We start from the raw sequence: 72,089 nt of genomic DNA on the forward strand, positions 1-72,089 counted from the left end.
AACATACATCAGGCTTGCCCCGACATCGGACCGAAGCCCGGAACACATAACACATAACATGCAAGAATCACAAAAACATCAAGCATACATAAACATTCCTCGGGACCGCCCCGACATTGGATTGTAATCCGGAAAGCATATAACCTACATCGGGCCATGCCCGACTTCGGACCGTAATCCGGAACTACTAACAACTAAACGGTCCGACATTGTGGTCGTAGACCCGTTCCTATAGGAGAAAACTCACCTCGTAAGGCTGACTGCTGAAACTCGAGTGAAGAATCTCTGAATACTGCTCCGGCGACTCCCCGACTATCAACTATATAATACACTTAGTCAGAAATCTGATAATCCTTCTCAGGGTAAAATGACCATTTTACCCTTGGTCAAAGTCAACATCCAGGTCAAAGTCAAAGTCAAGGTCAACTCCCAGTCAACCCCAACTCGTCGAGTTATCTCCCAACTCGGCGAGTTCATGTACTACTCAGACTCGTAGTCAACCGAGTCAACTCGGCGAGTCCTTCAACAAACTCATCGAGTTCTGTCTGCCATAAAATCGGGACAACCCGACTCAACTCGTCGAGTCCCTCCTCGGACTCTTCGAGTTCTTCAGCTTCCAAGTCCTAATCTTGTCCAACTCACTAAGTCATCTCCTAGACTCAATGGTTTCACTCAAAACCAGAAAAGGGGTTTGAGGTTCGCGACCCGACTCGTCGAGTCACAAGAACAACTCGCCGAGTCCCTCATGTGTCAATTCCATACAGTCGATTCTAATCAATTCCAATGCTTCCAACTCATAGATCTGGACTCCTTAGACTAGAATTACATGTAAAGTTGCTAACTTTACGTGTATGCATGGTGATATGAAGCTAGAACACCCAATACAAGCTAAAATGGAGGTCTAAGTCATGGAATAGGTCTATGGTTGAATAAAGGTGGCAACTTTGAGCTCCTAAAGCTCAAGAGTGCCCAGATCTGAAGTCCTTACATCCCCAAGAGTTCAAATCTCGGAATGACCTTGGAGATGGCCTAAAAATGACAACATACAAGCTCAAATGAAGATCTAAGTGAATAAAAGCCAAGGTATAAGCTTTATACCACTATCAAGTCAGAAATGAGTCCTTATCTCTGGATCTTCAACCTTCCTTCTGCAACTCCAAGCCTTTGCTTCCTTCTTCTAGCTTTAAATCACAAAAATGGAAAAGAAATAGCTCAAGATCACTCAAGGTTGATTAGGGTTTCGAGATTAGGGTTTGGAGGTGATGGACGCTGGGGTGGAGGCCAGATATGATGCTTAAATAGGGTGCAAGCCCTAAAGATTAGGGTTTCATCCAGACTATCCTACTCGTCGAGTAGCTCGCTAAAAACCCACGCATATTCTGCCTTCTACTCGACGAGTTAGGGCCACCAACTCGTCGAGTAGCCCTTCCAAAATGAATAAATAAAGATGTTTAAATGCATACCAGGAACCAGGCGTTATAATTCTCCCTCACTTGTCTTAGACTTCGTCCTCGAAGTCTGCTGCATCTGAAAACAACTCTGGGTTGTGCTCCTTCATCTCCTCCTCGGGCTCCCAAGTCCACCCCGAACACTTGCGGTGCTGCCATTGCACCTTTACCAACTCCACTCTCTTGTTCCTCAAATCCTTCGAATTCCTGTCAAGGATAGCTACAGGTCGCTCAATGTAGTTCAGGTTGTCATCAACCTGAATATCCTCAAAGGGTACTACTGTTGAATCATCCACTAAGCACTTCCGCAACTGAGAAACGTGGAAGGTGCTGTGGATCTGGCTGAACTCTGCTGGAAGGTCTAACCGGTAAGCAACCCGCCCCACCCGGGCCAAAACCCTAAACGGACCGATAAATCTGGGGCCCAACTTGCCTCGCTTCCGGAACCGAATGACACCCTTCCAGGGTGACACCTTCAGGAGGACCATGTCGCCTACCTGAAACTCTAAATCTGAACGCCTCTTGTCGGCGTAGCTCTTCTGCCGACTCTAAGTAGTCTGGAGCCTGCTCCGGAACTGCTGGATCCTCTCAGTAGTCTTGAGTACTACTTCAGTACTCCCATAACTCTCTGACCGAACTCACCCCAACAAATTGGGGTCCTACACTTCCTCCCATAAAGAATCTCGAAGGGAGGTCGGTCTATGCTGGCGTGGTAACTGTTGTTATACGAAAATTCCGCTAATGGAAGATACGTATCCCAACTGCCACCGAAATCTAAAACACATGCGCCTAGCATGTCGTCGAGAGTCTGTATCGTCCTCTCGCTCTGTCCGTCTGTCTGAGGGTGGAAAGCGGTGCTGAAGTGGAGACGAGTACCCATCTCCTCGTGGAACCGCTTCGAGCATCTGGAAGTGAAACAAACATCTCGGTCTGATACCACCGAGACAGGCACCCCATGCCGTGCCACTATCTCACGCACATAAATCTCGACCAACTTCTCGGCCGATATGCTCTTCTGGATCGGGATAAAATGAGCGCTCTTGGTCAGCCGATCCACGATGACCCATATCGAATCTACTCCACGTGTAGTCCTGGGAAGCTTCGTAATGAAATCCATGGTGATATCCTCCCATTTCCACGTGAGAATGTCTAGCGGCTGCATCTTTCCGTGTGGTCTCTGGTGCTCAGCCTTGACCTTCCGGCAGGTCAAGCACATTTCCACATACCATGCTACGTCCCGCTTCATGCAGGGCCATCAGTAATCAGGGCGAAGATCCCGATACATTTTCGTCGCCCCAGAATGGATGGAGAACCTCGGCTTATGGGCCTCATCCATCAGAACATGTCGTACTTCACCCCAGTACGGAACCCAGACCCTCCAATGCGGGGTCAACAACCCTCGACTATCATAATCAAACGAGGCCACCCGACCTACAATCCTCTCGCACTTCTGGCGCTCTTCCTTCAAGCCCTCAACCTGTGTCTCTCTAATCTGCTCCAACAGTGGAGTGATCACTATCATCCTCAAACATATATCCCTAATCGGAGCCGTTACCGCCTTGCGGCTCAGGGCGTCGGCCACCACATTGGCTTTGCCCGGGTGGTAAAGGATCTCACAGTCATAATCATTTATCATATCTAACCACCGACGCTGCCTCATGTTCAGATTCAACTGATCCATGAGGTACCTCAAACTCTTGTGGTCCATATAAATGGTACAACGGACCCCGTAGAGGTAATGCCGCCAAATCTTGAGGGCGAACACCACAGCCCCCAGCTCTAAATCATGCGTCGGATAGTTAGCCTCGTGAGGCTTCAGCTGCCTCGACACATAGGCTAACACATGACCCCTCTGCATTAGAACTGCACCCATGCCTGTAATCGACGTGTCGCAATACACTACGAAGTCATCTACTCCTTCGGGAAGAGTCAAAATTGGTGCCTCGCATAACCGCTGTCTAAGAGTCTGGAAGGCTGCCTGCTGCTCAGGCCCCCAGCGGAATGTCACCGACTTCTTGGTCAGTTGGGTCAAAGGAACAACAATCTTGGAGAAATCCTGGATGAATCTCCTGTAATAACCCGCTAGACCAAGAAAACTCCGAATCTCAGTTGGAGACCTCGGAACCTCCCACTGCATCACGACCTCTATCTTGGCCGGATCGACCAGAATACCCTTCTGGTTGACGAGATGCCCTAGAAAATGCACCTCGCGCAACCAGAACTCACACTTGGAGAACTTTGTAAAAAGTATCTCCCTCCTCAGTGTCTCCAGCACCTCCCTCAGGTGCTCCTCATTCTACTCCTGGGTCTTGGAATAGACCAAGATATCATCGATGAAAACTATCACAGACCGATCCAACATCGGTCTGCACACTTGGTTCATGAGATCCATGAACGCGACTGGAGCATTGGTGAGCCCGAACGGCATCACCACAAACTCATAATGACCATAGCGAGTCCTAAAAGCCGTCTTCTGGACATCCTCGTCCCGGACTCGCATCTGGTGATAACCTGACCGTAGGTCAATCTTGGAGAACCAAGATGCTCCCTGAAGCTGGTCAAACAAATCATCTATCCTTGGGAGTGGGTAACGGTTCTTCACCGTCACCTTGTTCAGCTCCCGGTAGTCTATACACATACAATGTGACCCGTCCTTCTTCTTCACAAACAGGATCGGGGCTCCCCATGGAAAACTGCTCGGTATGATGAATCCCTTGTCTAGTAGCTCCTACAACTGCGTAGACAACTCCTGCATCTCGGGAGGAGCCAACCGATACGGTGCCTTGGCTATCAGAGCCACACCAGAGACCAGGTCAATCCTAAACTCAACCTGCCTCTCCGGAGGTATCCCAGGCAAATCCTCCTGAAATACTGTTGGATTAGTGTCTAAGTCCATAACTATAATTGGTATGTACTTGACCCGAGAGTAGTATGGTCCATTTGGGTTGCATGGCACCGGAACAATCTGAAGGATGGATAATTGAGAAGAGGTTATTTATGGTTTATTAATATATTATAAGTTCTAATATATTAATATGAAATCATACTATTTAATTAGTATTGATCAAGAATTAATTTGGAATTAATTTTGTGATCAAAAGAGACTAATTAAATATATGGGGATTGATTATGTAAATCATTCATTCTTAGAATGTGGGCTTATGATCCATAGTTCATCATGTTGGGCTAAACCCATGTGGTGACCCATGGATACTCCATGGAGGTTTTAACCCATGGAGCATGAGGGATATGGAAAGTCATTAGGGTTTACATGGTGTAACCCTAGTTTACCACACTATATACGAACCCCTCTAGCTCATGAAATTGGCACTAGTGGTTACCTAGACCTAAGAGAGTGGAAACACAAGAGGACAAGCCGATGTTATGAGTGCAAGTGACATCTTCTCAAGTTCCTCCATTTCTTGGTGGTGTTGTGTGATTCCATTTGAGGTGCAACACTTGGGGCACTAAGTTCTTAGAGGTCCAAGGTTTCAACTACACTAAAAGGTATGTCATCTAACTTGTATTTCATGTTGTTTATACTCCATTGTATGCTAGTTAGGATGATGCTTTGGAATATTGAATGTATGCATGTATAATAGATAAAACATAGATCCAAAGCATCTAGGGTTGCATGTACACCATAGGAGTGTTAGAATGCTCAAAACCCAACAGTGGTATCAGAGCCTAGTGTTGTTTTCAATTATACTTGATGCTACTTGCTTGAAAATGCTTTAAAAATCGATTTTCTGCTATTCTGGACAGTGGATTCGCCGAGTCCCTGCACAAATCTGACCAACTCGCCGATTTTGTTCATACACTCGACGAGTCGGAGCCCCTGAGTGCAGATTTTTGAGTTCTAAAGCTGGAATTGGACTAGGATCATTACCCTAAACTATTTTTGAACTTATAAACCTATTTTTGATGTGGTAATGATCATGCTTATCCAATTTAATAGATAATTGTCAAAGTTTCATGTTTTGTATTAGTTTATATGGTTAGGCTATTTACATGAAATTTGTTTGATGTGAATTGTCTAGTTCTTATGAGTTTAATTTAGACCATAGACAAACCTTTTGATTTTCTTGTTAGAATTAGTTGATCTAAATGTGTTTTGATGAATTCCATAACTTTTCCTCAAGTTATGGAAAATGAAAAGTTTTTCTTTTAAAGAGATCATTAAACTTATAGGTTATGAACTTGAAGAGTCTTTTTCTCATAAATGGTTTTATGAACTCCATAACTTGTCCTCAAGTTATGGAATGTCAAAAGTCTTTTCATTAAACCCATATTAAACTCATATGTTATGTATTCCAAAAGTTTTTGAAAAGTTCAAAACTTGCCCTCAAGTTTTGGAATTTGTAAATGTAAAACTCTAACTTTTGAAACATTTAATTCCAAACCCTAGAATTTTAAAGTTTAAAATTCAACCCTTATACTATTATAATATTATAGGTTTAATATATATATATATATATATATATATATATATATATATATATATATATATATATATATATATATATATATATATATATATAAGAACAAAGTCAGTCTTACCGTTAGTAAGCCTCATTCACGAAGCCGGTCTAAAAGGGGGGTATAAGGTTACTACCTATAGAACGACAGTTTAATGGGTGTCCACTCTCACCCACCGCTTCCTTGACTGGTGGAGGGTCGTTAGCCGAACGGGTAGGATAAGACTCTAATTCTCCCTTCATTAAAAGTATAATGATAAATATAAATTAACTAAACACTTATAAATTCCCAAATCTTAGTTACTTAGGAAAATGTGAATATGGTGCTAACCCTTGAAATTGCACTTTGCACCTTGTTAAGTCGTTAGTGGAGCGTGTGTGGTTAACCGGCACACTAATCTGGGACTGACAGTGCGTGGCAAAGGGTAGCTTGATGTTAATCATAGATCAATGGAGCGTGTGTGTGACATCCCCCAATTTCACGGCCAGAAAAGACCGATTTCGTTTATGCTTTTTAAAATAAAATCAGAGAAATCTTTTTAAAAGATGTTGCGGAATTGGTCCCAAAAAAACATGATAAAAATGTTATTAAATCATTTCCGAAGAAATGTATTTTATTCACTAAAACCATTGAGATGTCATTTTCAATACAAAAAATAAGCATAAACAAAACTTACATTTCATTTACACTAGTGATCTACTTCTCTTTTAATCTCTCAGTGTAAAGCAACTTCGTATCGATACCTGTGATACAATTAAACTGAGTGGGTCAGGCTTGGGAGCCTGGTGAGCATATACGGTTTTCAACCCACAATAAATAATAAACTTATTAAGTTCTCAATCAACAATAAATTTATTAATTTCATCAACCAAAATAACCCTAATTACCCATTCCAATTATCCTCACTTTACGTCCCTAAATCAACAATCACAAGGGACCTAGCCTAAGGATTTTCACTAGGGATGACAGCATTGCTTTCCTCAGCAATTTATGTCAAACAAGACATCCTAACATAAAACAACCAACAAGGTGACAACATTGCTTTCCTCAGCAATTTATGTCAAATAAGACAACCAATAGGGTGACAACATTGCTTTCCTCAGCAATTTATGTCTAACAAGACAACCTAACATAAAACAACCAATAAGGTGACAACATTGCTTTCCTCAGCAATTTATGTCAAATAAGACAACCAATAGGGTGACAACATTGCTTTCTTCATCAATTTATGTCTAACAAAACAACCTAACATAAAACAACCAGTAAGGTGACAACATTGCTTTCCTCATCAATTTATGTCAAATAAGACAACCACTAGGGTGACAACATTGCTTTCCTCTGCAATTTATGTCAAATAAAACGATCACCGGGGTGACAACATTGCTTTCCTTCAGCAATTTATGTCAAATAGGCACGAAGTCACATCGTCGCCAAGGTTTATACAATAGGCACTACGTCACATAGTCGCCAGGGTTTATACAATAGACACTACGTCTCATAGTCGCCAAGGTTTATCTAATAGGCACGAAGTCACATCGTCGCCAAGGTTTACACAACAGGAACTACGTCACATAGTCGCCAGGGTTTATACAATAGGCACTACGTCTCATAGTCGTCAGGGTTTATCTAATAGGCACGAAGTCACATCGTCGCCATGGTTTATACAATAGGCACTAAGTCCATAGCTGCCAACGTACTAAATACATAGCTACCAATGTACATCTATACTGTACTAAATTCATAGCTACCAACGTACATCTATACTGTACTTTTATCCCTCATTCTTTATCTACCCATGTTTTACCCAACATATTTGAAGATAAAATATTTATACATTTTAAATCCTTTTAAACATGTATAAAACATTCATTCAACATCTATCTCAAATAAACAAACAACATATACACACATAGCACGTATTTTATATAAAATACTTCATATCTATGTGTAAGATGAAAGTGACTACACACTCACCTGATTTAATGAAAATCGGGCAGCAATTCGTTTGCTAAAACGATCGTTTCTAATAAAACCGAGAGTTTTATTGAGAAAGGGGCTCTGCGAGGGGTCGGGCTTCGAAACCGAAAAGATAAATTTTCTGGGTCTTCGGGCACTTCGGGGCGTGTTCCGGGTGTTGGAAATGATCTCGGAGCTTCGGGGGAGGTCGAAATAGTGAAAATATGAGTTTAGGGGTGAAAAATGCCAAGTTTCTAATTCTAGCCGGGAGATCTCGCAACCCCTCCTTTTGTAGGGTGCGAGACCGAAGATCAATGGCTCAAGAAGCTCCACGCGGCAATAGATGCGAGGGCCAGGTGGAGGGTGTGAGGTTCGGACACCGATGCAACACGCGTCGGCTTCGGACTGGTCCAGCACCTCGGATGCGAGGAGTCATCGGACGCGTCATCGACTTCGGCCACCTGTGCGACACGCGTTGCTTCTCGGACGTGCCACACAGCTGCTTCGGATACGTGGCGGACACGGGGCGAGATCCGGACGAGGGTGACGTGGCCGAAGTTGGGCCATGCGAAATTCCTCGGATTTTGTGCTTTTTCTCGGTTTTTGTGCAAAAACTTCTAAAATCCATAACTTTCGCATACGAGCTCCGTTTTTGACGTTGTTTATATGCACGCGTAGGTAAAATTACGCTCTACAACTTTCGTTTAGACTTTGTCGGCTAATTTTGACTTTAATTTTTATATTATTATTTTTAACAGACCGGGATAGGAAATCCGTTAAAAATTCATAACTTCTTCATCCGACGTCCGTTTTCGTCAGACTTTTTACCGTTGTGATACTATTGACGAGACCTTCGATTCTCGTTTAGGTCGTGTCGACTAAAAATCACTTGATCTAAAATTCGAGTTTTTAGCTGTCTACTGCTAAGCTGAAATTTCGAAAAATCATAACTTCCTCATACGAAGTCAGATTTTGACGTTCTTTTTATCGAACTTCTCGGTTTAACAAGTACTACGACTTTCGTTTAGATCACCAAGGCTAAAAAGTAGTTTATCAAAAACTCACTTTTAGGACATTCGGCACCGTGCCGGTTTTGTCGCGAAACTTCGACATGTCATAACTTCTTCGTTATAACTCGGATTTCGGCATTTTTTATATATCCGGAAACCTTGAGACATATAATACAACTTGGTTAAGATTAATCCTTCTAAATAATCTTCCATCAAAAAGTCATTTTTGATGCTTATCGTCTCTAAATTGACTAGCATGGATCTACGGGCGTTACAGTGTGTGGTTAACCTGCACATTGATTAGGTGGTTGTAACATTGGGTGTACCAAACTAATTTGCATGGTTATTCACACCGTGTTTGTGATCCTTGGCATCCCAGTCACAAAATTGAAGGGCACAATCAAGATTTAAACATGCCATTGAATTATTCAATGAATCACAAAGGATCTAGGAATTTCAGTTCACTTAAAACCTAAAGTTCCTTTTCGTTTTTCGTGGTGGAAATTGGTAAATCGTCATTTACCTTCCTTCAAATATTTTGTGATTTGGATTACGGCATCCCTCTTCCAGATTGTAAAATATTGTGTTGGGTCTTAGCCTTAATATTTCATTTGGGTGTTATATTAAGGACTTAAATCAACTAACTTGAATTTCTCCCATTTAGATGTCTAGTTCAGACAACTATGGTCTCCCCAAATCTTTTGGAACAAGCTTTCCTCATGAAGATGATGTCCCGCGGTTGGATCGTGGAAGTCATACTTCACTTCCTCCACCTCCTCCAATAATTCTCCCTAACCCACAAGTTCAAAGACTTGAAAAATTCAAGGTCACTCAAGCGTTACTTGCAATGAAACATAAAGATGGAAGGCATGTGTGTACTCACGTCTTGGAGATGAAGTCACATATTGACAGGCTGAGAGTATTGGGTGTCGTTGTCTCGAGGAAGTTGGCGGTTGACTTGGTTCTTCAATCACTTCCCAAGTCATATAGTGAGTTCATTAAGGACTACTATGTGACAGACCACGACATGAACCTTATTGATCTTAACTATTTGCTTGTTGCTGCTGAATCAGCAATGATTTGGCGCACTGGAAAAGCAAATTTGATTGGAAGATTTACTCCCCAAACTTCCATGGACATTGACAATGGAAACATTGGAAGTCCAGAAAATATTTCTCTTTCCAAGGGAAAGAGAAAGTCTAAGTCTGAGATTGTCCCGTGTACCATTCCCAAAGAGTCTATATGTTTTTATTGCTAAGAGAAGGGGGATTGGTTGCGAAGCTGCCCTGACTACCTGAAAGATCTGAGAAAAGGTAGAGTCGAAAAATTTGACTCTGCTTAAGGTAAGTCTACTGTCTAACTCTATTAAATTCCTAATTGTTGATTCTTAATACATGATGTGACAAGGTTGCATTTTGATGTTTTGTAGGATCATGAAAAGGGAAGGAAGCTTAAAGGAAGAGTATGCTGAATCTGATCGCGAAGATGGATTTCAATCGCATGGTTCGAAGATCGGATTTTTGAGCTGCTGCTTAGGAGTTATGATAGATTGCTAGGAAATATGTAATAACATAGTTTTCATTTGTAATTGCATTGTAAGGAAAAGTTTTTTTTCCGCATTTTATAAATAAATAAAATTTTGTTTTTATTTTATTATATCTCCTTGCAATGGAATTTGTGAAAAATTGATGTTTGTATGTTTCTATGTTAGCAATGTGAATTTGATTCTTTCGTTTGTGGTAGTGCGAGTATTTGCCAAATAAGGAAAGATTCTCATTACCCAAGTTTCAATTGGACAGAAACTTGGAATCATGCAAGTTGTATTGTATGATGAATGAGAATTTTCATCTTTGGTAAATTAAGACTAATTCCTTGTTCACATGTATATGTGAGTCAAGTGAAGGACTAGGGGATCGGGTACACTGGGTGTGCGCTGGTCAAGATCCACTACAAAGATCAATAAGACTATTCGTCATGATTTTCTAAAGTTTAGTAAACATGGTTATGCTTACAAGTTTAAGTATAATTATGAAACATTGGAAAAGGTTCAGTGTATGGCAGAAAGAATGAGAAGAATCAAATTAGGCAGAAAGATAAAAGGTTCTCCAATCTGAAAAGATAGAAGAGTACTTTAGTATCATGTTTTATGATCATCTTAATGTTTATGGAAAAAACCATATCACAATTGATCCTATAAAGACATCTTAGTGCATTTATATGGCTAAGAAGAGGAATCGTGAATTGTTGAAATGGATCAAGAAGATGAGTCATACGTCGTTCCAAAACAAGTCTTAGAGTCACACTCCAAGATTGTAACCTTGAGTGACATAATCTTAAGAAAGGTTTATAACACTTATCAAATGTAGAGTAAAATGTTTTCTACTCTTGTACATTTGAAATTGGTAAGCTGTGATGTTTTGGATAAAACAAAGACCAACTAAGGCCAATTGTGTGAAGTGTTTGTCTTGATAAGAATCCACACTAACTATTGAATATTTGTTTTGTCAAGAAATGATTCATGACAAGAGAATCTTATATGTCAAGAGGGCTCGTACGAATCGCTTGCTGAGAGCGAGCGACACAAAAGATCGGGTAGCCACTGAATCAAACAGTACCAACATAGATATAACGTTCACTAGGAACGATCCTATAATAAAACACATAAACATGAGCGACAATCAATATAAATAAAGAGAAAAGGAGAGAATACATTCCAGTCACAACAATATGATCCGTACGTGCCTCCTCATGCGTAAGTTGAAAAGCCCTGCTCCTCGTTGTGGGCGCCTCCGCCCAGCCCTGCCGGCTATCTGTAATCTTCAATGTGGAAGGAGCGGGTGCCGCCACCTGTCCTGCTGCTGCCAGACTCGGACACTGGGCCTTCTTGTGGCCCCTCTTATTGCACTGGAAGCAAATCAGATCTGAAACTGCTGTGGTGGTGATATTCCAGCGTCTTGCAGCTGGAACGGCTCACAAACTGTCGTATGTCGCTCCTCAACATCTCGTGATATCGGGCCTTTTTCATCCCCTCGTCCGCCACGTACTGTGGAACAAGAAGGGCCCTCTCCCTAAACTTGGAGGTGATCTCCGCCACAGTCTCTGTCGTCTGCTCAAGATCTTGGAGCTCCCTTGCTAGCTGTTGCACCTCAATCACAGGTGCAAACTCGGCCCTGAACCTGGCCGAGAAATCACTCTAGGTCATAGCATCTAAAACTGAATCATCCCCAATGGCTCTCCCAACCTCCTCCCACCAGTCGTGTGCCCTGTCCTTCAGAAGACAGGACGCAAGTCTAACCTTGTCCCCCTCGGGACATCTGCTGGTGCGGAATGCATTGGCAACGTCCGCCAACCATATGGTGCTAGCAATGGGATCCCGTGCCCCATGGTAGTCGGGAGCTCCACACGCCCTAAACTCCCGAAAAGTCAGTGTGTGCGACCCCATCATGGCCGCCACCTCAGTACAGAACGCGCTCATCTTCTCATCCAGAAGCTCCAAAATACCCTCCTTGACCGATACAAAGATCACAGGAGTCTGATCTAGAATTCTACGTGTGATCTCAGACGAAATAAACTCCCTCGTCTGCTCATCCATCTGCCCCGGCTCCAGGGCCCGAGCCTGATCCCTCACCAGTGCCTGAAGTGCCAACCGACCTAGTGCGTAGCGTCACCATACTGAAAATACACCATAACAAACATCAGTATACTCATCATATCTCGAGGGATCTAACATACTACAAGTTTCCTGGATTCATCTCAGCCTTCCTTGATTCAAGTATGGATCCTCTGCTTTCAGTAGTACGGGCCCATATTACTTTCCACATCTATCCGTACTTTCGTCAAGAACTGCCTTGACTCCACCAAGTCCCTTCTACTACTACTTCTGATCTCATGCTAACTTCATCCTAGGCTTGCCCTAGGGTAATCACCAACCCACTCTCCGCTATCAGCTGCAGAAGAAGTCCCTTCTACCTCCCCCTAACTAGCTCGTGAATACTATTACATATCACTAAGACTAGATAATTCTTCGAATGAGAGATCCTACCCTACAAAAGTTGGACTCAAACAAGAGCTGCGCAATAGAGCTAGACCTAACCTTCTAAAATTATTTAATACTCGCAATATGTAACTTAACATATTCATTTACTAGTTAGTAAGAGATAACTAGAACTCCTAAAAGCACAAAGCAAGCAAAATTCGAGCATTGAGTACACATAATCAATCATATCACATTCAGGCCATCACTGACTAATCTGTACTAGCATGCAGTTCATAAAGCTGAGATACATATAACAGGCACATAAGGCATCCTTCCTAGATCCTTAGTCCTAAACTAGCATGCAACTCTCATAAAGCTGATACACATATAATAGGCACATAAGGCATCCTTCCTAGATCCTTAGTCCTAATCTAGCATGGAGTTTTCATAAACATATCATAACATAACTTATATGGGTAATTTGGGAGTACTTACTTGAGCTCGGCTGATTGCATGCACCATACCTTTTTTCTCTTTTCAAAGTCCTTTTCTCCTTTAAAAATTCTTTTAGTAAAAATGGTTTTCTTTTGAAAATTTTCATACCATGTCCTTAGTTTGAGTTCATACACACCCGAGAGTGTGCCCGAATCCCTCAAACCAAGTATCTGATACCAACTTGAAACATCCCCAAAATACAGACCGAAAATTTCTTTTTAAAATCATTAATAAAACCATAATTCAACCATCATAATATAGAAAAACCATAAATCGTGTATCTCAAAAACATCATATCGAATACTGTATCAAGATCATGTAAAAATATAAGAGTCTGAACATCCCAGGCTAAGAACTGTGGTGTGTGCCATGCGATCATCCCGAGCCCTTCCCCTTGCTAGTGGAAGTACCTGAAACCAAAATTGAAAACTGTAAGCACGAAGCTTAGTGAGTCTCCACAAACTACCACATACCATCACATAACATATATCATAACCTTGGGACACTGCCTAGCTACATCGGGACGAATCCCGACATCGGCTTACCCGACATCGGCTTACCCGACATCATCAGACCGCATCGGGCATCGGGCATCGGACCCCGTCCGACATCGGGCTTGCCCCGGCATACATACAACATAGCATAACAATAACATGAGCATATAAACATTCATTGGGCTTTCCCTGACATCAGACCGGAGAACGGAAAACATAACACATAACATATAGGCTAATATACATCAGGCTTGCCCCCGACATCGGACCGAAGCCCGAAACACATAACACATAACATGCAAGAATCACAAAGACATCAAGCATACATAAACATTCCTCGGGACCGCCACGACATCGGATCGTAACCCGGAAAGCATATAACCTACATCGGGCCATGCCCGACATCGGACCGTAATCCGGAACTACTAACAACTAAACGGGCCGACATTGTGGCCGTAGACCCGCTCCTATAGGAGAAAACTCACCTCCTAAGGATGACTGTTGAAACATGAGTGAAGAATCTCTGACTACTGCTCCGGCGACTCCCTGACTATCAACTACATAATACACTTAGTCAGAAATCTGATAATCCTTCTCAGGGTAAAATGACCATTTTACCCTTGGTCAAAGTCAATATCCAGGTCAAAGTCAAAGTCAAGGTCAACTCCCAGTCAACCCCAACTCGTCGAGTTATCTCCCAACTCGGCGAGTTCATGTACTACTCAGACTCGTGGTCAACCGAGTCAACTCGGCGAGTCCTTCAACAAACTCATCGAGTTCTGTCTGCCATAAAATCGGGACAACCCGACTCAACTCGTCGAGTCCTTCCTCGGAATCTTCGATTTCTTCAGCTTCCAAGTCCTAATCTTGTCCAACTCACTAAGTCATCTCCTAGACTCAATGGTTTCACTCAAAACCAGAAAAGGGGTTTGAGGTTCGCGACCCGACTCATCGAGTCACAATAACAACTTGCCGAGTCCCTCATGTGTCAATTCCATACAGTCGATTCTAATCAATTCCAATGCTTCCAACTCATAGATCTGGACTCCTTAGACTAGAATTACATGTAAAGTTGCTAACTTTACGTGTATGCATGGTGATATGAAGCTAGAACACCCAATACAAGCTAAAATGGAGGTCTAAGTCATGGAATAGGTCTATGGTTGAATAAAGGTGGCAACTTTGAGCTCCTAAAGCTCAAGAGTGCCCAGATCTGAAGTCCTTACATCCCCAAGAGTTCAAATCTCGGAATGACCTTGGAGATGGCCCAAAAATGACAACATACAAGCTCAAATGAAGATCTAAGTGAATAAAAGCCAAGGTATAAGCTTTATACCTCTATCAAGTCAGAAATGAGTCCTTAGCTCTGGATCTTCAACCTTCCTTCTGCAACTCCAAGCCTTTGCTTCCTTCTTCTAGCTTTAAATCACAAAAATGGCAAAGAAATAGCTCAAGATCACTCAAGGTTGATTAGGGTTTCGAGATTAGGGTCTGGAGGTGATGGAGGCTGGGGTGGAGGCCAGATATGATGCTTAAATAGGGTGCAAGCCCTAAAGATTAGGGTTTCATCCAGACTGTCCTACTCGTCGAGTCAGGACTTCGACTCGTCGAGTAGCTCGCTAAAAACCCGCGCATATTCTGCCTTCTACTCGACGAGTTAGGTCCACCAACTCGTCGAGTAGCCCTTCCAAAATGAATAAATAAATAAGTTTAAATGCATACCAGGAACCAGGCGTTACACACTTTTTTATTCCTAGTTCCAACTTGATTTTTCCTCAAAAATTACGTCTCGTGATACTATAATTTTTTAATTCTCCGGATCATAGAGTCAATAAGATTTGGTTCCTGGTTCCGTCCCAAAGTGCATTGTTTGAGTAGGTTACATAACCAAAAACTCGAAGATGTCCTATGTTTTGTTTTCGATTGTAGTATGACTCATATGGAGTCGTATGTTTTATTTCCCTTGTCGTAATTCGGTTTATTATGTGTGTTGTGTGATGCACGGCTTCACTTTAAAAATAATTAGGAACTTGCTTTGTGTTTAACATGCTTTGTATTTAACATTATTCAAGTCATTTCGAGAAGCGTGCGGTTTCGTCTTTCTACAACATCATTTTGTTGTGGCGTGTGTGGTGCCATAAGGTGTCTCATCATTCCATGATATTAAAAAATATTACGAAATTCATGAGAAATAAATTCATCGCCTCTATCCGTTCAGAGTACTCGCATAGTATTTTCAATTTCGTTATCTACCTTTATCTTGAATTTCTTGAAGTAGTTTATTGTGTTTCTCTTTTCCTTCACTTAATATCATCACATAACACATGAGTAGTCATCAATTAGCACAAAAACATACATATTCCCGACGATTGTGGATATCGAAATCGGTCCACTAGATCTTCATGGAGGAGTTCTAATGTCTTGTTTTCACAATATTTAGAACTTTTGGGGAAAGGTTTTCGGGTTTGCTTTCCAACTAAGCATGACTCGCATAGTTGATTGCAACCTGTGATATGTGGAAAACCAGTGACTAACTCATTTTTTTCCCATCGTAGTGATTGTGTCGAAGTTGGTGTGACCTAATCTAACATGCTATAACCTGAAACATCCCAAAAATACGATCTAAAAATTTCGTTTTAATTTATAAATAAAACCATAGTAATCCAAATCATCTCATAAAAACATAGTTGATAATATCTCAAAGTATCATATCAAAACACTGTATCAAAATCACATGTCCAAATATCAGAGTAAATCATCCCAGGCTAAACGTTGTGGTGTGTGCAATGCAGTCATCCCGAGCTCTTCCCGTTACTAGCGGAAGTACCTGAAACCAAAACTGAAAACTATAAGCACGAAGCTTAGTGAGTCCCCCCAAACTACCATACACCATACACATAATCACATAATAACATACATTGGGCCTTGCCCGCTACATCGGGCCCCGCCCGGAATCGGACCGAAGTCCGGTATACATATAACATATCAACAAGCATATAACATAAACACATAACATAAACATATAACATTCCTCGGGCTTGACCCGATATCGGACCGAAATCCGGTAACATATAACATAACATATAAGCTAAACATTCCTCGGGCTTTCCCCGACATCCGACTGAAGCCCAGAACATATAAGCTAAACATTCCTCGGGCTTCCCCCGGCATCGGACCGAATCCCGGAACATACAAACATACACATGCGAGAATCACGAAGACATCAAGCATACAAACATTCCTCGGGCTTTCCCCGGCATCGGACCGAAGTCCGGAAACATATAACCTACATTGGGCTAACCCCGACATCGGGCCTAAGTCTGACATATGCTAACATACATAAACGGGCCGTCATTGGTGCCTTCGACCCGTTCCTACTGGAGGAAAACTCACCTCAAATGTCGAGTGAAGTAGCTGAACGTCTCTGCTCCTGCAACCGGCTCTACTCACGCCCTATAAAAAACAACCCCTTAGATACCATTCCTTACATCAAGACCCCTTCACGGGTCAACCTTGGTCAAAGTCAAGGTCCAATCCAAAGTCAACGCTCAGTCAATAGTCAAAGTCAACACTTCGAGTTGACTCAACTTGTCGAGTCACCCCCTGACTCGTCGAGTTCCCTTGCTACTCATATTCATGATAGAACGAGTCAACTCGTCGAGTCCCTCCTCAGACTCTTCAAGTTCTACCCTATTCAGAATCGTGACAAATCGACTCAACTCGTCGAGTTCCTCTATGGAATCGACGAGTTCCTCAGTCTGTTTGGGCCATCTTAATGGATTAAGCCCCTACTCTTCAGATCTAAGCTTCATGCTTCTCATATACACTAAAAATGTCCTTTTAAGGGTAAATTTTCCAACTTTACCCGTTAATACCTTTGCTTAATGGGTTTAGCTCAAAACCTAACTCTTTAGGACCTAGATCTTGGTCCACAAGCCGTCTATACTCCAAACTAAAGCACACAAACAGAGATCTAGACCCAAATCACTACATGAACACGTAAAGCTTCCACCTTTCACTCTATGCATGGCCTTTTGGAGCTTAAAAGGCCAAAATGACATCATATGGCTTGCATGGGGCTTCAATGGCCATAAAGTTTGCACCTTTATGCCATGAAATCCCTCCATGATTTCAGATCCGAAGGTTCACTCACTTGGGACGTCCATATCCCAAAGATCAAGCTTCTTGGACCAAAAACCAATAAAATGATAACAAGGAGATCTAAGAAGCTACTAAGGAAGTTTGAGACTTGATTACCAGAAAAATGATGAGGATGAAATGGAGTCTCTGGATCTACTAACTTCTTCTTGAATCCCCAAGCTTCTACTTCCTTCACAAGCTTCTAAACACACCAAGTTTCACTCAAAAATGGCTCACAAGCTCACAAATGCACTACGGTTTCTAAATCTAGGGTTTGGGACTTGGAGGTTGGAAATGAGGCCTGCAAGTGGTGATTAGGATGCTTAAATAGGGTGCAAAACTTCGAAATTAGGGTTTCATCCTGGCAGCCCTACTCGTCGAGTTGAGGCTCTCAACTCGTCGAGTAGGTGACTTCAAATCCCGCGTTAATTCTGGTTTCTACTCGACGAGTTTGGGGCTCCCAACTCGTCGAGTTTCTCTACAAAAGTGAATAAATTATAATTAAATGCGTACCAGGAACCAAGCGTTACATAACCACCCTTCGTTGTTAAGTCGACTAAGTAGACATACCGATTTCCAAATTGCAATTTTGGTCTTGTAGAGCCTATTCATTGATATCTTCACTTTGAATAAATATGAGTTTTTACTATCAAGTAAGAACAAATAATCACTTTTCATGGAGACTTCACACCCACTTTTTGTTGCATAGCTCGAACTTATTATATTGCAGGCATTAAGACTTAGGATATAGTAGACATCGATTCCAAGTTTTTGCTTACCATTTTCTCCTTCAAAAAATATAGAACCTTTTCCTCGAATCTCGACAAACGAATTATCACCAAACTTTACTCTCCATCCTATTCATTTGTTGATTTCAGTAAAAAACAAAAGGTTGCCTATCATATGGTTACTAGCTCAATTATCTAGGTGCCATATATATATCGACTCGGTATCACACCATATTGATTCAAGAGTACTGTTTCATAAAGAGTTTTAAGCATAAATAATTTTGGGTTTTGGTCCTCCACTTCGGCTATATGAGCCTCAGTTTGTTTAGCTTTTCGTTCTGGAAAATGTTAGGCAAAGTAACCAAATTTATCACACCTATAACATTGTATTTTGGATCGGTCTTTAGTCGTACCTTTTGATTTTTCGGAGTCTCCATTACCCTGTGTTGTGGATTATTTTTGTTGTTGAAGCAAATTATTATGGTGACCTCCACCTCCATGACCTCGTCCAGCTCCTCGGCCTCCCCTACCACCTCGACTTGAGTCCGAGCCTTGATTTGAGGTTTCATCTTTGTGAAACATCAACTTGCCTTGATCACTTGTTGGTTCAATTTCACAAATGCGTTCCTCATACATATATATATATATATATATATATATATATATATATATTGTTATGATATATCGGAGATGGCGGGGTTGAGATTGTTGGTGAGTTTCGTGCAGGTTCCTTCTTCTGATATCACAATGCAAAAAGAGAAAGAGGATCGTTAGTCGACGTCCGAGAGGAATTCCTGGGACGAAGCTCCGACGATCAAGTTAGAATGAGTTCTGAGAGAAATAAGAGTAAATCAGAAGAAAAAGAGTTTCGTCCCCTTCTTCGTGTGGAAGAAGAATCCTTTTTATACATGTTGGAGATGCGTGTGCCCCTCAACTGATTCTGTTGAGCATTCCCTCGTGAGGTGCGACGTGACGGAGCCATATTGGAGGATCCTCCGTCACGTCTTTTTGCCTCGTCCCCTCATTGGTCAGTGGGGAATCTTTGATATTATGATGACTGTGGCTATCGTCAGATAGGCAAGTGGGACTCTCTGATTGGTCCCTCGTTTGATGGGGTGTTATTCCTAGGAGAAGAGGTTAAGGCGCAGTTCTGCACCTTAACCGCCATACCAGCGATTCCGCGTTGGCGAAGGCCCGACCTTGGCCTCGGGTTGGGTTTAACCTGGCACTGTCCTGGCCAAGCTTGGCGTTAGTTTGACTTCTCCTTTTTGACATTCTCTTTGAGAGATACGTTAACATATATATATATATATATATATATATATATATATATATATATATATATATATGTCATACCCCCAAACCGGAACGGCGGAAACGTTCGGGGGCGGAGGACGTCATGTATAGCATCACAACCAATGTATAATAGCAATCATAGCAACACAACCATTACAGTGAATACTTAAGTAAAAATGTTTACATCAATTTGGAATTGGTCTGAAACTTGTTTGAATTACATCAAATAGTTTGTATGAATATAAGCATAAAACTCTTATTGCTCCAACTCCTCAAAAATCCAGCAGGTACCTGTCTACTGATTTCCTGAGAATACAAGCAGTTTGAAAAATATCAGCATAAAGCTGGTGAGTTCATAAGCGGTAGTTTGTAATGAAAACTTGTTGATGAGCTTGTAAAAATGTTTGTAGTTTCAAGAAAATCCGATATTTTCTTTAATGAGAATGTAGTGTTTTCAATTCTGTATAAAACCATGAATGTTTGTTACTGAAAACTGTAGTGATGTGCAAAAATAATACTTCATGTGACTAGCTAATGCTAATCATGATGTATAAGTATTTCGTACGTGAAACCATTATATGTCCAGTTCTGTCTAAAAACCCTGAAAGTTCTCCAGTTGTAGTGTGTATTAGTTCTATTTAGTATAAATAAAATTGTTGAAGAGTGCCAGGTTGTAAACTAAAGGTGATTTATACATATTGTGAGTCGTATAACCATACTTGATATGAATAGAGACCTTTCCAACGTTCTTCAGGCGTCGAGTTAAATGACATTTATACACCCTAGGCGTGCCCGCCTAACTGTAGCTAGCAGTTCAGGTGTGGGATTGTCAGTCCCGAATAGATCTATTCACAAATCTCACGCTCTCCCTCCAGGAGACTCTGGTTATACTATGATAGGATTTATCCATGTACACCTAAGGGTACAGTATTAAAGTAGCGCCTCACAGTATCGTACAATCTAGTTTACATGTAGTGTTGTAGCGTGCTACCATAGTGAAAATCCGTATGTATACCGTATGTAGTGATAATTACAGTTATGAATACCATGATAAAGTAGTGATGTAAACCGTAAACTATTTCTGTCTTAGTGCATGTGTTTAGTAGTGAAAGTTTATGTACTTGTTATGTTTAGAAAATCCCAAACTATACCGATTATAGTTTGCATGTATAACGTAGTGAATAGCGTGTCCGGAAAACTATGCAATTTTAGTGAAAACGTCCCTTATGCTCAACACAGTACAAAAGGGTTAAAGTATGAGAATTGCATGAGTTTTATATTATTAAAAGCATTTATGTTTAGCTTGTATTCCCCCCCCCCTGAAAACATTAAAAACATGGAAAATGTAGGGGTATGAACTCACCTGTAATGAGTGGTTCTGACGTGTGGTTGGAAGAGGAGTGTAGAGTGTCAGGTGTAACCTTGAGCACACAATGATCCTAATAGACACATATAGACATGTATATGTATGAATTTAGTGTATATGCGACTAAATAAGAAGGGTAACACCCTTATTGTCCAGGAAACTCTAAGATTTATGGGTTACAATCACATATGATTTCATAACTAGGGTATATGGCCACCCTATAGAGTTTACGGTCAAAGAGGTATGACCATTGGAGTTCACGGTCCAAGTGTTTACGGTTTTAGTGTTTACGGTCCAATGACCTTACGGTCATGGAGTTCACGGTCATAAGGTTTACGGTTCCATGGGTTCACGGTCCATGGGTTTACGGTCATTGAAGGGTGTACGGTCTAAGGAGATACACTAGACCGTAAACTCATCAATCTTGCACAAATGATAGTTTTCAAGGGCTTCATTCAAGGGCATCGGATTCTAGGGACCATGCTTAGCCTTACGAAGGGTAAAGGCTATAAGAACACTCTTTATAAGGGTTTACGGTCTATGAAGATTCATAGGACCGTAAACTCTTTTGTTCAAGCAATAGAGGGATGATATTAAGTCCAAAATGAAGGATTTAACTCGATTCATGAAGGAGAAGAGGAAACTTACGGTTTTTGAAGGCCAAGAAGGTGTTTTCGGCCCAAACACAACCGTGTTCTTGAGGATCCCTTGAGCAAAACTCGAAAATTGTAGAGAGAGAGAGAGAGAGAGAAAGAAAGAGAGAGTCTTTGGAGTGTTTAAAATGTGAATTGAAGGCCAAATACTCTATATATAGGGTAGAGTTTTCGGTCAATGGGGGGTCCACCTGACCGTAAACAAGTTCACGGTCTACACGAGTTTACGGTTACCTGACCGTAAACTCAAGGTCTCGACCGTAAACTCCTTTTTGAGGAGGTTTACGGTTGCTAGGTAGTTTAGAACTTAGACTGGCACTTCCAAATGCTAATTCCTTGGATTCACTAGAGTTAGAATACTCAAAACAGGTTCCAAACAATGATGACTGGAAGCAAAATGAGTCTAACACCGATAAATTTGAATGTTTACACAAGTTAGAAATTTCGGGTTGTCACAATATATATATAAATGACCAACTACGTCTTCGAATCCAATTGTTTTGAGATCAAGATCTTGTTCTATTGAAGTAACGATGTGTATGAACATTCCTGGTAAACTAGTAAGGAATTTATTGACGAGTTTTCTTTTGCTTAGGGTTTCATCAAGGGACATGGATTTTGATGAGATGCCTAATACATGGCTTGCAAACACATCAATGGTGTTTGTTTCCTTCATCTTCAAGTTGTCAAACTCGGTAATAAGAGTTTGTAGACGTGCTTCTCTTACTCTATCTGTGCCAAGGTGACGAGTTTTTATAGCATCCCAGATTTCTTATGCCATATCATTGCTCCAACTTGCAAAATAAGGTCTTCGGGAATCGCTTGGAAGAGAACTGCTATAGCGATGTTATTCTTCTTTAGCTCATTCTCTCCTGGGTCGGCGACATCCCAAACTTGATGTACGTTTAAGATCACTTTCATGCGAATTTCCCATACAATGTAATTTGTTGCAGACAACGTCAGAACATTGAACGAGAATGACGAGCCTTTCTTCATACCCGGAGGTCCCAGATTGTTGTCTCCCGTGCCTATCATGATCGGCGAACACTCCCTTTTACGTTAGTTGCTTTGATACCAATTGTTGAAAGTAATTGGTAAAACACGAAAGTACGAACACGAAAAATACGGGAATAAATCTTATTATAACAAAGAAAATAGCTCAAAACTTCTTTACAATCAAACCCTTTGTATCTTTTTGTCCGATGTCATATATATATATATATATATATATATATATATATATATATATATATATATATATATATAAAAGCTATCTAATTAGAATCCTACTTTGATCTCTAATTTCCATATATAAAACCTTATTGTCAGGGTCGTTTCAAAGGGTGGGGCAACATGGGCGATGACCCACGGCTTCCAAATTTTCAGGACTCATTCTACGTATCTACTTATATTATTTTGGAAAAAATAAAAGTTTTTGGTATTAAGTCATAGCAACTAGTAAAAGGGGCTTATTTTTTTTATTTTGTCCGGGGCCTCAAATCGGCTTGAAGCGGCCATGCTTATTGTTTGATGCTAATCAACCTCTATTTTTGCTTGAATCCTTGGCAACTTTTTAGACTTCTTTTCTTGCAAAATTTAGTGTTTAACGTTAATGTTTTTAAAATTAGTGCTTGATTTTTTCAGAAAAATACAACAAAACATGCCAAAATTTATCATTTTTATACAGTTAAAAAATGGTATTCATATCAATATGAAAAAAAATTTGAGTTGTTTTCATGTTCTCACGCAAAGTAGCATTCTCAATTTAAACCATTCTCTATCATCCTAAACCGTTCTGATGCAAATTAGCATTCTCATTTAAATCATTAGTTGTGAGACCTTTATATTAAATGATTTAATTAAAAAAATAAATAAATATAAAGATCTAAATATTTGAGAACTTTGAATTTATAAGATAATAAGAAAAATATAAAATTATTAAAATTAAAATGTATTTTTTATCTTTTAAATTTAAACAAATAATTTAAATAAATAAACAAAAGAAACTAATGAACTTTAATTTGAGAATTTTGAAATTAAAATGTAAGTCCATTAGTGAAATTGATATCCATTTATTTCTATATTTATTGTAATTATTATATTAAAATATTATGTGGAATTTAATAAAATAGAAAAACCATAAAATGACACGTAGATAAAAATTAATTCAAAATAATCATAAAATAATACTGTAGTATTTGGTAAATTGAATGAAAATATAATATGTAACAAAAAAAAAATATATCATTTATTAGGGTTCTCTACCATCCTAACCTAAGCTGTAAACTTAATGATTCATGGTTTTGCAGCTGTGAACATTAATAAAAGGAACATGCGTAAAAAAGAGAGAGAGACAAAAATATATATGCAAAATTTGTACATTTTAATGGGCCAAGTCCATAGAAAAACTTAAGCGCCAAGGCTCCCTAACGTTGGCTGGTATAGGCCTATAGGGGAGTTCGAATTTATGTTATCATATTTGATTATTTATTTATTGTGATTCTAAGTTTAAAAATTGGGTTTTAATATTAAAATAATCAATTTCATACCCATTATTATTTAAATAAAAACTAAAATGACTTATTCTTCTTCATTTTAACTTATTTTAAAGAATATTCATGCACATTAATTTGCTATTATTTATGTTTTTATTAAAATAATATAACTATTAATTAAAGTTATAGATGATATATAGTCTTTCAAATCACAGGAAACTTTTCTACATACATAATAAAAGATTTTTTATGTATCAGATTTTTTTTGCTTTATATCTTGGTTGTTATCTCTTTTATATTATGTTTCCTTATTGTTTTCTTGGAGATTATTATGTTGAGATAATTCAAGACTTGTTATTTTTGCATGTTTTAGTCCAAGAATAAATCAAAGGCACAAGAATAAATCAAAGGCACGTGGAAAGTTGTTTCTCCTGGTCTTTGGCATTTAGTTAGCTTATTTCCGATTTTCATGCATTTCTTAGTGTTTAAATTGTAAGGCAGCCGTATCCCTCTAGTTTTTCCACTTTTATGAATGAAACAGTGCAGTTTTCTGCCCCTGCCCCTGTGTACTTTTGTCTCATTCTGTTTTTAGCTTTCTCTACTTTGAGCTTCTATCCCCTGTTTGCTTTATTTTCTTGAAAAGAAGTTGTTAGCATTTCTGGAAAAAGCCAACATATTATATATAGTCCTTCATTCAATCGCACCCATGCACGTAGACTCTCTCTCGGAAGCACAGAACCATGGTGATCAACAGAAGGCAATGGTGGTGGCAGCACACTACCCACATAAAGAACGTCTCCTTCTACGAACACAACATCTTCACCGCCGTAACCAAAGACCCTGACTATGTCTCTGCATGGATCTCTGAAATCACCGAGAATATCAACGACCACCGTCTAATAATCGGTTTAGACACAGAGTGGCGCGCTTCCTTCCGGCGAGGAGAAACCGCGTCGCCATCTTACAGTTATGCGTAGGCCATCGCTGTCTCATCTTTCAAATCATCCACGCACCATACATCCCTCAGTCGCTTATCGATTTCCTGAACAACCCTAGTTACACCTTCACTGGTGTCGGCATCCATACAGATGCCGAGATGCTGGTGCGGAATTATGGTCTGGGACGTATGATGGGACGAGATTGGCAGCGAATGTGAGGGACGTGGGTGTGGCTGGCGGCGCCGATGAATGGTAACACCATTAATGGATTAGGGTTGAAGTCGTTGGCGAAGATGTTGCTGAGTATGGAACCTGAGAAGCCGAAGCGTGTGACGTTGAGTAAGTGGGGCAACCAATGGCTGTTGCCGGAACAGATTGATTATGCATGTATTGATGCTTTCTTGTCCTTGGAGATTGGTAGGGTTTTGATTACATGATTATGGTATATTGATCATATCGAGTTATTGAATGGTTTTTAATTCTCCCTTTTTATATGTCTATATTTTCTATTTTTAATTTTTAATTTTTAATTTGTATGATTAGCTTGGGTAATGCATTATTAAAATTCATATTATAAGCAAGTGTAAACCATAAAGTCACTGTAAACTGTAAAGTAGAAAAAATCATCTGTGTGTTTTCGTATTGTCCTTTCAATTTGAGTCATTCCTTGAAAGTCTAATTTGTTGCCTTTTTTGTTCTTCCTATAGTCCCGAGCCCCCATGCTTTGAATAAGCTGTTGTTTGTTTTTTGAAGCAAAAATTTATAAAGTCTGCGGACCACCTCTGCAGCCCTCTGCAGTAAAAGAGGTGGACCAAACGGCTGCAGACTGTAATAAGAAGCGTGTTTGTTTTTTTAACATCTGCATACTACTGCAGATACTAAAAAATTAAAATAAACTGATTTTATAATCCGAATATAGTTTTTTAATACCGAAAATTTAATAATGTATGACATTTCGGCAATAATTTATGATATTTCAGCAAAAATTAATGATATTTTAACAAAAAATAAAGATATTTTAGCATAAAATAATGATATTTCATCAACAAATTATTATTATTCAATATAAAAAAAAAGAAAAAAAATTTCAACAAGAATAAACAAAAAAAAATGTGAAATAAGATTTCAATAATATATAATCAATATTTTATCAAGAAAAAAAAAAGAAGAAGAGGTTGGAAGAGGTAGGAAGAGGCAAAACAAGTGTTGCGCCAAGAAGAGCACGCACAGAGGTTTTTTAATCCGAAGACTTCTGAAAAATAAACAGCTGCGAGATTAAAAGTGTTGCGCGTGTGCTGCGCCGTGCAGCAATAAAAGGTCTGAAGAGGTTTTTTACAAAAAACAAACAGCACCTAAGGCTTGGTATAAACCGATTTGAGACCCAAGGCAAAAGACCTTCAAAATATCAAAAGTTATAATCAGATAACTAAAATTTGTGTATAATAGTAACTTTTAATAATTATATTAGAATAATATACATGCACAATTAAAATGGAACCTATAGAATCTCATTCTAATATTCCAAACACCCCTTCAATGATTCTACTTAGGGATGTCAAAAACCCCAACGAGACCCCGTTCCCGTGGGACACCGATACCGTACGGGACTAATTTTTAAAAAAATTCGGGAGCGGGAGCGGGGGCGGGGGCGATATTAACTCCTGTTTATTTTCGGGACCGGGGGCGGGAGTGAGTATTTCCGTCCCGTACTACCGCGGGGGCCCCATTATATATATATATATATATATATATATATATATATATATATATATATATATATATATATATATAAAATTTAAAATACAAATGGGAAATTAGGGCTTTAGCTTTCCGTGCTCCGTCGATTGACTCATTCTCATTCTCGGTCAGCCTTCACAATACGATTATACGAATGACGACTAGGTTCCGACTTCAGCTTCCTCCTTCCTTCCCGTAGGAACTGTAGTGTACTCCGACTGCGACTTCTCATCGTCTCCAACTCCCACCGACGACCAGCGACAGGCGAGTAAGCGACCAGCGAGGCAGCGACCTGCATTTGCGTTTCCCGTCACCGCCGCCGACCCCTTCTGCATTCCACGGTAATGTATTCAGAACAGAACTCCGACTACGACTTCTCCAAGTCTTAATTTCTGTCTTTCCTTCTCCATTTGTGTTTCTGTCTTTCCTTCTCCGATTCAATTGACAGTCGATTCTACCACTTGACTGATTTCGATTTCTCAAACATTAGTGTGGATTAAGGTTTATTCAGTGTTGTTGATTTCGATTTCTCAAACATTAGTGTGGATTAAGGTTTATTTCAGTGAACAGATTTCACAGTCTTAATTTGTTGCTTGCTGCTATCAATTTCACAGTCTTTATTTCAGTTAATAGACTTCGGTCTTGACAGTTCACACTTCACAGTCTTAATTTGCTGCTTGTTGCTATCAATTTCACAAACTAGAAGTCTAGAAGTGTAATAGAAGTCTAGAACTATAATAGAATCTAGAAGTCAATTGTGTTTATCAATGGCTTACATGTTTGTTTATATACATGTATTTTCATCACTTTTTGGAACTGTAATAGAAGTTTTGGATCAATTCATGATTTTTAATTTTATAATTTTCATCACTTCAATCATACATGTATTTTTTAGCTAGATAAGTCATATACACGATTTCTCACCGATTGTGTTTGATTGCAAAAGACATATTAGCCATTCCTATCTCCACTGTTGCTTTAGAGTCTTCTTTTTCTACAAGTGGTAGAATCGTTGGTCCACATAGGAAGACTTCTACCGTCAACAATTGAAGCTATCATATGCACTCAAAATTGGCTATGGGCGGGTAAAAAAGGTATGTATGAATTTGCTTGAACCATTGTTTTTTAATTCATTTTAATATATTATGCTTATTACCTTTATTTATTTTTTCTTTGTTAGGTTGTGTTATTGATGGTGATGATGTACATTCAGATGAAGACGACGAGGGACTTGAGGTAAGATTGTTCAATTTGTCGTTTTGTATTGAATAAACTAATATAATAATTTATTTTATTATTATTTTTGTTATTTATTTAGGGAGGATATTCGAATGTCAGTGAATGAAGAGTTGAAGGAAATTAATGGATAATGAAGATGTAGTGAATTGGTGTTTTATATTTGTAATTTTGGATTTGTCGTATTTTGCATTTGTAATGTTGGATTTGTCCTCGTAAGATTGTTGGATTTGTCTTTGTAAGATTGTAAGATTGTTGGAATTGTTGGATTTTTAATTTTTTAGTTTCTAAAAGATTAGGTTTTAAGCTTTTAAATTTATTAAAAATAGTATTTTTGCCGAAAACAAAGCAATTTTTTAGCAAAAAAAAAATCCAATTTTAAGCCGGGGAATCGGGGGAATGGGGGCGGGACCGGGGGTGATGGAGGTAACCGGGGGAGGGACCGGGGGCTGTGTAAACGGGGGAACCGGGGGCGGGGGCAACAACTGATTTCGGGGGCGAGGGCGGGGGCACCTATTTCCGCTCCCGTTGACATCCCTAATTCTACCCACACTTTTACAAGAATATGTCTCACCATTTTAGATTAGATTTTAGGATATTGATACTACAAACTTACTAGCTTTTTACCCATGTAGTTAAGGCCAAACAAGGCTTCCGAACAACTTAAGCAACCTAATCATAAACACTATTTCACTTTTCTTTAATAGTAAAACAAAAACAAAATGATGCAACCAATTTTGGATATCTCGATTGAACTGTAAGTCTGTAACTTATTGTCCATAAAATGGAATAAAGAACAACCCATCAAACAAAATCTTGAAATCATACCAAATTCAAAAAACCCTAACTGATTCATCTCTTAATGCTCTTCAAACTAATAAAAATTCAGCCATTATAACAAGTGACCGGTTGATAATGCAACATAAAAATTAACAAAACTACAAAACTAAAATGAAACTATAAATAATTATATACCCATGAAATAAAAGTTTGAAATTAAACCAACCTTCAAAAAGAATCTTGATGCTCAGTGTCACTACAAGAAAAATGACTTACAGTCACACCAAAAAAGTGTGACCATATGCGTATAGTGACATTTTATTTTTTCACTGAAAGTGTGACGGAAGGTGATGTCATCGTATGGGTCTTATGGTCACTTTAAAATGTAATGTCCGTATGATATGAAAACATGTGGTCGTATTATAAAAGTGTGGCAAATGTGTACATAATTTTGTTCCTTAAATATCCAATATTGTAGCGTTAAACCGTCAGTAGACACATCTATTTAGTAACTGTGGTGACTGTATATCACCAACTTGCGACATTCATGATGTTTTAGTGTAGTTGTTTTGTTTTATATTGTCACACACTTTAAGTTTTATTAACACTATTGTGTATCTTCTGTAAACAAGTAATTACGGTGAGCACAACCATATTTGCTAAATGGCCACATTTAATTAATTTCATAAGTGGCGAATTGCTAATAATTAGTCACAAAAAACAACCAATTTTTGTGACTATAGCATATCGTATAGAAACACACAATTAAGTGAAATACAATCATAAGTATTATAAAGACACACATTTTGTTAAAATTAAGGACTATTCGGTATCGTATTAACACTATTGGATATATTTTAGACACAAATAATTACGGTGAATATGTCCATGTTCGATAAATGGACACATATAATTAATGAGGTAAGTGACGATTTGGTAGTATTTAGTCACAACAACAATCAATTATGATATTTATTTGCCACATAAATTGTTTTTCATATTGTTACTGTTTAACTTAGTCACAAAAACTTTAGAATAAACATCATTTTATAACAACTTTAGACTCATAATTTTTGTATATTACAGCTATTCTTAACCATTTAGCCGCACTTTAAAAAATGATGTAAAGTAACCATTATATAAGTTTAGAGACATTAAAAACCTATAAAACATGGCTAAATTTATATTAAAGCCATTTTAATTTAATATTTATTGTTACTTTTTCTACATTATAGACACATCAAAATAATTTAAATTAAAATAACCAAACCCAACAATATGAAACAAAATTAAAATTCATAATTTAATATTAATAATAATTGAAATCAAAATCCATACATGAATCAATGATTAAAAAAAAACCTTGTACTAATAACAAGTCTAAAAATATGGTATAAAGAGAAATAAAACATCATAAACCAAAAACTAGATATAACTACACTATCATCTAGTTGGTATTGCTACTTGTCTTCTTGAGAAAGCTGTCGCTTGATATAAAAGTTGCTTTGCACTTGTTTAAGTTTTGGAGTTCATTGACTTGAGGTGATTTCATATTTGGTACCTATACCAACAACATTGAAACAAAACTAACTAGATAAAAAACTCAGTAGAGTAGTTTATGAAGAAAAAAAAGTATAATGCACAAACAAGTTAACAAAATAAAGAAACCTTTAAGGACTAGAAATGAATCCAACAGACAAATGGCTACAAGAACGTACATCAGATAAGATTGTGATATCTTCTCCTTTCTGAAATCCGTCGATTGACTTTTACAGTTACTGAAAATCCATGAAGTTTCACATGCTTGTAACGAAGATTCTCTTCAAATAAAATAACGTTTACAATATAGATAGATAAGAACACTAACATTTCATTGGACTGGTGCCATGCTATAAACATGAAAGAAGATGTATTTAAGGATCATTGAGCATATAGTTACAAACATTAAAAGAAAAAGATTAGATAAACTTGAGACCCACAAAACATTAACTAACCAACAACAACAAAAATCAGAAAGTCAAAAAAACAGTTGTACATGAATAAGATATAACCCACAATATACATTTATAAAGTTTGTCCACTATTTTAATCACAGTAGACACCTAAACCATGCTTCTTTTGTTGCCGACATCATTGTCTTATTCCCTTCCACCAAAAAGTATTTATAAATGAATATGAACCAAACATTAGCCCAGGAAGATATTTCCTACACTAGCTTTTATCTGTCACATTTTCTACATCCAGGATTTGATTCCGATAAATTTCAAATTCGAGAAAGAACTTATTCTTAGATGCATTTTGTATTGAACATTCAATAGATGTTTAGAATTACCCAATGAACTCTATCTTTTAAATAAGGTTCTTCCATAGCCACATTTACTAGAAACATGTCCACTGATATTGACTCAATGTAAGTATGGCTCAAAGTAAAATATGAGCAAAGGCCAAAATTTTGAAAATACAAAAACTAATATAGGCTTACTACACTTTTAACTGTTGCAAGTAATTGGCATTCATCTCCAATGAGAATAAGAAGCGCCATTCCGGGAATTTGAAGGGGAATGATGGCCTCAGACTCTTTCATTTGAGTAGCTTCATCTATAACCAACTTCAAAGACTCCATTTTTTGAATTTTGGTAACTGATAGGAAGTAAAAATTGTGCAGAACATAAGAGATGAAAATTTTGTGTTGGAAACGTGAGAAAAGGGGGGAAATCTTACCCGGTCGAAGAGATGGTGAGCAGAAGGCTCACTGTATGATTCCAACGATGGGTCATATATGGTCCTAGGAATCGTACCATATTGTTTCTATAAAGTCATGGCATCCTTGTTAATCGTGGTTGTTGAATTGGGCTACTGCCAACTAAATCATCATCGTCATCTTCATCTGTTTTGATTGAAAGCCTACCAGGAGGGTCGCCAGAAACCATATTGGGGTGTGACGTCCTTCGCTGATCTGCTAGAATCGATTCCAGTTTCTTGATTTATGAAGGACGAAGGAAATGAGGGAATGAGATAATGATTGAAGGTGCGCTTAGTCAAAATAAAAATGTTACCGATTAAGGCTTGAGAAAAAAGGTAAACACACGAGGAGCTACTGTGGATCCTAAGATCGTAAACCGTGGAACCGTACACCGTCAGGGATGGGATTACCGGTTAACAGAGGTGTCGCAATCGGATTTTGGGGGTATCGGAGGACTTGAAACTTGAAAGATTCGTAGCATTGAGAGGGAATCAGGGAATGAAGGAGAGGGGTAGTACATGAATGTCTATGTCGGTGCCTCTTTAACCAATAAAATTAAAACCCTAGTTTGAAAGCACCGAAGAAAAAGTGTAGAAGGGCAAATTTTAAGTCATCTGAAATTTTGAGGTGTGAGAAATTTAAAAAAATCAATTTTGAGGTGCGGGAAGTTTAAAATTTTTGGATATCTATGGGTGGGAAGAATTGAAATTAATAAAAAATTAAATTAATATTTTTTTTAACTGTGTTATTTTATTTTATAATATTTGTTATTATTATTATCTTCTCTTGTAATTAATATTTCTTTTTATATTTTTAAATATTTTAAAATTTGATTAATGATGGTAAACTAGGAATAACTCTAAAGCAAATACTTAAGTGGGTGATACAGGGGTGAGGTGGTGTGGGGGTATCTGTGCTGACGTAAAGCAGGTGGGTAGGGTCGGATATGGGTATGGGTATGGGAAGGTAGAGGTTGGTGGATGAGTATATACATGTGAGTTTCATGGTATGGGTCGGATGTGTGTAAAGTAGGTGTATGTGTGGGTGGGCGGTGTAGGTTATATAAGGTGAGGGTGGGGTGTGGGTGTGAATATAGGGAGAGGTGGGTAGTATTGGTGTAGGTGGGGGTAGAGTTAGGTGAATTGGTGGGTGTGTGTAAGGTGGGGATGTAGGAATGTGCCGTAAGCCTAAACCTATAAGACATGAGACCTAATCCATAATCCATAAGCCCTAAGTCATAAGTTATAAGCCATAATGCCATAAGCCAAACATCATACACCACAAGCTATAAGTTATAAGTCTTAAGCCTTAAGTCATAAGTCTCGAAACATAAACCATTATAATCCATAAGCCATAAACATTAAGTTATAAGTCATATATAAGCCACAATCCTTAATCTATAAGACACAAGCCATAGACCATACACGATAACCCTTAAGAGACAAGAGTGAAACTTAATTTATACACCCTAATCCATCAGGATTATTGTTTATGGCTTATTGTTTATAGTTTAAATATTAAGACTAAGGTTTAGTGCTTAATGTTATAGCTTATGTCTCATCAACCTTAAGCCATAAGCCAAAATCCATAAGTTATAATCCTTAAGCCCTAAAACATAAGTTGTACGCCTTAATCCTACAATCTCTAACACCCACCCAACCCACCATAAGACATAGGGCTTAGTGCTTGGTACATGCTTATGGCTTATGGCTAACGACTTATAGCTTAAGGATTATGACTTACAGATTAGGGCTTATGGAGTGGAGCTTATGGTTTAGAGATAACAAATTAGAGATTAGGGCTTAATACTTATTGCTTATGGTCTGTGGCTTATTGTTTATGGCTTATGGCTTAGGGCTTAAGGCTTATGGAATGGGGCTTAGGTTTTAGTGCTTAAGGTTTATGTCTTAGGTCTTAAGACTTAAGGCTTAGGACATACATACACATACATGGCTTATGGCGTAGGGTTTAGGGCTTAGGCCTTACAATTGAAGGCTTAAGATTTGTGGTTTAAGCCTTGAGTTATATGCCATAAGTTATACGTCATAATCCTTAATCCATAAGCCATGAGTCATAAGCCACAAGTCATAACCCATAATCCATAAGCAACAAGCCCATAGCAATAAACTCGAAGCTCTAAGCAATAAGCAATTAGCCATGAGCCTAATTTGTAAGCCTTAATTCTTAGGCCATAAACATAAGTCATAACCCCTAAGCCTTAATCCTTATTTACTAAGCCATTACCTATAACCATAACCACAAGCCACAAGCCCTAAGGTATAAGTTATAAAACATAAGCCTTAAACCTTGACATCTATTCATTAAACCATAAACCCTAAACATACAACCTCAATCCATAAGCCCTAATCCATAAGCCATAAGGCACAAGCCCAAAGTCATACATTGTGCACCCTAAGCCCTAAGCCATAAGTCATAAGTCATAAGCCAAATCCATAAGCCACAAGCCGTTAACCATAATTTATAAGCCATAAGTCATAATTCCTAAGTGCTAACCCTTAAGCCCTAAGTAATATACCCTAAGCCATAAGCCTTAGGCCTTAAGTCATAATCCCTAAGCCCTAAGTCACGAGTCATAAGTCATAATTCATAAACCATAAGTCGTAAACCTTAATTCCCAATCATAAGCCTTATTCCCTAAGCCATACATCATAAGTCATAAGCCCTAAGCATAAGCAATAAGCATGAGATGTAAACATATACATGATTAATTATACAAGTTACATTAACTTTGAGCATGAAATTTTAAAAACACCATTATTTATCTTCTTCTAACATTTTTTGCTACTACTTTTTGTTAAAACAACATTATAAGTGGTCCCTACTCCTCACTTGACCTACCAAAACTCAACCGATCCTCACCCCTAACACACTCCAACCATGAGATTCCTTTTATGATTACCTTTTCTTGTCATCTTCTGTGGTCACATAGAACAATCCCACAAATCATACACTTGTATGATCATATAAAACAAATCCCTTTTTTGACATGATATTAAAACGATAATAGCATGAAACGTCGTGTCAGCGTCGTGTTCGTGTTTATAAGTCGTGTATATTTAGTACCATTATATATTGTTTTATGTTTTTGTTTGTCGTGTTTAAAAGTAGTGATATCATGTTATTCATGTTTGTTGTGATCTTATTGAGTCGTGCTCATGTTAATGAAATAACATGCTATCTTGTCGTGTTGTGTCTTGGTTGAATACAAATAGTGTGTTCGATGTCGTGTAAAAAACACAAACAATCATCCGACTTGCCATCCCTACTGAAACCACATGATGGTCATCACACTATACCTCCTAATTTGATAAATCAAAATTTAAAAATAAAATGTATATTTATCGTGAATGAAATTTTCGTTTCCCCCTAAAATATTTTCTTAATTAATCTTAGTTTCCCGCTAAATTTAATTAATTTTTATTTAAATTTCCGTCCGAAAAACTAAAAATTTGATTCCCCTCTACTCAAACTACATATTTTCCAATGTCAAAAGCGGTCAACGAAAATTCAAAAAAAATAGGGGCAAAAATGTCAAATTGAAAACTTTTCTAGGGTTGGTTCCAAATTTTCTCATTCAAACGTATTGGGAAAAAATATTCTCTCTCGTCTCAACTCTCAACCATGAACGGACTGAGAAATGAACTGTCGACATCCTCTTCTTTTGATCACACCTTTTGCTCCGGTACGAACCTGCTCAACTTAGAACTTCGCCATCACAATCTCGAGTTAGAGAAGCCCGAGCTCAGAAGAACTTCTCCTTCGCATTCTCAACTTCGAAGCTCGCGTCAGGCACCATTGATTGAATCAGATGGAGGGGTCTGCGAAGGGAAAGGTAGCGAGGGGAGAAAGCAAGGGTTGTTAATTTGCTTTCCAAAATCGTTTGTTCTTTCTTCATCTTTTTCTAATTTGAGGTTTTGGATTTATGTCTCGGTTGTAACAGGTAGGGCATAAGTGGTGGTGATGTTGGTTGGAATGAAAACGAAGAAGAAGCGACTTCGACATCTGCAACATCAGGTAAGCAATTGTTTTTTTGTAATTTATTTTTCTGAAATCAGTTGGAGCTGATGTATGAAATCAGCTGACAAACAAATTGTGTATGAAATCAGTTGAGAAATGAATTGTGTATGAAATCAGATTGTATCTAGATGAAATCTTTAATTATTTTGTGTATGAAACCATCTGCCCACCAAGTGTTCGATCAATTGACAATACAGAAGTTATTTGAAGGACACAATATGAATTACATCGAATGCATCAATGTGGACTTCAGATCGACAAGAAAATAATCATACTATGGTATTAATTGTGCATGAAAAATTGCAACTCATAACAGTTTGAAGCATTATTAAACGACCCTGCTTATTGTTCTGATTCATTGTGTAGATAAATGGAAAATATCTATCTCCTGATGCTTATAAGTGTGTCCGGAATCCTTATAACCTGCATAGGTATCAAATATGGCTGTCAAATATTAGGTATTTGCAAAATCAGGACTTACCTTTTCACCATGTATCATGGCAGTGTATTGGTTCATAATGGTGGTGTGCATGGTGGACACTACTATGCATTTATCAGCCCAACTCTTTCAGATAAATGGTGAGTTCTAATATGTTTAATCATTTCCTACATGTATTTTCAAGTTTGATGATGAAAGAGTATTCACTTGAGTTTGTGTGTTTCCAAGCACAAATTTATCATCTCCTTTCATGCCTTGCAACAGCTACCCTGGTTTCAATAATGCTCCATTTAAATTTACAAAATACTCGAACGCATACATGCGTGAAAGCGACAAAGAGAAGATAATTTGTGATGTAGATGAGTTTGTGATGTATTAAGGATCAAAGGGTTTTTTTTGTAATCGTAGCTTGATGTTATAATTTTATATTTATTAGTTTTTTAAATTGATATAATGTTATATTTATTAATGTTATATTATTAGGATTAATATTATGTTTATTAATTTTTTTAATAATTTTTTTAATAATTAATGGTCCCCGATTAATCCCCGCCTAGCCGATTAATCCCTAGACCCCGATCCAACGTCTAGCGTTTTTTACAACCTTGCTTTTTACTCTACAAAATTTCATTTGATCTCTTTCAACTTCTCAGTAATTTCAAATCAACATTAAGTGTTCCTATCCCTACACAACGCACCATTCATCTCCTTCCCAAAGTCGATAATCATCTCCATACAAGGTAGTCCACTACAAGGCATCATTCATCGAACAAGGCATTGTTCATCTCCTTCCAAAATACAAGTATGCTATAAAATGTAAAACACGGGAGCCTTCTTTTTTCATTTCCTTTCATAAAACACCCCCTTCTTCTCTATCCTACCCATTTCTCCTCCATTTGTAATATCCCGTTTGCTCAAAGACATGGGAGAAAAGAAGGCATTTAAGTTTGGTTTAGATTGTGTTTAATTTTGATTTATGTTCAATTTGGATTTTAATTGTTGTTTATATTTTTTTTATAATTATTTAAGAAATTGATTGTGTTATTTTATAAACAGACACTTGAATTCACTAAAAAATAAAACAGAAGGGTAAGTGTGTGTGCTTGTCATAATGCTTGAAAAAATACATATGCGTATGGTCCATGATAGATACTTTTATACTTGTGTCCTAGGCTCTACAAGAGGACCACATATGCATTCAAGGGCATTACGTTCCAATAAATGTTTTGGCTTTCAATCCTAATAGGAAAATGTACATTCTTTTTTGTTTAAGAGAATTAAAAAATTGAAATGATGTCAATGAGACAAAGGTTGTAGTTTTGTTTTTTTCATTAATGTATTTTAACTTGTAAACACTTGTGATTATTAATAGGAAAAGTAACGAGCTTATCATTTGTAGTTGTATTCTTTTTTATTATTAAACAATGACCATAAATATAGTAACATATTCAATAAACGACCCATAATTATACCGATAAGACATTATTGTTCTTTTATAACTATATTTACATATAGACACATATAATAACTGTAATCATAACTAAATGCTACCTACACTCACAATATTTGTTTCTTCTCAAAGTCAATTCATCATATTTTGACACACCTAATAAAAGGTACATGACCATAAACAACCAGTACTAACTTGTTTTCTTGCGTTTACTAAGTAAAACTAGTACAGAACCGCCCTATGGACACAAATATTTAGTGTGACCATATGTATCACCTTTTAGCTACTTTGTCTGTTATGTGTCTAAAAAGTCACCAGGTTATAAACACACATACAATTGCCTCATGTCACAATACGTTTATCTATTGTCTCTTATAAAAAAAGGTATGGCAATGATAATCGATACATGTGGCTGATTGTGACCTATGACCTCAGTGTTCGAGTGTGACTAATATTTGTCACATTTGGTATAATTAAGTGTGGTTAAAGTTTTGATTATCTATATAATTGTCACACAAACTAATTTAAATGTATCCAAAAACAGTCTCTAAATTTTTTTAGTGACCTTTGGCCACACTCTTAATAAAAAGTGTCATAGGCCGTTTTTCGGAAAGTGTGACCGTAGGTCATTTTTGTACTAGTGTGTCTCTCCCATATTGCATCTGCCTTTTCGACATCTTCATTATTTCTCAAAACTAATCCTAACTTGAAACACCTAAAAACTTAAAAGATGTGAGAATAAAAATCAAGTGATTAACTTAATTCACTTACCTTCAGATTCAGATTCAGATAGGAGAGAATAACGTTATAAAGATCAAGAAACCAGTTCCAGTTGACATCACACTTTAGAACTTCAAATTTCAGAAATCAGTATTTAGAACTTATAGGAGTCTAGTGAATTAGAAATTAGCACTCAGTTCAGAACGAAATTAGCAAATTAGTTGAAAAATGGACAATCAAAAATTAGAAAATTCAGAGAGTTAGAGAGAGAAATCGAGTCATAGTCCCGTTGGGGGCTTCACTTCAGCTTGACGTCTTGGTTTAATCGTTTGAAAAATTATCACCATTGATGCATCATTTTTGATGCATCAATATGCAATGCCTTTGTGAACCTGATAAACTCACTATAAATGATTGATATTGATTTGGGGGGGGGGGGGGGGGGGGGCGAAGTAGTTGGACCCTAGGAAGTCGCCCAGGTTGTCCCCTTATGGACCGACCCTGAACTTTGACAAATAACTATTATACTCTTATTTGTCCTTAATTATTGATTTTGTATTGGGTTTCCACCAATACTCCCACCCTTCAGTTTTCCCATTTATGATTAATATCTCCACCATGAAATCTAATCATGGCATCATAACATGTAGCACCGAAATTTTAGGATGTTATAAGTTCAATTTAAGTCTTAATAAAAAATTTAGGTATCACTGTTTAGTTATATAAGTCCTATGAATTATTTATATTTTACAAGGTTTTATTGCATTATTTATGATTTTAATTAAAATTAAAAAGGATTACATAAGTTAATTGTCATTTACTAACATGCCTTTGGCCTAGCGGTATGGTGAGATGCCTTCCCTCCATGTGGATTTAAGGAGTAGGTTAGAGAGTGTATTTTCGTTCCAAAAAAGAATTGCCATTTGATATGGACAACTATACACAACTCTTTCTATTTTATTTAATCCGGATATAATGACTTCATATGTTAAGCCAAAAAACCTGGCTTAATGTATTAATCCACTAACCTTTTACTTATTTATCTTTCTTTCTTTTTCCACTGAGCTCCTCTCTCACATTAATTAAAATCGATTAATCTTGCTAAATTTGATAAACAGTGTAAACATTTTTTCAGAAGTTAAGGGTCAAGGGTCATTTATCTCATTCAAACAATTTATTAAGACATACACCATTGTTTGGCCATTTTATCCGTTGTCCATATATAACTTATTGGAGAAAAAAGAAACAACCCCTTAGTAATAGATACTTATCATTTGTTGTAAATGTAGGGAGATTGCTAAGGTTGTGGGTGGCTATATGGAAAAAATATTGGAACAACCATCACTAATAAGAGTATCTTCTAGACGAAAATATATTTGGTTAGTTTTTTTCTCTAGTGGCTTAAGCACTCTCTCCACCTCTAAAACTAAGAATATGTTTAGTGAAACCATTCTTAATCTATATTTAGAAAAGATAATTCAACAATTGTTAAGTGCATGAAATACAACTTACTTCCATTTGTTTGTAAAGCTTCCTACTTTAATTTATATTTTTTTTATAAAATCATACAATATATTATTTTCATGTTTTATTTTTATTGTATTTTAATCTCATGGTCATCTTTATCAGTTTCTATCAAAGCTTTGGTTTGCTTGAGTCATGTGTAGAAGAAGAGAGATGTCTCCGCATTTTGCAGATTCATCACTCACCTTTTAAGGGAGGAGGTGTTGAGGGGTATGTTTTCTCTTTCTAAGAATTTATTTGAGTAACATTATGTTTTTTGTCGTACAGTGAGTGATGTTTGGGTTGTATGTTGGTACAAACCAGAAGGTAAACTTATAGTGTACATCTAGGATATAGAAGATACACACTTTTGTATATATTAAGACTATAAATGCAGTTAATATGTATGTGATGTGATACTACCAAGCAACATATGTTTATGTTGTTTTAGTTATTAATATGTTTTTGTGTTTATAACTATGACAAGATGATGATTCTACTATGCTAAACCTTAAACCTATTGTGTGTGTGAATTGCCTATGACCACAATTGATTGTGTTTTTAACTATGGCGACATTTTAATCGCCTAAAGTACTCGTAAAATGACCATAAGACCCTTTGACATTTGAATTGCCATGTTAAACTATGATGCCTTTTTATATTAAGCTCTAATTGATTACGATGTTAAGACTTTTGATGCTACGTAGCTTCCTGGACTAGAGAGTCTGTTTGGCGGTGTTGAAGAGAAAGTTACGCTGCAAAATAAGTGAACATTAGGTTAGGAAGCACTACCGAGGGATGAACCCCGGTATTGCTCTCTGATGCCTATGTTAGATATCAGATATGAATATTTCTTAATCGCTATTGAAAGTGTTCCATATTCTTACCGATGTATGTCGAGGTTTTTATACAAGGACGAAGAAATCTTTGTTATTGTTGTTAACTGGGTGATGATGTTGTCCGAAGGTTACAAGGGCAGTACCCTCTAATATAATATTAGTGCCTTTTCCATATTTCCCGGGATATCACGTAGGTACTTGCACGAATATTTATTTCCTTGTCAATTGTGTAGTTGATCTAGAATGCTAAAGAAAGTCAGCCTGGATAATCATGGGCTTACCGCATTGGGTAAGCCTTCCTTAGTACTTTCGTAAGCCATTATGTATGGGCTAACCCCATACACCATTAACCACCAAGGCCAATTGTTAAAGGCCGTTACTCAACAGGTTTTGATAATTGGGCGTTAAATGGATTTGAGTTAACCATAAAAATGAATCGTTCGTCGCAGGCTATACGCACCCTTGCACTCGTGTAATCGTTGCGATAGTTGATGTGTCAAGAATATGCCCTCCCGCCTCTTTGCCCTTAATAATATCTGTCCCATCAATTATTTTCTTTCTTTCTTCTCTTAGTTGTTTCATTCTACCATTGTTACTCTGTTTAACTAAAAAAATGTACTGTTTCACTATGCCCGTTTTTCATTCGATTGTTTCTCGTGGTTAGTTAGTTTAGGTTTCTCAGAAGTATCACCTTGTTGAAGAAGACGATGATGCAATTCCTGGTGCGGGTGCCACTATTGAACGCCCTCCTGTAATGCCTGTAAGTTAGGGATATATGATTTAGATGACATTTATATTTTCCGTACGTGTTTTATAGACAAATATTATGGGCTTATAATATTTGTATAAAACATTAATATAAAAATTAACGAATTACGTTACATAAAAGTGTAAAAGTAAAATATTATTTGGGATAAATAATCTTAACGAAAGTTGTATTAGTTGTGAAGATGATCCTGTCGGTATAAAGCAAGGTTGTAAAAATCGCTCGACGGTAGCTCGACGGTCGACTGCTGTTAAGAGATTAATCGGTCTTGGCGGGGATTAATCGGGGACCGTAGATTATTAATAAAATATTAAATTAATTAAATATTAATATATTTTAAGAAAAACAAGTACTTCAAAATTAGAAAATAAGAAAAATTGTAATTTGGAAATTTTGAAATAAGAAAATATGAATATTTTGGTATAATATTCGAAATTTTGAAAATTTGAAAATTTTGGAGTAAAAAAAAAGTTGGTTTTTTGAATTTTTTGAATTTTTTTTTGACTTTTTTTGACTTTTGTTGACCGATTAATCCCGCCAAGGCCGATTAATCCCGCCAAACCCGATTAATCCTAAATTTCCGATTAATGCCCTAATCCTCGACGGTTGGAGAACGCCAATCGATTAATCCACGATTAATCGCCGATTAATCCCGAAATCTGCAACCATGGTATAAAGAATACACAAATCTGACTTCGTATGAAGAAGTTATGATTCTTCGAAGTTTCACGTTCAACCCTATACGGCGAAGTGTGTCGTAAAAAGTGAATATGATATAGGTTGCTTATTAGCCTAAGTGATCTAAATGAAAGTCGTAGTTATCATAAATCTGAGACCGTACATATAAAGAATGCATAAATTTGACTACATATGAAGAACTTATGATTTTTGAAGTTTCGGAGCAGCAATGTGCGACACATAAATCGAAATTTAAAATCGATGGATTTTTAGCCAAAACAATGTAAACAAGAGTTGAAGATCTCGTAAATACGAATCCGTTGATATAAATGATGGGTTTTTGAGCATTCTAACACTCCTATGGTGTGCATGCAACCCTAAAAACCTTAAATCTATGTTTTCTCTATTATAATGCAAACTTTCCTGATGGGTTTTTGAGCATTCTAACACTCCTATGGTGTGCATGCAACCCTATAAACCTTGGATCTATGTTTTCTCTATACATATAAACTTTCTTTTTCCAAGGTTTCATCCTAACTAACATGTGATTAGGGTACATGTAATATAAAACTAGTAGGATGACATACCTTTTCTTGTGGTTGATTACTTGGAGCTTTAAGAGCCTAGCACCAATAATGTGAATGCCTCAAGTGGAATTACAAATCACCAAAACAACTTGGAAGACTTTGAGAGAATATGATGCACTCTTGAAATCGGCCCACCCTTGTTATCTCACATACTAGTGCAAATTTCAAGTGCCAAAGACCTCATTATATAGTATGGTGGATTACATCCATGTAAACCCTAATACCCATGACCTTTCATTTCCATAGGATCTATGGGTTAAAAGCTCCATGGACTATCCATGGACTTCCATGCAATCTTAGCCCATCTTAAATGAACATTGGCCCATTCTATATATATAAGAGTCCATATTTAATTAGTTTCTTTTTGATCACTAAATTAATTCCAAAAATATTCTTGATCAATACTAATTAAATAATATGATTTCATATTAATATATTATAACTTATAATATATTAATAAATCATAAATATACTATTCTCAAAAGACTATCCTTACAAATTGTTTCGGTGAAGTGCAACCCAAATGGACCATGTCGGGTCGGGTCAAGTACATACCAAATATAGTTATGGACTTAGACACCTTATCCAACAGTCTCCCACTTGGATAAGTCTGATAACTATAGTTGCAAGTATGACTTCAGGAATCGACCAACAATCGTAGCTCTTAAAACTCTGTTGAACTATCAAGTGCCATTTTAGATAAGTGATCATATAATCTTCTGTTCTCAAGATATCAGCCGGACAAATACATGGAACAACGTCGTACTTATTGTCCATCAGTTTGTTTCCCGATTTTCGATTTGTTTGACATAGAACTAAACCTAACACATCAATTTGGTTCTGACCGGGCCCAACACATAGGTCAAAACAAAATCATTGAGGGGCCCAGATATCGCTTCTAATCCTCCCAGGACTAAAAGGAACAGATAAACTTCGACTCATATGCTTGTACTAACTACTTGTTGAATCATACACAAAGGCACGTTTTATAACATCAAGTTACTGATGCGTTTTCGTACAATCAATGTACAACCAAATCATAGTCAAGAACTCATATCTCTAGGTTTGAACACTTATATGATATTACCGTCTCACAATCACTCGAGATAAATTCCATGAAGTGATACAAGTGAGTGTGGGTTTAATCCAATACTCAGAACTTATGAGCACTCATGAATGTTGCAACAACTTTTGCTATGTCTAAACACCTTAGACATCTACAAGCCCAATTTATGACAGTCTTGATTCATACCTACTTCCAAAGTATGATTGACTGTGGAGAGTTTGAATAAAGTAATTATTCTGGAAGTCAAAACATACAAAGTTGAAACAATAGTAAACGATTGACACAAGATAGTAACACTTTACTCATAAATAAATAACAACTTTTATTTAATCATCAAATGTCAATTACATTTTACAAGTTTCAGAAATAGCTATCTAATCAGTAAAACTAATATCGTCCTTCAACCCGATGCGCCTCGCATGCTGCAAATGCTTAACCCTAGTCAGTCCCTTCGTGAGGGGATCTGCTGGGTTCTCTTTTGACGATACCCTCTTTGCCACGAGGAGTCCTTCTTCTATCTTGTGTATTATGAAGTGATATTTTCTGTCAATGTGTCTGGATCTGCCATGATCTCTCGGTTCCTTGGCTAAGGCAACCGCACTATTGTTGTCACAGAAAATCTCCATAGGCTCCTTTATAGCTGGTACAACTCCAAGGTCTCCAATGAAGTTCTTCAGCCATATCGCCTCCTTCGCCGCCTCGCTTGCTGCTATTACTCTGATTCGCAAGTTGAATCAGCTACTGTCTCCTGCTTGGAACTTTTCCAAGTAATTGCTCCTCTATTTAGGGTAAAGACCCAGCCCAAATGAGAGCGGAAATTATCCCTAATAGTCTGAAAGCTAGCGTCACTACACCCCACTACTCTCAAGTCATCACTCCCACCAAGGGTAAGGATCCAATTCTTAGTCCTTCGCAGGTACTTGAGAATGTTCTTTACCGCTGTCCAGTGAGCCTTGCCAGGGTTCCCCTGATATCTGCTGACCATGCTCAAAGCAAAGGCCACATCAGGGTGGGTACAAGTCATAGCATACATGATCGAGACAGCAACGGAAGCATATGGTAATCGACTCATCTCAGCTATCTCAGCCTCTGTACTCGGACTCTGAGCCTTGCTCAGTTTGGCATTGCTTTGGATCGGTAAATCACCTTTCTTGGAATTCTGCATGTTGAACCTTTTCAACACCTTGTCCAAGTAGGTACTCTGACTAAGTCCAATTAGTCTTTTACTCCTGTCTCTCAATATCCTTATCCCTAGGATATAGGCAGCTTCTCCAAGGTCGTTCATAGCGAAACACTTCCCAAGCCAGGACTTAATATCCTGCAAAGTTGGGATGTCATTTCCTATGAGTAGTATGTGTAACACCCTATTTATTTATTAAATAAATAAACAAATTAATGAAGGAATAGTAGCCCTAAAATTAATAACTATATAGCAAGGTGTGATTTCGAGGAGTTAACTGGCATAATTTAGAAGTTGGGGGTTAAAAGTGTAAGTTACGGATTAGTTTTGTCAGTATTTATGAAGGCAAGGACTAAATGGTAACTTCTGGGACTTCATTTGAAGAGATTTTGGGGCTATGGGGCTGTTGGTTAAATTAGGGATCAGATTTGTGAGTAAATATGGAAGCAAGGGTGTAATTGGTAAATATTGTACATATAATGAAATGAATTTTTGAAATCGGGGGCTAAAGGGTAATTTCTGGACGTGAAGTGAACAATATTTATGGAGGAAGGACCAAAAGTGACATATGTATATATAAGTTTGGGAGTGGGGACGGGATTTAAACCCGTCAACCCATCCTACCCTCCTCGTCGCATGCTTATGAGAAGAAGCCCTAACCCTAGTGTATTCTTCAGCCACCACCACCTTATCTCCCCCATCCCAGCGCCGTCGTTCCCTTCATCGAGCCACCACCGCAACTACTCTTCTACCGGCGACGACATGCTTGAAGACCGAGACCGCGGATGCTATTGCTGATTCTGAATCGCTGCCCACTCCTTCTTCTGAGTCGATCATCGCTGGGATGCGTCGCCGCCGCTAACCGCCAACCGTTGGCGCCGTTGTGCGTTCCACAGCTCCGCCGTCGCCATTCTCCTCCTCCAAGACCGAAGTCCGGTGTGGTGTGTGTCCGTATCTCAGTCCATATCGTTGTGTGTATGCGTGCTCAGACGTTATCGTGATTGTGTGTGTTTTCGGCTGCCCGGAGGTTGAAGGGAGCCACCATGGCAGCCAACCATGGTGGCTGCTGCCATTTTCTTTTCTGTCGTCCCCGACCACCACCTGCCACCGCGGGGGTGGCTGTTCTATGAGTGTTTTGCGCATGTGTGTGTAATACGGTCTAATTATGCGTGTGTAATGGCGTAATGTTGTTGGAGCGATTCTAGGTCGGAAAATCTATGAAAAACCCCACCACCACCACCGTGAGGTGGTGGCTGCCACCATCTGCCGCCGTCGGCCACCACAAGGTGGTTGTGTGTGTGTTTATTTGTTTAGTGTGTGTTATCTTTATTTTCAACATTGTAAAATGTAAATTACAGCTTGGAATAATAAAAGAAATTGAAAACCACCACCTTAGGGTGGTGGGTGCCGCCTCCTGCCGCCACCGGCCGCCGTGTCGGGTGACGGTGTGCCTTGTTTGGATTGTGACTCGTTTGGAGTGTTTGGACAAAGAGACTAAAACCCTAATGGGCCTGATAAACCCTAATAGGCCCAATAAAGCCCTAAATGACCTAAAAGCCCAAACATGTAACTAATGGGCTTAATGGACCCTAATGGATCTAAGGACTTAGCTAATGGGCCTATTGGGCTAAGATGGGTTGGAAACCCTAATTTGGGTTTGGAAAACCCTAATGCCATGAAACCCTAATTTGGGGAATTAACCGGGACACACGGGAATTATTTAATAACTTGAGATATTAAATAATAATCATTGGCAAAGATTAATCTAAGCAATATTGGACTTAATGGATTAAGTCCTTAGTGGATTAAGTCCTTAATGGGTTAAGTAGGAAACTTAACCCTAATCATCATGTTATGTGAAACCCTAATTTCACTTGGGCCTTAAGTTGGGCCTTTCTATTGGGCCTTGATGATTGGGTTATTAATGGGCCATCCAAGAACAAGCAAATGGGCTAAAATAATTTAATGGGCCTAGGGTAAGGCCCATGTAAGGGACTTGGGCCCAATTTGGAAAATTGATAGATGGGCTATAGTTTGGGCCCTAATGATTATATGATGTTGGGCCTTAGAATAAGACCGTGTATAGGCCTGGGCCCAATTTGGAAAATTGGGCCATGTGTTGGGCTTTGATTCCTAATTGACTTTGGGCCTATGGATTGGGCCTTGGGCTTGAATAAGCCAAGCTTGGGGTAATGTAGTAATTATCCAAAGAATGTACTTATGGTTATGTAGTGGAACCCAATTAATAAGTGGGTTTTTTTTTGTGATTGACAGTTCGGGAATCTGTCATCCAGCAACTGGGGTTGAGTCTGCGGGACTTCAGCAGTGTGGGATTGTATCTACGGGACTTCAGCAGTGTGAGGTGAGTTACCTTCCAGTAGGAGTGGGTCTACGGCCACAATGCCGGCCCACTAGTAGGAATTGTTTGTTAGATGATTGTCTTTGTGATAATTATCTGGTGTTGTTATCTGATATGCTTTATGTGCTAGGATGCTATGACATATGTGTTAGTAGTGGTAGGGGTGATATAGCCCCTAGTTACCGGTTGAAAGATACCGAAGGGGTAGATAGTACCCATGCATGCCTAGCAGTATGATCATGATATGTTATTATGTGGTAGTAGTAAGGGGTGAAATAGTCCCCGGATACCGGTTGAAAGATACCGAAGGGGTAGGTCGGGCACCCAGATATGCCTGACAATATATTCATGTATGTTATGCTATGTTATTATCTGATAGTGGTAGGGGGTTAATTAGTCCCCGGTTACCGGTTGAAAGATACCGAAGGGGAGGCCAACACCCAGATATGCTAGGCAGTTACCGGTTGAAAGATACTGAAGGGGAGGCCAACACCCATATATGCTAGGCAGTTACCGGTTGAAAGATACCGAAGGGGAGGCCAGCACCCAGATATGCTAGGCAATTACCAGTTGAAAGATACCGAAGGGGAGGCCAACACCCAGATATGCTAGGCAGTTACCGGTTGAAAGATACCGAAGGGGAGGCCAGCACCCAGAGATGCTAGGCATTATGTGTTTATATGGTATGTGGTATGATGGGGGAACTCACTAAGCTTCGTGCTTACGGTTTTCAGTTTTGGTTTCAGGTAGTTCGTTTTCAAGGAAAGGAGTCGGCTCGATCGCAACACATCACACTATGGTTTTCCGCACATGAGATCTTTGGGGATTACACTCTGATATTGTTTTATGATAACATGTTTTGATTATTTCTACTTTGGTTTTTGACACGACATGATATTATGGATGTTTTCTTATACTGTTGGTTTATAATAACTTATCTAAAAATGAAATTTTTGGTCTTGAGAATTGGGATGTTACAAGTTGGTATCAGAGGCTTGGTTTGAGGGATTCAGGCACACTCCCAGGTGTGTCTGAACTCAAACTAAGGACTTGGTATGAAAATTTTCAAAATTAAAACCCTTTTATAAAAAGAAGTTTAAAAATAATTTGAAAAGAGAAAGAACCTTGAAAAGAACAAGGTGTGTGATGCGTGCAATCAGCCGAGCTCAAGTAAGTTTTCCCCAAGATACCCATACATGTTATGATATGTTATGTTATGATATGATTATGAGAACTGCATGCTAGATTAGGGCTAAGGATATAGGAAGGATGCCTTATATGCCTATTGTATGTGCTTGTAGACGTGCATGCTAGTACTGATCAGTCAGTAATAGGATAGCATGTTTAGGTTATGCCTGATTGTATGAGCCTTTGAATTGCATGTACAGCTTCCTGATTAGAGGATATAATGGTTTGATTGGAATATGATGGTTAGATTTTCAATTGTCTGAATACTGCTTGCTTTGTGCTTTGTGGGACTCTTAGTGATGTGAGTTAGCTACTAAGTGAATATGCTAAGTCACATGGGACACAGGCTGGATAATCTCAGAGTGATAGATTTGACCCTATTGCGCAACTCTTGTTTGAGTCCAACCGTTCTAGGGATGGGTCTTTTACTCGAAGGATTATCTGATCTCTATTGCATGTGGCTATATTCATGAGGTAGTTAGTTGACATTGCAAGGAATCTTTCAGCAGCTGAGGACTGGGTGAGTTCGGGAACCTAGGAAAGCCTAGGACATGTTTCAGTGGGTTAGTAGTGAGGCTCAGTGAGACTTAGGTGTACCAGTTTGAGGAAGTGACTTGGAGGATTTGGGAGAATTGCTGAGGAAAGTATGGATAGGTGTGGAAGGTAGTATTGGGCCCGTACTACTGAAAGCACAGGATCCATACTCGAATCGGTGAGAGTCTTGGAGAATCTGAGAAGCTTCAGGAAGAAGTTTGTGACCCGGTTTGGGGACAGAGGATGTTTCAGTTGTTACAGCTTAGCCATTGGCAAGAGAGCTAGTGAGCGTGACAGGGTGTCAGACCCTGAAGGATATGATTTCCAAGAGGTTGCAGATGCGAGATCGATTTGGAGCACTTTGAGAAGAGAAGTTCGTGCTAGGTGCGTATAGTAGAGGGTTTTGGGAACAGACCCATGACTTCTGATCATCGGGTGAAAGGCCAGCAGGGCCGGAGTCAGTGCAACACGTATAGGACAGTGCACAAGGGAGTTTGTCGCTCCAATGGTTTAGGCTGCTATAGGGTAGCGGGGTTCGTCATGTCAGCAGAAGGTGATGAATATTCCTCCAGATGTTGCAGGTCGTCTTCTACTGCTTCTAGATGGATGTTGAGAATACGTATCGCTTTGGAATTGTGAGTGAGTTTGAATAAGTCAGACCTCGGGTCGGTTTTCTGCTAGTGTTTGGGTTATCAAGGATCATATATGCCATCCTGCATGCCGAAAAGTCCTTGATGAACCCACAAAGGGACGTATCGTTATCATTCCGGATCTTTGTCGAGATCTATGCAGGAGTATTATTTAGAGGATACTTGGTCAGGGTTAGAGTGATAGTTCTCCAGTGAAGTCAGCGTTCAAGGGTTCTATCATTGTTCAGGTGTGGTCGAAAATTATCTAGGGATGAACTTTGGAGTGCAAGGCACTACCGTTGCTAGGACAGAGCTGGTGATGTGAAGAGGGTAGTGTCAGTCGTGGGTGTTAGATGCATAAGTGGTTGGTCATCACATGTTCAAGAAAATTGTATTTTCGCATGGGCTGTGTCCGGTTAGAGTTCAGTGGTACTGCAAGATTGGAAGTGGGAACGAGGATTCGTCAACCAGAGTGAAGATTGAGGCCTTCAATTGACAGCATGGGAGATGGATTGAGGTGTCAGACTGGACCAGATTTCCAGAGTACTCATCAAGATTTCCGAGGATGGGCGATCCCAAGGTTTAACCAATGATTAATCGCTAGCATTGGTAAGTGCAGGTTGTTATCAGTGGGATATTAGAAAGAGAGAAGGATTGGGAATCCTTCAATTCTCGCGTGCCGTGAAGACTTAGTCGGATCTAAGTGGGGGAGAGACTTTTTATAAAGTTCTCCAAATGTGAGTTCTGGTTGCGCGAGGTGCAACCTCTTGGGCACCTTGTCAACCAGAAGGGTATTCTGGTCGATCCGGCCAAGATAGAGGCCGTGATGCAGTGGGAGATTCCGAGGTCTCCAACCAAGATACGAAGTTTCCTGGGTCTAGCGGGTTATTACCGGAGATTTATACGGGACTTCTCCGAGATTGCGGTTCCTTTGACCCGGCTTGACCAAGAAATCGGTGGCCTTTTCGTTGAGGGCCTGAGCAGCAGACAACCTTCGAGACTCTCAGACAGCAGATTTCGGGAACCAGGGTAGAGCTCCAGTTAGGACTCAAGTTCAATTGAGGGTTAGGTCGAGTGCGTGTTCAACCCAGTTTGGAAAGTGTTGTAAGACTACGGGGGTAACCGTAGCATTCACTAGCAGTCAGTTAGTATGGAAAGTGTTGTAAGACTACGGGGGTAGCCGTAGCATTCACTAGCAGTAAGATAGTATGGAAAGTGTTGTAAGACTACGGGGGTAGCCGTAGCATTCACTAGGAGCCAGATAGTGTTAGAGTGTTGTAAGTCTGTGGGTGTAGCCGTAGCATTCACTAGCAGCCAGATAGTGTTAGAGTGTTGTAAGTCTGCGGGTGTAGCCGTAGCATTCCCTAGCAGCCTGATAGTGTGAGGAGTGTTGTAAGTCTGCGGGTGTAGCCGTAGCATTCACTAGGTTGGTAGATAGCATGAGCGCATTGTTAGGACGAGAAAGGAACGGGAGTACACACCAGTTCGGGTGTAGCAGTGAGGATATGGAAATCCAAGGTTTGGTTTATGGATTTCCCCGGAGGGATTAGACATGGTTAAGCCAGTAATGAGACTGTAGGGACGCCACTACAGTTATGAGATCAGGAAAGAAATGGATCGTATGAGGCCATTTGTTATATAAGTCTACCATCGGTCAGGTAGCAATCAGTTTTAGTCTTGGATTTTGGTGATGACAAGATTCGACGCATGGACCCGATCGGTTAGATCAGAAGGATGTTTGAGCCACAGTGGCATGACAACTAGTGGTAACTAGTTCCAGAGAAGGATTTCGTTCAGAAGTCGTGTGAGGCGACTAAGTGGGAGTCCTTTGGCTCCGCAGCCGGTTGGAACCCGATATTTCAGATGACTGATGAATGAATTGGGACCAGGAAGGTCTCGATAGATTTTAGGAAGTAGCTATGTAGCAACATACTGCTTCAGGTAGTTCAGTGTTCAAGCAGTTTTAGCGTTGGGCAGGGTTAGCATTTGTGTTTCAGGTTGCGAGTATGGACGAAATAGCTAGATGATTTGGGGAGTGACAAGTCACTCATAGCGGGAGTATCTAAGCCTTGGCCAAGTATTAGTGGGTTGCAGGGATAATTGGGTCTATGACCCTGTTTTATAGTGGGAACCACAGGTTATCAGAAGTTGAGTAGTCAGTTGAGGGATAAACATACTAGATTCAACGATAATGATTTAGTATGAGTGGTCTGTCAGGGATTCAGACCATCTCCACACAGCAGATTTCGGACAGAGTAAATGTGGTCTTGTTGCAAGGAATTCGTTCACCTACGGATTTTAGGGCTTTGCAAAGGTTGGTCACGGCTACCCTGAGAAGGCTAGGGCGTGCCCATGATGGTAACTATGTTGTTAGAGTGGTTTGGCGTGTAAGGAATGGTAATGAATGATTTCGATGACGAAATCTAATTTAAGTGGGGGAGAGTTGTAACACCCTGTTTATTTATTAAATAAATAAACAAATTAATGAAGGAATAGTAGCCCTAAAATTAATAACTATATAGCAAGGTGTGATTTCAAGGAGTTAACTGGCATAATTTAGAAGTTGGGGGTTAAAAGTGTAAGTTACGGATTAGTTTTGTCAGTATTTATGAAGGCAAGGACTAAATGGTAACTTTTGGGACTTCATTTGAAGAGATTTTGGGGCTATGGGGCTATTATTTAAATTAGGGATCAGATTTGTGAGTAAATATGGAAGCAAGGGTGTAATTGGTAAATATTGTACCTATAATGAAATGAATTTATGAAATCAGGGGCTAAAGGGTAATTTCTGGACTTGAAGTGAACAATATTTATGGAGGAGGGACCAAAAGTGACATATGTATATATAAGTTTGGGAGTGAAGACGGGGTTTAAACCCGTCAACCCATCCTACCCTCCTCGTCGCATGCTTATGAGAAGAAGCCCTAACCCTAGTGTATTCTTCAGCCACCACCACCTTATCTCCCCCATCCCAGCGGCGCCGTTCCCTTCATTGAGCCACCACCGCAACTACTCTTCTACCGGCGACGACATGCTTGAAGACCGAGACCGCGGCTGCTATTGCTGATTCTGAATCGCTGCCCACTCCTTCTTCCGAGTCGATCATCGCTGGGATGCGTCGCCGCCGCTAACCGCCACCCGTTAGCGCCGTTGTGCGTTCCACAGCTTCGCCGTCGCCATTCTCCTCCTCCAAGACCGAAGTCCGGTGTGGTGTGTGTTCGTATCTCAGTCCATATCGTTGTGTGTATGCGTGCTTAGACGTTATCGTGATTGTGTGTGTGTTTTCGGCTGCCCGGAGGTTGAAGGGAGCCAACATGGCAGCCAACCATGGTGGCTGCTGCCATTTTCTTTTCTGTCGTCCCCGACCACCACCTGCCACCGCGGGGGTGGCTGTTCTATGAGTGTTTTGCGCATGTGTGTGTAATATGGTGTAATTATGCGTGTGTAATGGCGTGATCTTGTAGGAGCGATTGTAGGTCGGAAAATCTATGAAAAACCCCACCACCACCACCGTGAGGTGGTGGCTGCCACCATCTGTCGCTGTCGGCCACCACAAGGTGGCTGTGTGTGTGTGTTTATTTGTTTAGTGTATGTTATCTTGATATTCAGCAATGTAAAATGTAAATTACAGCTTGGAATAATAAAAAAAATTGAAAACCACCACCTTAGGGTGGTGGCTGCCGCCACCGGCCGCCGTGTCGGGTGACGGTGTGCCTTGTTTGGATTGTGACTCGTTTGGAGTGTTTGGACAAAGGGACTAAAACCCTAATGGGCCTGATAAACCCTAATGGGCCCAATAAAGCCCTAAATGACCTAAAAGCCCAAACATGTAAGTAATGGGCTTAATGGACCCTAATGGATCTAAGGACTTAGCTAATGGGCCTATTGGGCTAAGATGGGTTGGAAACCCTAATTAGGGTTTGGAAAACCCTAATGCCATGAAACCCTAATTTGGGGAATTAACCGGGACACACGGGAATTATTTAATAACTTGAGATATTAAATAATAATCATTGGCAAAGATTAATCTAAGCAATATTGGACTTAATGGATTAAGTCCTTAGTGGATTAAGTCCTTAATGGGTTAAGTAGGAAACTTAACCCTAATCATCATGTTATGTGAAACCCTAATTTCACTTGGGCCTTAAGTTGGGCCTTTCTATTGGGCCTTGATGATTGGGTTATTAATGGGCCATCCAAGAACAAGCAAATGGGCTAAAATAATTTAATGGGCCTAGGGTAAGGCCCATGTAAGGGGCTTGGGCCCAATTTGGAAAATTGATAGATGGGCCATAGTTTGGGCCTTAATGATTATATGATGTTGGGCCTTAGAATATGACCGTGTATAGGCCTGGGCCCAATTTGGAAAATTGGGCCATGTGTTGGGCTTTGATTCCTAATTGAATTTGGGCCTATGGATTGGGCTTTGGGCTTGAATAAGCCAAGCTTGGGGTAATGTAGTAATTATCCAAAGAATGTACTTATGGTTATGTAGTGGAACCCAATTATTAATTGGGTGTTATTTTTTTGATTGACAGTTCGGGAATCTGTCATCCAGCAGCTGGGGTTGAGTCTGCGGGACTTCAGCAGTGTGGGATTGTGTCTACGGGACTTCAGCAGTGTGTTATTTTTTTGATTGACAGTTCGGGAATCTGTCATCCAGCAGCTGGGGTTGAGTCTGCGGGACTTCAGCAGTGTGGGATTGTGTCTACGGGACTTCAGCAGTGTGGGATTGTGTCTACGGGTCTCGCGCCTCACGAAAGCCTCGCAACCCCAAACCTTGATGTGGTCTAATGTGGGAGCTTTCCCAGTCCACATCTCGTGAAGTGTTTTGGCAACCTTTTTAGTTGGGACTAGATTAAGGATATGGGCGACAGTCTCTAAGGCATACCCCCAAAATGAGATTGGTAACGAAGCTCGACTCATCATGGAACGAACCATGTCCAACAAGGTTCGATTGCGCCTCTCAGCCACACCATTAAGTTGTGGTGTCCTGGGAGGTGTCAATTGTGAAACAATTCCACATTCCTTAAGATAGTCAAGGAACTCTATACTAAGATACTCTCCACCTCGATCGGATCGAAGCATCTTAATGTTCCTACCCAACTGATTCTCCACTTCCTGTTTAAACTCTTTGAACTTTTCAAAGGTTTCTGACTTATGCTTGATTAAGTAAATATATCCATATCTACTATAATCATCAGTAAAAGTCACATAGAAGCGACTAGCATCCCTTGTGGCGGTTTTGAAGGGTCCACACACATCTGTGTGTATGGGTCCAACAAACCTTCACCCCTAGCACAAGTACGAGTGAAGGGTGACTTTGTCATTTTACCAAGTAAACAAGACTCGCAACTATCATCCGACTTTAAGTCAAATGATTCCAAGACTCCAGCCTTTTGGAGTTGGCCTATGCGCTTCTTGTTAACATGTCCAAGACGACAATGCCATAAGGATGCTTTGTCCAAACTAGTGGAAGAATCAATATGCAATACATTATTTCCTAAGTTGTCTACAACCGACATAGTTTCATGTACACCATCACAAGGTAATGATTTAAAATAAAAAACACCATTATAAAAAGCATTAATACCACCACATTCATTATCAAATGAAAAAGTGAATCCTTGCTTGTATAAACCGTGAAAAGAAATAATATTTCTCGCCATTTCAGACGAGTAACAACATTTATTCAAATCTAACATTAACCCATTACTCAGCAATAAAGAATAAACTCCAATCTTGGTGATAGGTGAAGCTTTCATATTCCCCATGATTAAGTTTATCTTCCCGTGCTCCACATCCTCACTTCTTTTTAGGCCCTGCAAATCCGAACATACGTGAATTCCACAACCTGTATCAAGTACCCAAGAATTAGTATGTGGTGAGTCATTAGACAATATAGAGTAAATACATGCATGGGTGGGTTTTACTTTCCCATCCTTAGCATCCTGCAAGTACTTTGGGCAGCTTCGCTTCCAGTACCCCTTATCATGACAATAGAAGCATTCAGCTTCTTTAGGGTTGGCAGAGGGAGTAGCAGGACCACCTTTGGTTCCACTTGAAGAGGAACCATCAAGAGACTTTCCCTTGTGACCCTTTAAAGGGGTCTTCCTCTTCTTCCCTTTACCTTGCCCGAGTGCCAGAACAGGGGCGGTGGTAGGAGTAGGAGTGGTACCAACTGACTTACCTTTGAGACCACTTTCGGCGGTCTTCAAAAGTCGTTGAAGCTTGCTGAGTGTGACTTCCTCCTTATTCATATGATAGGTCATTCGGAACTGATCATAACATGGAGGTAAGGAGTGCAGTATGATGTCAATATCCATCTCCTCGGGGAAGTTCACATTTAACTTCAACAAACGGTCCACAAACCTTTGCATTTTCTGCATGTGGCCCGTGATAGGTTCACCATCCTTCATTCGGGTTGTTATCATGGAAGAGATGATTTCATACCTCTCTTGACGAGCACTCTGATGGTATCTATCCATCAGGTCCATATGTATCTCAAAAGGGTAAAAGTCCTCATAGGACTTTTGGAGTTCAGCTGTCATTGTGGCCAACTTGATACATGCCAACTTGGTGACATCTCTCTCATGAGTCCTAAAGTCAGTGATCTCCTGTGGAGTAGCAGAAGACTCATCAATTTCCTTCAGCTCCTTGTCGATGACATATTCCTTGTCCTCTTAACGTGTGACCATCCTGATGTTCCTGATCCAATCATTAAAGTTGGAACTATAAAAAATGACTCCCCCACAAAGATTCATGAAAGAGAAGGAGCCGGTAGGGTTTGAGCCAGAAGCATTGTTGGAAGACATCTGAAAAGAAGAAAGACGAGTTTAGATTAGATAAAGAATCCTTAATAGGACACCCAAATGTAATATTAAGGCTATAACCCAACACAATATTTCATAACTTGGAAGAGGGATGCCGTAATTCAAGCTAGAAAATATTTGAAGGTAGGTGAATGACGATTCACCAAATTCCATCATGAAAAACGAAATAAATTATTAAGTTTTAATGAATTGAAATTCCTAGATTCTTTTGAGATTCACTGAACTTTTCAATGGCATGTTTAAATCTCGATTTTGACCTTCAAGTTTGTGACTGGGATGTCGAGGATCACAAAACAAGGTGTGAATAACCATGCAAATTAACTTGGTACCCTTAATTTTATCACCTAATCGATGTGCCGGTTAACCACACGCGCTCCACCAATCTATGATAAACATTAAGTTACCCTTTGCCACTCTTACTAGTCCATGTTAGTGTGCCCGTTAACCACACACGCTCCACTAACGACTTGGTAAGGTACAAAGTGTAATTTCATGGGTTAGCACCAAATTCACATTTTCCTAAAGTAACTAAGATTGGGAATTTATAAAAGGTTTAGTTACTTTATATTTATGATTATACTTTTAATGAGAATTATAGTCCTTGTCCTACCCGTTCGGCTAACGACCCTCCACCAGTCAAGGAAGCGGTGGGTGAGAGTGGACACCCATTAAGCTGCCATTTTATAGGCAACAACCTTATACCCCCCTTATAGACCGGCTTCGTGAATGAGGCCTACTAACGGTAAGACTGACTTGATCTTATACATACATATATATATATATATATATATATATATATATATATATATATATATATATATATATATATATAATTAACTTATAATATTATAAAGTATAAGGGTTGAATTTTAAACTTTTTAAAATTCAAGGGATTGGAATTAAAGTATTAATGTGTGTGAGACTTTACAAATTCCAAAACTTGAGGGCAAGTTTTGAAACTATTCAAAACCTTTCATTTCTATAACTTATGAGTTTTAATGCTTTTAATGGAAAAGACTCTTGGAATTCCATAACTTGAGGACAAGTTATGGAGTCCATTAAAAGACATTCATGATCAATAATTAAACTAACATGCAATGTCAAATAATCTATGATCTATCAAAACTCATAAGCATGTATAATTCATATCAAATATTTTCAAGAATCATATGAACTTAATATAAAACTTGAAACTTTGACAATTATCATTGAAATTGGATAAGCACAATCATTACCACATCAAAAACAAATTTAAAAATCTAAAAACAGTTTAGGGTAATGATCCTAGTCCAATTCTAGCAATAAAACTCAAAATTCTGCGCACAGGGCCTCCTATTCGCCGAGTGCAAGAACCTATTCGACGAGTAGGATGAGTTTTCACTTGGACTCGTCGAGTCCCCCCATGGACTCGGCGAGTTCACTGAACAGTGAGCAGAAAAATCGATTTTTTTAACAATTTGCATCAAGTATAATTGAAAACAAGCCTGGCTCTGATACCACTGATGGGTTTTTGAGCATTCTAACACTCCTATGGTGTGCATGCAACCCTATAAACCTTGGATCTATGTTTTCTCTATTATACATGCAAACTTTACTGATGGGTTTTTGGGCATTCTAACACTCCTATGGTGTGCATGCAACCCTAGAAACCTTGGATCTATGTTTTCTCTATTATACATGCAAACTTTCTTTTTCCAAGGTTTCATCCTAACTAACATGTGATTAGGGTACATGTAATATAAAACTAGTAGGATGACATACCTTTTCTTGTGGTTGATTACTTGGAGCTTTAAGAGCCTAGCACCAATAATGTGAATGCCTCAAGTGGAATCACAAATCACCAAAACAACTTGGAAGACTTTAAGAGAATATGATGCACTCTTGAAATCGGCCCACCCTTGTTATCTCACACACTAGTGCAAATTTCAAGTGCCAAAGACCTCTTTATATAGTATGGTGGATTAGGGTTACATCCATGTAAACCCTAATACCCATGACCTTTCATTTCCATAGGATCCATGGGTTAAAAGCTCCATGGACTATCCATGGACTTCCATGCAAGCTTAGCCCATCTTAAATGAACATTGGCCCATTCTATATATATAAGAGTCCATATTTAATTAGTTTCTTTTTTATCACTAAATTAATTCCAAATTAATTCTTGATCAGTACTAATTAAATAATATGATTTCATATTAATATATTATAACTTATAATATATTAATAAATCATAAATATACTATTCTCAAAAGACTATCCATACAAATTGTTCCGGTGAAGTGCAACCCAAATGGACCATACCGGGTCGGGTCAAGTACATACCAAATATATTTATGGACTTAGACACCTTATCCAACCATAAAGACAGTCGAGAATGAAGTTCGTATGAAGGAGTGATGATTTTTGCACGAACTTTTAGAGTGTAAACTCCATAAAATATGAATTTAAAATAGAGTGAGATATAGCTGTTGAGATCTAAAGGAAAGTTGTAGTAGTTGAAAATACCTACATGTGGATATAAAGAACGTCGGAAATAGAGCATATATGCGAAAGTTATGATTTTATAAAGCTTTGCAAAAATACCAAAGTACGATGACGTGGCGGCCTGAGAGCGCACCACGTGGCGAAGCCAAGACCAGGTCTTCCATCGACACGGTGACGCGTCAATGATGTGGACCAACGACGACCAAACACGTGACATCCGAAGAGAGGAACATCGTCGATGAGGCGCGACACACCTCTCGCTTAATGCGCGACCCCCCCCCCCCACACACACACACCCACACCTGGACCTTTATAAATAGATGCGAGTTTCTTCATTCGTCTCACAAAAAAACCAATTAATCCTAAATCCTCCCAAATTTTGTAGATCCGACTTTAAGAACTTTTAAGGGTGAGTAACAAAGCTCTGGAGCATCGGAGAGCCCGATGAAAAGGAGATGCGGGTCAGAGTTCCGCCTGCGACTTTTTGACTTTTTGTTAGAAAATCTATAAGTTAAGCTACACTTATTATAATTTAAATTTATTATCATTATTATGAACCTATAAACAAGATTTATTAGTAATTCCATTTAAAAATTGATTAATCAACTTTCTGGAGTGATGTCTAGGCTAGATCTAGTGATGTGTTTAAAGTGAATTTTTCAAGCAGTATCATATATATATATATATATATATATATATATATATATATATATATATATATATATATATATATATACACACACACACATACACACACACATATATATATATATATATATATATATATATATATAACTTTTTTCTCAAATATCCATCCTATCAAATTGTTCTGATGAAGGCAACCCGAAATGGACCATGCTGCTCTCGGGTCAAGTACATACCAATTTTAGTTATGGGCTTAGACACCTAATCCAACATATGACTGAGTTTTTCCTTTACTTTTTTTTCCTTTTTTCTTAGCTATACGTGTTTGTGGTTTAAGTGTTTATCAGCACTTGAATGTTTCGTGCTATTGTTGTTGTGCATATTGTGGCCGATCCTCATTTATTTTGAGTGAATTCATTGAGTGAAAGGTTCCCGTTAAATATATTGCTTCTAATTATTTTGATTTTCCTATCATAGATGAAAATATGAGTAGTGACGGGTAAGAGGATAGTGATGGTGAGATGATGAGGAGGACAATGAACGATCTCAATCTTCTATCTACGTTCATGATTCCTATGATTCTGATGTGGGCATAAGTAGTGGATTTCCGATGGGTGTTAATTTAGGATGGTTATTAATGATGAAGAAGATGATGCTAATGAAGCCCCTTTGATTGCTCGAAAAGGGGAGAGAGGCAGCAGCCTCGACTGCTTTTGATGCCATTGTATTTGGTGGGGAAAGTGGTAGTTCCGACCGTGTTATAAAGTGATCCCATTCTTTGGATCCTACTATCTTTTCACTTGTTCACAAGTAGCATTGGGGTTAACAAGTCTCCCTCTTACATTGATTGATTAAACACCGTGAGTCTCCCTGGAAATGTAAACGTTCCTCATCCTAACAGGACCACCTATGTTCCTGATTGGGAGTATCGTCGAGTACAAAGTTTGTTAGACCCAAAGGTCGTGATGTTGTTTTTTGAGAATTTTTCTTCACCCAGAACTCGACTTAGTCTTTGGAATAGGCTCCGTGAACATGTCCGATGTAACACCTGCAGATTCGGGCTAGTCCATTAAGATATAATAAGCGTTAAAAATGATTTTTTTATAGAATATTATCTAGGATAAATAATCTTAACCAAAGTAATAGTTAGGGTTAAAAATTGTAACCTATTTGACGTAATAAAGAAGAATTATTTGAATATTATATGTTTCATGATTATTATAATATAATAAAATATGAAAAATCAGTCGAATCATCCGTAAATCGTAAAAATAAGTGCGCCAAAACATATATATATATATATATATATATATATATATATATATATATATATATATATATTATTTATGAAGTACATGTCGCCCCGATCCCAAAAAAATAAATCTCGTCGAAATCCGAATGCATATGAATTAGATATGATTTTTATAAGATATAAAAGTCAGCCGCGCACAACGAATGTATGACGTAAAAATCTACGAAGAGAATGATTGACTTTTAGCTAATGTGACCAAAAAGAAAATCATAGTACTCATTAAAATAGGAATTTTGAGAACAAGAATGCCAAAAATGGAGTTCTTACGAGAGAGTTATGATTTTAGCAAAATTATTTAATTTTACAAAAATATGGACAAAAATATAAATTCAAAAATAGCCGACGGAGTCTAAACGAAAGTTGTAGATCTCGTCGATAGCTACGCGTGGATATAAAGAACGTCAAAAACGAAGTTCGTATGAACGAGTTATAATTTTTAATAGCACATTTACATATTAAAATAAAGTGTAAATCATATATATATATATATATATATATATATATATATATATATATATATATATATAGTGTTGAGTACTTTCGACATTAGTTTAGTACAAATATCATTAAATCTATTTAAAATAGTATTATAAATGGGTGTTTAGTCATTTAACTAAATATAGAGGGTGGTTTTTGAAAATTCAATTATTATAAATAAGAGCCTCTAGGCTCTCATATTTCTTGCACCATTCTCTTGATTCAAGAGTCTTTTCTCTTCTTATCCACCGAGCATTTCGGTCCCTCGTGATTCGACTTCCCTGTCTGTAGTTTTTAGTATAGTAAGGTGAGCGCTGAAGCGCTATAAGAATCTTTCTTAGAAAGATTCATCGACGAAGTTATGCCCCTGCAGAGCCCGACTCCTAGCTAAGTAAGTTATTCTACCCTACTTTAAATATAGCTTATAATATCGTTATTATGAACCTATAAATAAAATTTATCTGTGATTCAAAGTCGTTATACTGATTGATCTACTTACGGGGATGATGGCTAGGCTGTGATTTAGTGAGGTGTTTAAAGTGGGATTTCCAAACAATATACTTCGTATACCAAACGGACCCTACCTCCGATATGATCCTACATGGTTGTTCCTTACTTTTTTTTTTTTGAAAGAGCTGGTTGTTCCTTACTTGATAGATCATGAAGTAGGCTCTGAGTTAATGATGAATCTAGATTAATAATTAGTCGCAATAAATATTAGACTAAAATCTAGTGGTAATAATATTAGGTTTCGTCGAAGGATATCATATTGTTAAGAAGCGAAGCGCTGCTCGAATTTCGAGTCGTCACTTTCACAAGTGAGTGCATAGTTACTTTCATCTTACACATAGATATGAAGTATTTAATATGAATTACGTGCTATGTGTGCATATTATCTGTGTTCTTGATATCTATGCTGGATGAACAAAAATATACATGTTTTATTTATCTTAAATTGTATATGTATTTTATACCTATAATTATGATGGGTAAAAGATGGGTAGATTAAAGATGAGATAAATGATTAGCAATGAAAGATGAGATGAATGATGAGCGATGATATATGAGTGGTAAAATATGGTGAGAAGCAATAAGCCAAGCGATAGCCCCGCCATCTAGCAGAGTATAGATGACAACCACAGACTATTCTAGACAGTCCAGTGGAACACTAGCAGGCTCGCAACCTGTAGGTGTTGTGAACGATGTGTTCACCCAGTGTCCTTTAAAAACCCATTGACATGTATTGTGGGTGGACTCCCGAAAATAATACTGTCGATAAATGAGATAAACCCTGGCAGTTATGGACTTAGCGTCTGTTGGATGAACTCTGACAACTATGGACTTAGTGCCTGATATATAAACCCTGGCAACGATGGACTTCGTGCCTATTCCTTAGGACAATCCTTAGGAATAAATAATGAGGAATATATGATTCTTAGGGAAGATACTTAAGAATAAAGAAGATAATGGGGATGGGTAATTGGGTTTATTGTTTGATGATTAAACATAATAACTTTATTATTGTGGGTTGAAAACCCCATGTACTCACCAGGTTTCCCAACCTGACTCACTCAGTTTATTTGTATCACATGTTCGATACGCATCTACATTACACTGAGAGATTAAAGGAGATGTAAATCACTAGTGTAAAAGAATGTAAGGTCTGTTTATGCTTATGTTTCTGTATTGACGATGACATCTCAATGTTTTAATATAAACAAATACATTTCTTCAGAAATGCTTTGATAAAACCTTTATCATGTTTTCTGGGAACAAAATTCCGCAACATTGTTCTTTAAAATGGATACTCTGATTTTAAAATAAGCATAAATAAATTTTTTAAAATGATCGTGAATTTGAGGATGTCACATCCGAGACATGTTTAAAGTTAAGCTTGTTGAAAATCTGGCCCAAGGGATTGAAATTATGAAATGGTGTGATGAAAATTCAAAACTATTGTAACATCCCAAAACTCATAAGTAAAAATTCTATTTTTAATTCAATCCAAAACCATCAAATATTCATACCAATGTTGGGTTTTAGCACTATAACACTCCTATGGTGCACATGCAACCCTAAATGCTTTGGATCTATGTTTTCTCTAATTATACATGCATTTTCAATTTTTCCAAAGCATTCTCCTGACTAACATACAAATTGTCAAATGAACAATACAACTAGTTAGATGACATACCTCTTAGAAGGACTTGTAGTTCTTGACCTTTGAAAGCTTGAGCACCCCAAGTGTGATGCCTCTAATGGTTCACAAACACCAATATGCAAGAGGAGGCTTGAGAGAATAAGTTACTTGCACAAAATCAATTTCACTCTTCAAGAATCTTGTAGCAAGATGGTGTCACCGATTTTGGCTATAGGGGGTTCTATTTATAGTGTGGCAAATGATAGGGTTCCACTTTGTAAACCCTAATGACCTTTCATCTTACTTAGGATCCATGGGTTAACCTCCATGGACTATCCATGGATTATCTCATTGGTTTAGCCCATCTTAAATAACCATTGATCATTAGCCCACTATTAGAATCATTGATTTACACAATCAATCCCCAATATATTTAATTAGTCTCTTTTGATCACAAAATTAATTCAAAATTAATTCTTGATCAATACTAATTAAATAATATGATTTTATATTAATATATTATACTTGTAATATATTAATAAATCATAAATAACCTTATTCTCAAAAGTCCATCCTATCAAATTGCATTGGTGAAGGCAACCCAAAAGGACCATGCTACAATCGGGTCAAGTACATCCCAGTTATAGTTATGGGCTTAGACACCAAATCCAACAGTCTCCCACTTGGATAAGTCTAATAACAATAGATGCCAATGCGACTTCCGGATCCGACTTAGCAATCGTAAGCTTTCAAAAGCCGCTTTCGAACTCTGACCTAGTCAGTGATGCGTCCTTTAGATAAGGGATCATATACTCCTCTGTTCTCAAGATATCTATGCGGACAAATACATAGAACATAGTCATACTTATTGTCCTGCAATTAGTTTCCCGATTTCTGATTTGTCTGACATAGAACATAACTGAACACATCAATTTAGTTCTGACGGGCCCGACACATAGTCAAAACAGAATCATCGAGGGGCCCAAGATATCGATTTTAATCCTCTTAGGGTAAAAGGAACAGATAAACTTCGACATTATATGTTTGTACTAACTACTCATCAAATAATGCACAACGACATGTTTTATAACATCAAGTTACTGATGCGTTTTCATGCCATCAATGCACAACCAACTCGTAGTCAACAACTAATATATCTTGGTTTGAATATTATATGATATTATCGTCTCACAATCACTCGTAATAAATTCCATGAAGTGATTCAGGTGAGCGCGGGTTGAATCCAATACTTAAATCTTATTTCAGGAGCACTCATGAATGGTGTAGCAAACTTTTGCTATGTCTAACGCCTTAGACAATCTACAAGCCAACTCATGACAGTCTTCTTTCATACTTACTTCCAACGTATGATCGACTGTGGATAGTTTTAATAACCTAGTTATTCGGGAAGTCAAAACATGCAAAGTGAAACACAAGAATAATACTAATCCTATATGGCCCCAAAACTTTTGAGTGTAAATAAAACACCTTTTATTTCATCACCATATTGATTACACATTATTCATTGTATATTGTTTCGATTTATCAATTAATACTTAAATTAAAACAATAGCTATCCCATGCTCCAAGCATGCACACTATGTTTACCTACGGTCCTTACTTTGTGAAATAGATGAATTGTAAACATTTCCAACGATACTCATTTCATAATACCAAATCCTTATCGTAAATGTAAGAATACCAAATTCTTGCCATCTGCTATAATCTGTTTAGATTTTAAACTTATATGCAATTATCCTCTTGTAATGATTATGCACAAAAGTCACAGAGACTTGGCAACAGATATTACAAAGTATTCCCTTTGGACATTGGTTACTGGACCAATTCAATGGAAGCGAAGTCCCATATTCAAAGTATATTCTTTTGAACATCCTTCTTGCATAAAAGTTTCTAACTTACTCACAAATTCTCGATATCCAACTCCCCTTATGGAAACATTTCCATAATTGCCATATGACAGCTCATTATTAATAGAATCATGTCTATTCATAATAATGTCAATATGGTCCATCCATTACTATACTTCCAACTATCCATAAGCAACCAATCTTTGGCGAACCTTGGATTGTTCTTACCAGTTATTTAATAACTTTAGTCATATCCAGTTCTAGTCCTTTTTTCCCTCTTAATGCCCTAGGCATTTGGAAAATTAGAACACATGAATATTATAGCATATGCAATCGATCCTATACCCGAAGCATATGGGAAACGATTCATAATGTTTTACATAAAGACATGATACTTAACCAGTCTTTTGTTATAACATTTCCATATATAGAATTTCCTTATGTCGAATCTTTCAACATAACGTTTATATATATCCTTGACTAAATTTGATTAATATCTCAATCTAAACTTTTAGAATTGAAATGAAGTATAAGTTTCTCTCCATTAATTATAGCAAAACAACTTTTCAACCCTGCAACTTTGCGAATTGAAAACTTTGTTTTTTATAATTAACATTGCTAACTTGCAACACTAACCATAATAATTATGCTCCCACTAGCATAACAATTATTTCATTACTTGCATAACATTTATGCTCCCACTAGCTGTGACATAAATCCAGAAATCAGCTGGATTTCTAGAAATTAATACTTTATTGACTTTCTTACCAATGTTTAGATTTCTGACACGAGATGCTTCGATAAGCCTTTATCTGAGCTCACACACCTTTTATTAGAAATCTCATATGTGTGTCTAAACAATTTTAGAACTTACAACAATAAGTCTCAATTGTTTAGACCTTTTGCCATTACTCACAATTCAAACTATGAAGAGGGATGCCGTAATCATAATCGAATTTGAGAATGCAAATATCACAATTGCTAACTCTTTAAAATCTACTTAGTGAAAGCGTTTTTCTCACAGTCATTTTCATGAACTGGAGAGAAACCTTTGTCACTTAGATTTTATGGTATATGTGTTCCTATCCATGTGAGTTTGTCATAACCATAATCACAAGACAGGGTTAGTGAAAAATCCAAAGTCATATGGACCGAACTTGTTCAATCTTAATTTCTTGCCACCTGGCAGCACAAGGGCCTGCCATTGCTTCCATGTTGGTATGCAAACAATTGAGAACTCATGGAACTCACATGCATAGTGAACTTCAACTGGAATGGGCACGGAAACAAGAATATGTCAACACGATAGGTTACAAACCTCAAGTCGTGTGCTAGTGATTAACAATAAGTTTACTCTTGATTAGTTCTTGAAACTTTTCAAGACCTTTAAGACTCCCACTAACCACTTGACATATAAGATTCTCTTTGTCAAGAAACATTACTTGACAAACAAACATTCAAGAGTTAGTTCGATTTCTTATCAAGACAAAAACTTCACACAATTGGTCTTAGTTGATCTTTGTTTTATCCGAAACATCACAACTTATCAATTTCAAATGTACAAGAGTAGAAAACATTTTACTCTATATTTGCTGATATGTCACTCAATATACAATCTTGGAGTATTACTCTAATATTTGAGTTTGGAACGAAGTATAATTCATCTTAATTGATTTAACCATTTCAACAATTCCCGATTCCTCTTCTTAGCCAAACAAATGCACTAAGGCGTCCTTAGAGGATCAAATTACGATATGGTTCCATAATCATAAGGATGATCATAAAACACGATATTCAAGTACTCTCCCATCTTTTCAGATTAGAGAAACTTTTATCTTTCTACCGATTTTGATTCTTCTTATTAGTTCTGCTATACATTGAGACTTTTCAATGACTCAGAATTATACTTAATCTTGTAACATAACCATATTTACCAACTTTAGTAAACCATCACGAATAGTCTTATTGTTCTTTGTGGTGGACCTGACCAGCGTACAACCAAGTGTACCCGATCCCCTAGTCCTTCACTTAACTCACATTTACATGTGAACAAGGAATCAGTCTTAATTTCCCAAAGATGAAGGTTCTCATTCATCACACAATACAAGTTGCATGATCCCAAGTTTCTATCCAACTGAAACTTAGGTGATGAGAATCTTCCTTTATTTGGTAAATTTAGACACTACCATAAACGAAAGAATCAAAACCATATTGCTAAAATAGAAACATACAAACATCAATTTTCACAAATGCCATTGCAAGGAAATATAAATAAGATAAAAATTCAAAATTTTATTTATTTATAAAAGGTGCGGAAAGACTTTTCCTTACAATGCAATTACAAATGAAAACTATGTTACTACATATTTCTAAGCAATCTTTTATAACTCCTAAGCAACATCTCAAAAATATGGTCATCGAACCATGCGATTGAAATCCATCTCTTCGCGATCAGACTCAGTATGCTTTTTCTTTAAGCTTCCTTTCTTTTCTTCGATCCTATAAAACATCAAAATGTAATCTTATCACATCATGTATTAAGAATCTACAAATAGGAACTTAATAGAGTTTGGCACACCCCAAAACCAAGAACGGCGGAAACGTTCTGGGGTGGAGGACGTCATGTAAAGTATCACAACAGTGTAAAGTAGTAAACAAGCAACAACATCATCCATTGCATTAATAGTATAATTTTAATACATGTGTGTTCTTTCATAGTATACGACATGATAATAAGAAATCAAAATAAAAGACGAGTCTTGACTGCTCCGTCTTCTCAAAACCTGGTCATCGTACCTATCTACTGGTGACCTGAGAATACAAGTTATTTTGAAAGCGAGTATCAGCTTTAAAGCTGGTGAGATCATAAGTAATTTAGTGTCATTGATTTGAAAATCTGTAAAGAAAAGACTTGTAATAGTTTTATGAGAACTTTGTATAAGTATGAAAAACCCTAGAAAATCCCATATTTCCTACTAGTATAAGAAGCAGTCTTCTACCAAGACCCGACTGTTTGAAGGTTTGCACCTCTGCAAAAATGAAGGTTTTTCCCCTAGTATAACTATTATTATCTAAATATAGCTATACATAAACGTGTATGTGAATAAATCATAAAGTAACTGTAATAGGGAAAATAATATTTTACTTCAGCAGTGACACTACTGACTATAAAGTGATTAAAACCCAGACTCCAGGTGGTATTAAATGAACAATACGCCTCGAAAAGTCTAAATGAATGAAATGCAGACTCCAGTTGGTATTAAATGAATAATCTGCCTCGTAAAGTCTAAATGAATGAAATGCAGACTCCAGGTGGTATTAAATGAATAATTCGCCTTGAAAAGTCCAAATGCAGACTCCAGGTGGTATTAAATGAATAATACGCCTCGAAAAGTCCAAATGAATGAAATGCAGACTCCAGGTGGTATTAAATGAATAATACGCCTCAAAAAGTCCAAATGAATGAAGTGTAGACTCCAGGTTGTATTAAATGAACAATACACCTCGAAAAGTCCAAATGCAGACTCCAGGTGGTATTAAATGAATAATACGCCTCGAAAAGTCCAAATGAATGAAATGCAGACTCCAGGTGGTATTAAATGAATAATACGCCTCAAAAAGTCCAAATGAATGAAGTGCAGACTCCAGGTGGTATTAAATGAATAATACGCCTTGAAAAGTCCAAATGAATGAAATGCAGACTCCAGGTGGTATTAAATGAATAATACGCCTCGAAAAGTCCAAATGAATGAAGTGCATCTTCATATAGCATGTAATATATTTGTATAGACTCATGAATGAACTGACTCTTGTTTGATTCCTTGTACTAGGAATAGTAAATAGTATCTCCTAACTATACCCATTATAGTTACTAGTAATATATGTATATGAATAAATGGAAGTATGCCTTTGCTACCCAAAGGTACTGAACTGACTGATAGAACTTTTATGTCTATATATGTATACATAATATATAACTAATATTTAGACGACCTTCGGACAAATAACAGGATACCCTAAGTCCACAACCAAACAAGGAACATGAAATAAGGCTGGTTAGCAGTCCTAAGTCCTTTAAGCATTACTTATATAACTATACATATAGAGACATGCAATTGATAATATAAAAGTTTAAAAGAAGTTTTGTAAAACATTTGAAAAGTTTAATAATAAGAATTGATGACTTGATGTCAATTTATAAAACGATTTAGAAGCAGTTTGTTTGATATAAATAGTTTAAAGTATAAGAAATCCCTTATTTTGGAACATAGTTTAAAGTACATGAAAACCTTTGTTTGAAACATGGTCATAACAAAATTTGAAAGGAAAGATGTAGTTAGAAAACAAGTTTGATAAAGAATTCAACGTGTAAAAGCATTCGAGAAATCATTTGGAAGTAGTTTGCTTGATAAAACAGCTAAAAGTGTAGTAAATCCATAATTTGATAGTTATTAATCACATGTGATTGATATGATAACTATTATGATTCAACTTGTATTCCCCCCCCCATAAAAGCGTTTAAAAACATTTAAAAGGTTAATTAAGGGGTATGAACTCACCTGCAGTGAGTGGTTTGGATGGAAGTGCCGGGTAGGATGCTAGGTGTCAAGTGAGGACTTGAACACACACATGGATCCTATGTAACATGAAGTGATACATAGATGTATCTAATTAGTCATTTAACAACTAATTAATCAAGTAAAGACATCCTAATACATGGAAACACTTTGTTTCAAGTGCTAGGAGTGCTAAAGGGTTGCATCTAAAGAGAGTATGGCCTCACATTGGAGTTTACTTCTCATTTGGTGATCCTACATGTGTTTACGGTTTTTGGTCATTTCCCCCATGATTTTACGGCCATAAACTCATGGTAATTGGCACATTTGTGTGTTTTAAGGTCTTATACCCCTCAAGTAAGTGTTATAGGTTTGAATCAAAGGCTTAAGAAGGGACTAGGGCTCAAAAATGACCCTTCTTTGGAGTTTACGGTTCTTGGACCACTCCTTGGAGTTTACGGTCGTAAACCCATGAGTTTACGGCCGTAAACTCATGGTCACTCGTTCCATTTCGTGTTTTGGGGTTTCTAGCTCATACATGCAAGGTTCTAGTCCAATACCCAAGCTCTAGGAGGTGTTAGTGGCACTTAAACACCACTTGATGGTGTTTACGGTTCAAGGATATTCCTTGACCGTAAACACAAGTGTTCTTGGGTGTTCTTGATGTTTTTCCATGGATAAACAAGTATACTAAGCAAGTAACTAGTTAGGAGGAGTGTACTTACTTATGGGAAGCTTGTAAGAGTGCTTAGGGCCCAAGAACACTAGTGTGTGTTCTTGGTGTTTTGAAGAACACTTGAAGATCTACACAAATGGAATGATTTCATGGATGAAATCATGTAAGATTACTAGATTAAGGTAGAGAACAACTAATCAAGGCAAGAAACACTTACTTTCTTGAAGATCTTTGAAGAAAAGTCAGATGATACTTGAGAGAGAAATGGGTTTTCTAGGCTTGAAATGGTGAAAAAGTGATAAAAATGACTAAGTGTCATATTTATACTCCTTGGGGTTTACGGCCGTAAACACCATGTTTGGGCCGTAAACTCTAAACTCTTGGAGTTTTGAGACTTTATTGATGCACAACAAACCCTAGGGTATCCTCTTTCCAGTTATCTCCTGAAGTACTAAGCTTTAATACACTCAGATGGACTTTAAACCGGCTAAAATTTAGCAGAAAAGTATTTGACTTTTATTTGAAGTGCTAGACTGTAGGGTTTGTACGAATGGAAATTTCGGGTTGTCACAGAGTTAGATAGTGGATTTACCTGAAGTAGAGTCAAACCTTTTTTAATTTACCTTCTCTTAGATCTTTCAGGTACTCAGGGCAGCTTCGCTTCCAATGTCTCTTCAAATGGTAGTAGAAACAAGTGGAATCTTTGGCATTTGCACATAGAACTATCTCAGAACTGGCTTTTCTCAAATCTTTTGACCATAGCCAATTCCCTTCCCATAGGAGAAGGGATCTTTTCTGGACTATCTATGTCATTGCCTATGTCCATGGTAACTTGGGAAGTAGATCTTCCAATCAAATTTGCTTGACCATTGTGCCAAATCATTGCTGATTCAGCAGCAATAAGTAAATAGGTAAGATCAATAAGGGTCACGTCGCAGTCTGTCATATAGTAGTCTTTAACAAACTGACTATACGACTTGGGAAATGACTGAAGAACCAAGTCAACAGCCAACTTCCTCGACACAACGACTCCTAACATTCCCAGCTTGTCAATGTGTAACTTCATATCCAAGACATGTGCACACACAGACCTTCCATCTTGGTGTTTGCTAGCCCATAGGACTTGAGTGACCTTCAACTTTTCAAGTCTTC

At 38.1% G+C, this 72,089-nt stretch overlaps 1 long non-coding RNA gene across 4 annotated transcripts; it reads right to left on the minus strand.

Annotated features, from left to right (window-relative positions):
- Positions 1-30,516: 30,516 nt before the first annotated feature.
- Positions 30,517-32,579, minus strand: LOC145111959 (uncharacterized). 4 transcript variants are annotated; one of them, XR_013710391.1, is made up of 4 exons: positions 31,949-32,579; positions 31,095-31,867; positions 30,946-31,005; positions 30,517-30,788 (listed from the first exon to the last, which is right to left on the minus strand). It is a non-coding gene; the product is annotated as an uncharacterized LOC145111959 (long non-coding RNA). The 4 variants fall into 4 exon arrangements; XR_013710390.1 differs by having other exon boundaries at positions 30,896-31,005; XR_013710389.1 differs by having other exon boundaries at positions 30,946-31,867.
- Positions 32,580-72,089: the final 39,510 nt, after the last annotated feature.

The sequence above is a fragment of the Lactuca virosa genome, chromosome 5 (genome assembly GCF_052849685.1).
Source record: "Lactuca virosa cultivar CGN04683 chromosome 5, Lactuca_virosa_CGN04683_v6, whole genome shotgun sequence".
NCBI lineage: Eukaryota > Viridiplantae > Streptophyta > Magnoliopsida > Asterales > Asteraceae > Lactuca > Lactuca virosa.